General features: G+C 45.1%; 3 protein-coding genes across 6 annotated transcripts in view; all 3 read right to left on the reverse strand.

Annotated features, from left to right (window-relative positions):
* Positions 1–1,924: 1,924 nt before the first annotated feature.
* Positions 1,925–18,646, reverse strand: RABIF (RAB interacting factor). 2 transcript variants are annotated; one of them, XR_012779354.1, is made up of 3 exons: positions 18,455–18,646; positions 4,475–4,784; positions 1,925–2,023 (listed from the first exon to the last, which is right to left on the reverse strand). XR_012779354.1 is itself a non-coding variant. In XM_075529004.1 (2 exons), the coding sequence occupies exons 1-2, from the start codon at positions 18,578–18,580 to the stop codon at positions 4,539–4,541; spliced, it is 372 nt and encodes a 123-aa protein (XP_075385119.1). In that variant the 5' UTR covers positions 18,581–18,645; the 3' UTR covers positions 3,437–4,538. The 2 variants fall into 2 exon arrangements, 1 of the variants encoding a protein (XP_075385119.1); XM_075529004.1 differs by lacking the exon at positions 1,925–2,023 and having other exon boundaries at positions 3,437–4,784; positions 18,455–18,645.
* A 3,710-nt stretch (positions 18,647–22,356) lies between these two features.
* Positions 22,357–60,295, reverse strand: KLHL12 (kelch like family member 12). Of its 2 annotated transcripts, none has more exons than XM_075528995.1 (12): positions 60,137–60,295; positions 58,095–58,334; positions 51,782–51,935; positions 49,863–50,080; positions 41,221–41,370; positions 38,774–38,888; positions 27,654–27,760; positions 27,048–27,243; positions 26,460–26,618; positions 26,040–26,138; positions 24,058–24,244; positions 22,357–23,870 (listed from the first exon to the last, which is right to left on the reverse strand). In XM_075528995.1, exons 1-12 carry the CDS (start codon positions 60,278–60,280, stop codon positions 23,744–23,746), a joined length of 1,896 nt encoding a protein of 631 aa, XP_075385110.1. In that variant the 5' UTR covers positions 60,281–60,295; the 3' UTR covers positions 22,357–23,743. The 2 variants fall into 2 exon arrangements, with proteins under 2 accessions (XP_075385110.1, XP_075385101.1); XM_075528986.1 differs by lacking the exon at positions 60,137–60,295 and adding an exon at positions 59,435–59,908.
* Positions 60,296–68,293: 7,998 nt separating this feature from the next.
* Positions 68,294–71,268, reverse strand: part of ADIPOR1 (adiponectin receptor 1) — a 14,118-nt gene continuing 11,143 nt past the window's right edge. For both annotated transcript variants that reach the window (XM_075529019.1, XM_075529027.1), the window contains exons 6-8: positions 71,153–71,268; positions 69,400–69,593; positions 68,294–69,076 (exon numbers count right to left, since the gene is read on the reverse strand). The exon at positions 71,153–71,268 is cut by the window's right edge and continues 72 nt beyond it. In XM_075529019.1, the coding sequence (XP_075385134.1) occupies positions 68,948–69,076; positions 69,400–69,593; positions 71,153–71,268 (439 nt within the window). In that variant the 3' untranslated portion in view covers positions 68,294–68,947. The remainder of the gene's footprint in view (positions 69,077–69,399; positions 69,594–71,152) is intronic.

The raw sequence follows: 71,268 nt of genomic DNA on the forward strand, positions 1-71,268 counted from the left end.
CCATTTGAAGGTAGAAATAATTTGAGTTACGGGATGGGGATGACGGCTTGCGGTAGGGAGTCTGTGTTGGCGATGTCAAAGTCTGGGGAGCTCCTACCACTCTGGGACACCCGAATCTAATTTCAAGGTCTGAGCCCACTGGGAGCTGAACTGTAGTCCCCCCCTGGGAAGGGCATTCTATGTTCTACTGCTGCTCCATGCTTAGTCTCAGGGAGCAAAGGTATGAGCTGTCAGCGCAAAGTGAGGGACATTCACCAGGTCAAGCACCCTTTGGTAGACTCATTTTTATTCTTTTTAGAAAGCTATCAGAATCACTGCTTAGCTGCTGAGGAACCTCCTCCACTTTTAGCAAATACCCCAGAATACTAAGTGGTTGCTACCACTGAGCTCACCTCCGGGCCTCCACCTTCCCAGTACTCCTGAGTGATCCTGCAGTCACGCTAGCTCTCTGATGCATAAAAACAGGTTTCTGAAATCATGTGTCTCGTCTCTCTAGTGGCCCTCAGTCGGGTGGTCAGACGAGCCACCTCTTCACCCTTCCCAGGAACAGAAGTCCTCCTCGCTAGTTACTGGAGTCCGGTGGTCCCCACAGGCTAGCAACATATAAAATGCTGGCAGAAGCTCTAGAAGCCTTTTGGTCAGGGCTGATTTGAGGTGAAGTTCCGTTTTTGGCGAGTCTAACTGGCCTTTCCACATGTCTGCCTGGGAGGTAAATACGTTTGCTTAGCTGTACTGACCAGTTATCTTAAACTTTTCACTGGTCTTTATCACTACTAGAAGCCATGAAGACCAACAGAGTGCTGCTTTTTTGGTGGTCAAGCCAGGATGCGGAAGAGAAGCACTCTGAGAAGAGTTATAGGGACCTTTTTGTGTGAAATGGGCCTAAGCAATCTTTAAAAGGGTCTTGAAGCCAGTTTTTGCATTTGAAGTTTCCCAGACTATCTAAAGTATCTTGTTTTAACAGGAGTTCCTGGGACAGACAGTGCAGAAAGACAAATGATCGTGAATTCCTAAGCCATCTGGTTAGAGCTGTTTCTGTCAAGCACTGTTTCTATGGCCCACCCCCCGCAAGGAAACAGAACTACGATAGAAAACCCGTGAAATTACTCCCTAAAATCAAGTCACTGGACCCAGGTGTTCAAGAGAAGCCAACCCCCTACCCCTAACCCATCCTCCTTGTGACCTCAGCCAAAGACTAGCACTTCTTTGTTCCGCCGACAGTCTCCATCTGTTGTTTAGCAGCTTTCCATCCCTGTCGTTAGTTCTGGCTCACTGGGGCTGTGTCTTCTTGCGGTCAAGTGTTACTTTTTTCTTGTTCTTTTTCCTGACTAAATCCCCCTAATCTCATTTGATGCCACCTCCTGGTGGCATAGTGATTACACATTGGGTTGTAAGCAGTGAGGTCAGCAGTCTGAAACCACCAGCTGCTTCTTGGAAGAAAGATGAGGCTTTCTCCTCCGATGAAGAGCTACCAGTCTCAGTCTCGCAGGCAGGAGCAGTTCTGTCCTGTGCAATAGGGTCACCATGGGTCAGCAGCAATTCGATGGCAGGAAGAATCTCAGTTTAAGGACTGGGTAGGATTCCCCCATTAGAGTAATCTTAACCCACCACTGTCCATCTTTACCTCTATTAAAAAAAAAAAGCAATAGAAACAAATAGGCCTTGGCCAAAATCAATGGCTTCCCCAACAGAGACAGCTTTCTTTACCTCCCTCCATCTACCCAGGGTGCACAGCAGCTACCTGACACGCATTTACCGAACGTCCACTGAAAGAATGGAAAGTTGGCATTCTCGTGTACACCAGGCACTAAGAGATGGGGTAACTAGTTGACAGACTTCAAGATAAAACCTAAAGCTCGGGGTTCAGCACCCCTCTGTTCCCTCTAATTATATACTCTTCCCCGGACACACACAACTCTAACCGCCACTGTTGAAATGCCTTTATTTCGTCCACATCAAACTGAAAAAGGCAGAATCGCTAACTCGACAGTTGTGACTCCTGAGGCAACAAGGTTTGACGATCCTCAAAAAAAGAACAAAAAAGAAACGATAAATAGACAACCAGTAAGGATATAAAAAATTTTTTTAAAGGAGATAAAAATTTCATTACAAATAAATGCAAATGGAAATGAGATACTATTTTTCTTCTATTAAAGAGATAAAGTATTTTTATCATAATAAATACCCAGTGTTAGTAAGGACTCAGGGAAAGGACTGCCCTGCTACACTGCAGGAGGAGGGCCAATCAGTACAGCTTCGGGGTAGGTTTGTGTCAACACGGTAACAACTACCCATCCTCTGTAGTTCCGTTCCTAATCAGGTAGGTGACATGCTGCATCAATGTTTCTGAGAGTCAGAACCTGGGAAACAACCCAATGGTGGACGGCACGAGCGAATTATGGTACAGCAAGCCAAGGGGGTACGAAAGACAGCAGTAGACACAGATGGGTCTCCACTGACATGGGATGGCGCTCACCCTATTTTGATAAAGGAACAAAAGCGAGTTATCAAAGAGCACAGTATGAGCCCCTATTTGACACCACCACACCGTTGTTGCTGTTAGTTGTCCCTAAGTGGCTGCTTGTCAAGCAACGCTGTGTATCTCAGAAGGAAGCACCGATTCACAGTCCAGTCACAGGCACGCAAGCGCACCCGCGCACACACTGAAACACGGAGGACACACACATGACCACCAGCCAAAAACCCCGTGGATTTTTTGGATTCATGTAGTATTTTGTGATTAAACAAACTAAAAGTTAAAAGCCTAATTATGTATATAAAAAATTACTTGCGTAGACTTGGCTTGTGAGAAGAGCTTCAATGGCCTTCACTTGGACTTACTGCAGGTTGAGTGGATTCTGACCCAGAGGAACCGTCTAGGGCAGCGCGGAACTGCCCCATGGGTTTCTGAGACTGTAAGTCTTTACAGGAGTGAAAAGCCTCATCTTTCTCCCACCGAGTGGCTGGTGGCCTTGAACACGAAACCCACAACGCCATCATGGACCCTTTTACTGTGTGACGCCCCTGGAGGCTGTCTACTTAGGCTTACTCCTTCACTTTACTACTGCAGACTTGAGTGGACCATTCTCAGTTGAAGTCCTTTAAATGCCACACTAAAGGGCATCTGGCTGTTTTTCTGGAAAGAACAGTTTTCTCACCTCTAGATGGAATGGCTAGAGGTCATTCAGGCCCCCCTCCCCGACATGGAAGGAAGCCACTTTTCTAAGGGAGCTGGCTAGTTGTGGAGTCCCTGGGTGCTGCAAAGGATTAAGCACCTAGCCGGAAGGTTGGCAGGTCGGGTCTACCCGGAGGCACCTTGTTAGACAGGTCTGATACTCTGCTTCAGAAAGCCCTGTGGAGCAGCTCCACTCTGCACCCGTGGGGCACCATGCATCACAATCGACGCCATGCCAGCTAACGAGGATGGCCGCAGAACTGTGTCCAAGGCTCTCACTTTATTGACAGCGGGGCCCTTGGCTTACAACTGAAGGAGGCAGCAGCAAGCCAATTCAAAGGAAAGGACGGAAGATGTGGGCCTTACTCAGTCCTCACAGCAAGTCTAGAGCTCTCCAACCCTCAGAGACGGGATCATTGAAACGTGGTTTTGGAGATTCCTTAAGATGCTGAGTCATTTCAGGAGATAATTGACAGAATTGCTGGAAATCATTAAGCAAGTGATCAGGAGAACATCACATTGTTGGAGTCACAGGGGGGAGGCAATCGCATGGATTGCTCATAGCCTGTAATCACCAGGGGAAACCCTCCTAGCCAGTGGGTTATGTAACTGATGATCCTGCCCTTTCAAGACGTCTTCCCGAACAAGAGGGGAAAACAGTTACCTGTGCAGACGAGACAGAACTACAGACGCATGTGTCATTTGGATCAGTTGCCCGATAGGCTTGCAAACCCGATTTTCAACTTCTGGGCTACAGCAGTAAGAAGTTGCTAGAGAAAAACCTCATCCAGATTTGAAAGGAAAGGGGCAGGGTTCATCTGAACAATCAAATGTCACTACCAGCCTTCAGAAGAGGCTCTCCAGCCCAGGGCGAGAGGTATCCCAGAGCAATGTGTTTCTGATTAGTGATGTAAATGCTGAGCACCGGGGGTAGCTAGATTGCAGCCCCTCTGAGACACAGGCACGCAGCGCAATCTTGAGAGAGGAAATCACAGCACGTCAAACATCAGCTCAGGAGCATCATTTGTCACGTGCTGTGGCTCAAAGGCTGCTACTGCTCTTCTAGAGCACCTGGCCAGGTGCTGGGGCAAAATGGAGCCTAAGCAGCAGAGCGAGGGAGCAAGGAGGAGGAGAGACGTTCCGGTGTCCCACATCTGTGGGGAAGGAAGGTGAGGAAATGGGAAGGAAGCAAGCCAAGAGAGAGGCATGCACTCGGGACTTGGTCCTGTGCTTGTACCGGGGGACCTGCTGGGACTCCTAATGGACACAGGAGGCTGAGGGACAATTCTATCAGCTTACATGCCAGTTCTTGTGGGGAGTAGTTTTTATAGTTGGGGGTAGAGCTGAGGTCCCCTCCCTTCAGTCACTTATGGGAAACCCGTTCCAAGGCCACGTAGAAACTGTTCTTGTCATCTAGGCAGTGCCAGCCAATCGGTCCAATTTCACAGTCTGCGCACACCAGAAACTTGATGTTGCCCACGTCCTTGGTGAAGCCCACGTTCTCGAAGATGAACATGTCGTCAACCAGCCAGTGTTCCTGCAGGAGGTCGCCATCGGGGTTGCTGCCATCCGCCAGCGCCGGCTTCTTTCTCATGGAGGGGAGGAAAAGCTGCAGGGTAAGAGAAGGAGGAGGATGTCAGTGCTCGCGTGGCCCCGTCACCCACGTCACCCATGTCACCCACGTCACCGCCCCCACTCTGCTCCCAGGAGGCTGCCAGCTGCTTCCTGGAAGGAGGAGGAGGCAGGGAGCGGTATCACCGTTCTGCACTCCAGCGAGGTCACCTGCTGGCTCCTGGGCTGCATCTGCCCCAGGCCCTGATTCTAAAGAGCAGCTTCCACTGGTTGCTGTGGTGACAGCTTCCTTGCTCATCCCTGACTGACTGTGGCTAACAGAGCCTACACAGTCCAGTCGACAGCTTCCCAGCCCATTCAGCCTGGGGCCCTTCTTCAAAAGGGTTAGTCAGCTCAGGTGTGCTCTCCTCAGGAGGTCTTTCCTCATCAGACCATCAGAATTGGCCTCGGGCACTACCCAGGGAAGATTCATGTTCAGAAACAGCTGCACTGAGGTCCTCGTGACACACAGATGGCACAGATTTTAAAGTGTCTAACTCGGTCTGTTTTGGACTAGGGGTACCAGTGCATCACCTCCAGTGCTTCCCGTGCCCTTCGCACTTGATTGCTGCCCCATCACTCCCTCCCTCAAGTTCTCTCTATGACTTTCCAACCAACAGGCGATCGCTTCCAGTGCATACACAGTCCATGTGGCTAGTCCACACTCTGGTACCTGTCCCCAACGCCGGCAAAACACGCAGCCAGAAAGGCTGGTTGCCCCTCTGCTCCTCGCCCTTAGGGCTACTGTCCATCAGATTCTTAGGGCTCACCCTGCGATCGCGCCTAATGCATGTCTAAACTCCTCACAAACTAGGAAGGCATCTGTGTGCCTGGCAATCAGAATGAAAGCAAAGGGAAATGAAGCCAAGGAGAACTTCCACCAGTCAGCTCAAGGTCAATGCTTTGGGAGAGAGAAGCGCCTCTCAAACTGCAGTTAGGAAGCCTGCGCCCTCACGGCCATCGAGCCAATGCCGACTACTCCTAGCAATTCCATGTGTGTCTCCACGACTGTAGTCTCTCTCCCTTGGAGCTGCTGGTGGCTTTGAACTGCTGACCTGCTGACCATGGGGATGGATCACAGCCACCGTGTAGGCACCATACCACCAGGGCTCCCAAACCAGCCTCACCGCAGTCGAGTCTGATTCAAGCACCCCTGTATGGGAGGGGTGGGGAACATCTGGTCTGAGGGCCCTCCGAGGCCCGAGAAATCAGTATCAGCTAAGATCACGTGCCTCACCAAAGAGAGGCAGTTCCAGCCATCACATTAGGGGTGAGTTAATGGAATGTGTGACCAAATATAGCAGGCTAATTTTAAAATTGATGGTGTATGGCTCGTGAATGATGTTATAACTACCCAAACGACCTATGGCTGGAACAAGGTTCCCCAATGCTGTTAAACAGAGCAGGGTGAATGTGAAACAGACAGCCTCATCTGTCCCCCTTGGAATGACTAGTCGGTGAGAACTGCTGACCTTGCAATTAGCAGCCGAATGCCTAACCCACAGCGCCACCGGTGCTACTTACAGCACCACTTGTGCCCATTCAATACCCTGGAGCGTGCATCTCCAAACACTCGGCTAGAAGTAGTCCCTGGGGGGCAGTGATCCAAAACACTTCTACCCACCATCTTCTAAGTCAGTGATTCCCACAGTGGACGATACTGCACCCCGGGGGTGGGGAGTGGGTGGGCAGGGTGTGTTGTGAGATCCAGGGAGCTGCAAAAGCAGATTATGGGGTACAGTGCAAAGGTTTTTAGTTGCCAAGGGGGCACTGAGTAATTTTCTTCTGAAAAGGGGGCGGCAGTTTGGGAGCCCATGTTCTTAAGCTTCACTTAGATGGCTGCTTGTTTGAATTCAAGCCTTTAAGATTCCAGACACCTAATCTGTTTTCCTTATCATTTGAAAACTGTTAAAAACACAGTCTGACTTACATTTCAATGTAACTAATGGGGTTACATTCCAATGAGTCCATCGTTAAGTAGGTTCTGCCAAAAGTTGAATACTTCATTTTTTAAAGTGTTCATTATTATTGCCTCTTGTCATCAGTGTTTTTATAAATACAACCTCTGCTCTGCCTTCGGGGACTGGTATGAGAATGATGGTAAAAGCAAGTTATACGCTGCAACATAGTCTGTAGCACACGTTCCTGAGAATAAGTTGTCAACACATAAGAACAGAGTAGAGGTTGGAAGTGGGATGCGTCCTAACTCAAAAGGCATCGTTAAGCCGAGGACTGGTTAGAAATGGAATCCTGTAGTCCAACTCCCTGGGAGCTCGCCTAAGTTGCTGTGTTTATCGCTAGCTTTTTTTAATGTCTTGTTGAGAAGTATTCCACAGTTAGAGGAACCTTGGTGGTGTTGTGGGTTACATGCTGAGCTACTAATTTCAGGGTCAGAGGTTCAACACCACTAGCTGGCTCCTTGGAAGAAAGAGGAGGCTTTCTACTCTCATGAAGTTAAAGGCTCAGCAAGCCACAAGGGCAGTTCTGTCCTACAGGGCCAGCTTGAGTTGGCACTGAGTCGATGGCAGGGAGTTTGGTGGCGAGTTCATTCCATGGCACGAGTGCCCCCCATTCTCTAACACGCCCACATTCGGTCTCTGGAGAGGGAAATGAGGTCAATGCCTTTCTTGCTCCCCGGTGCAGCTTCCAGGTGATGCTCCTACGCCCTCACGTGAACAATTCTCTTCTTTAAAGTCCCTGCCACCCTGCGGCCCTAGCAGTCGTCTCTGATCACTCTTCCCATGTACTGCCGACTGGCTCCTGGCTCTGCTTTCTTTCTGATACCATGTCTGATTTCCATTTTGGTCGGCTCTGAGTTCCGTGGGAATGGCTCAGCCCCACAGCAACCTCACCTCCTCCACTCCAGTCAACTAACCTCCAACGCCACTCCGCTTCTTGCCATTTTATCATGCTGTCTTCTCCTTGCACTTGAGCGACAGTCTGGGTTCTGGCCAAGTCAAACGTCTCAGTGTTTCAAACAGCCCTTCTTCTCACGAGGCAGCCATGCCACACGGAGGTTCTCTCTGACCCCACCCCCACCCCCACCCCCGAGGCTTCACTCTTTCCTCTGCCGCAGCTTTACGTAAGTGTTTGAATTATTGGGTTCAAGGGTGCCAGCTAAGCATGCTGAGCCATTCCATCTTTGCCACCACTTTATTTATACAGACTTTTAATTCTTTAAAAGGGCCCTGGTGGCGCAGTGGGTAACATGCTGCACTGCTAACTGCAGGGTCAGCAGTTCAAAAACCACCCGTAGCTCCCAGGAGAAAGCTGAGGTTTTCTGTTTCTTTTTTTTTCCTGATTTTTTTAAAACAATTTATTAGGGGCTCATACAACTCTTATCACAGTTCATACATATACATACATCAATTGTATAAAGCACATCTGTACATTCTTTGCCCTAATCATTTCTTTTCTCTTTTCTTTTTTTACATTTTATTAGGGACTCATACAACTCTTATCACAATCCATACATATACATACATCAATTGTATAAAGCACATCCATACATTCCCTGTCCCAATCATTCTCAAAGCTTTTGCTCTCCACTTAAGCCCTTTGCATCAGGTCCTCTTTTTTTTTCCCCTCCCTCCCCTTCCCCCGCTCCCTCATGTGCCCTTGGTAATTTATACATCGTTATTTTGTCATATCTTGCCCTATCCGGAGTCTCCCTTCCCCCCCTTCTCTGCTGTCCCTCCCCCAGGGAAGAGGTCACATGTGGATCCTTGTAATCAGTTCCCCGAGGTTTTCTGTTTCTATAAAGATTGGCAGCCTTGGAAACCCCGGGGGCAGTTCTGCTCTATCCTGAAGTGGCCCTGTAAATCAGTGGCAGTGCAGGCGGGAGTCGGTGTCTGGGTGCTTAGGAGCCCTGGCAGCGCGGTGGGCAGCTCCAAGGCCGTGGATAAACTCCCAGCTGCTCCCCAGGGGAAAGCTGAGGTGACCGTCTTTCTGGTCACTTTGAATTGGAATTGACTCAACGGCAGTAAGCAGGTTTGGGTTTTAATCCTTGATTTACTAAACTCCTACTTGTGGGCACAGTATGGGCTCAGGCATGGGAACGATTGTGAGAATGGCACAGTACCGGGCAGTGTTTTATTTTGTGGTGCTCAGGGTTGCCATGGGTCGGAACCAACTCAATGGCACCTAACAACAACAGTGACAGGTGGAGGAGACCCCAAAGTGGTAGGACATAGGAGCTCATAGATCTAGTGGTAAAGACAATGGGCAGGCTGAATGGGATTACAGATGTCAGAGTGTTCTGAGGTCGTTAGGTCCAGGTGTCTCAGCCTGAGCACTAGTGCCATTTGGGGCTGGAAGAAGGCTTCGTTATGGGAGGATGTCCTGTGTAGTGAGGACACTCAGCAGCAGCCTTAACTTCTACCTCCTGGATGCCAGTAATTCCCTATGGTGCCAATGGAATATAGCTCCAGCCACTGTCCAGGAGCCTCCAAAACGTCTTCCCCTCCAGGAGAGAAATATTGCTTTAGGTGAAGGAACTGTGGAATAGAATCATTAGGTCTAATGACTACTTACTCCATCTAGGTGCTGAGCAAGTCATCCAAGAGGGTGGCCTACACAGAGAATAATGTGGCACCAGGGGTAGAGAACGTCTCAGGAGCACATTCCAATACGCAGGTGACACAGCCTTGCTCGGTGAAAGCAGAGAGGTATGAAGCACTTCCCGAGAAGAACCAAGGCTACAGTTTTCAGTATAGCTGATTCCACCACATCAAGAACACAAATCCTCACTCCTGGACTAACAAGCACCTAACCACGGGCCCTAGACCAGTGGTTCTCAACCTGTGGGTCACGACCCCTTTGGGGGATCCAACGGCCCTTTCACAGGGGTTGCCCGATTCCTAATAGTAGCAAAATGACAGCGAAGAAGTAGCCACGAAAATAATTTTATGGTTGGAGGGGTCACCACAACAAGAGGAACTGTATTGAAGGGCTGTGCAGCATTAGGAAGGTTGAGAACCACTGCCCTAGACCATGTCAATGGGAGGACTGGAGAAATCTAGTTCTCAAAATTGTTCCATCTAGAGGCTACATTGGGAATTTCCACTGGGCAGAGGAACAAAGAATGTTCTGGGCCAGTGGTGATGTGACCTGTACTCACTTTCTTGTACTCACAACTGCCGTGACGGAGGCTTCTCGGCAGCATTTCAGGGTTATGAGGACAAGAGTTACCGCAAAGCTTGAGGAGGCACCCGTTGAGGTGGTTGGTGCCCCTGAAGTTGCACACTGCGTGTCTCTGCTAAGACTAGGGTCGTGTTCTCTTTAAGCATGTGGTACACGCAGAGGGAAGGAACAAAAACTGGTTAGCATCTCCCGCAGGATTTTATTTTGCAACTTTGTTAACTCCATGGCCTACAAATGACATCTGTGCTGATGTCAGCATTTGTGGACAGGAAGGAGAAACAATAATTAGTGCTGGAAAGAGGGAGGAGTTAGGTTGGATCAGGGTTGACTGGGATGTACTAATGTCCAGGGAATGGACAGGATCTTTTTAAAACTTCGTTCTCACGAAGGAAATCTTCAGAAAAAGTGAAGCTATGTAAACAAACAAAAGCATCTATGTCCTTTGAAAAACAGTTAAAAACACATGAAGATAACTTTTGGATTCTATGGAGACAATTTGGCATGGGGGTTGGAGGAAGACTCTCAACCTTGCTTGCTGAAAGCGAGGAGGACTTGAAGCACTTGCTGATGATCAAGGACTATAGCCTTCAATATAGACTGCAACTCAAAGTAAATAAAACCAACATTATAACACGCAGATCAACAGGTAACATGATAAACGGAAAAAAGATGGAAGGATTTCATCTTGCTGGGATCAAGAGATCAAACAGCTGAAATATGCCAAGACGTCATTGTTCTCTCCTGAGGAGTATTCCCGATCCTGCTGATCCATTCGCCTGTGGGTGGGCATTCTGGTGGTTTCTACTCATGGCTATTATGAACACAGTGTCCACGTACACCTCCACACTTTCCCACAAGGGCTGCACTATTTTGCATCCCCATCAACCATGGGGAAGAGCTCCAAGTGCCCCACATCCTCGTTAATATTGACTTTCATCTCTGACATCCTGGTGAGAATGCCATGAAGCTCCGGATCTCTCTCTCTCTCTCTCTTTCTCCTCTCTCTCTCTCTGGTGGCTAAGGAGGAAGAGCTTTTAGGAAACCTGGAGGTGTAGTGGATACACACTGGGCTGCTAACCCCAGGAGCTCCGAGGGGAAAAGAAAGGGCTTTCGACTTCTGTAAAGAACTGGTCTCAGAAACTCACAGGGGCAGTTCTACCCTGACCTAGGAGGTCCCTACGAGTCAGCATGGACTCTGTAGAGTTTTGGGTTTGGTGGCACAGCCGTTAAAGCACTTGGTTGACAACCTAATGCTGGTGGCTCCACCCCATTATCTGCTTCACAGGAACAAGCCGGGGCAGTCTGCTTCTATAAGGACTGACAGTCCTGGAAACCTGTCTGGCTGTTCTCCTCTGTGGGCAGGAGTTATAGTGAATCACCACATTAAATGTCAGGGCAGTGAGTTACACAGTAGTCATTTGATTGCTCATCTGGTGAAGTATCTGTTTAAGTCCTTTGCCCATTTTATGATGTAGTTGTCTTTTTGTGGTTACGTTCTTGAAGTTTGGTTTGATTACTAGATTCTTATCAGAAGCTGGAAGTCCAGGGTTATGAATATCTGGTTTTAAACCAACCCATGTAAAGCCTATTATATTTAAGAATTCAGCAGTTCATAATAACCAACAAGCACTTGTAATCTACATCAAAAACATAGCTCCTGATCATGTATTGTTAATGTAAGAATGTTTTAGTGTTTTCTGGAAGTGTTTCCTCTAGTGCCTTTTAAGCACAGAAAGATACAACAATAACAACTCACAGCCACTGAGCCTATGCCAGCTCATAGGGACCCGATGGGGCAGGGCAGAACTGGCCCCTGCGAATTCTCCAGACAGGCGCCTCTTTATGGGAGCAGAAAGCCCCTTCCTTCTCTTGCAGAGTGACCGGTTAGTACCCCATCACCTGACCGCTACACCACCGTGGTTCCTTATAGGAAGGTACACTCCCTACTGTGTAGTCAGATGAGCATTTGCCTCAGGAACGTTACGTAGGAAGGCTCCCTAACTGTTCCACTCTACGTACAGATTTAACCTCAAGAGAGATTAAGAAGGAACCCACTTATAAGCCAGGGACTGCCTCTATCCAATTTTCTGCATATGGACATCTAATTCTCCCAACACCGTCCTTCTTTCTGCAGCCAGTGGAGCGGGCAGCCTGGTCCAGAATCAGCGGCTCGTGGGTTTACTTCGGAACTCTCAATTCTACCCCATTGTCTGTGTGTTTTCTAGTCTTTAATTCCTATTTAATATATTTTACTTAAAACTGATCTTGCCAAAAGTTGTAGTGAGCAAATTAAGTTTTACATGTTACAGTCCTATTTTTGAAAATATTTCTCAACTAACAAAGTAGCTTCTAATCTAGAATACAAGAAAAAGAAACAAACCAGAAAAACCCCCAAATCCCCAGTGCCATTGAGTCAATTCCAACTCAGAGTTATCCTGTGTAGGCTTTCAGAACTTGTAAGTCTGTACAGGTGCAGACGGCCTCATCTGTCTTCAGAGGAGTAGCTGATGACTGAACTGCCAACCTTACGGGTGGCATACCAATGCTTACCAAGTACTAGAAATTATCTTTGTTGTTAGATGCTGACAAGTTGGTTCTAACTCACAGTGAGAATGCACAACAAAACAAAGTACTGCCCAGTCTTTCGCCAACCTCAGCAACGCTCTGCTTGAGCTACTGGATCAATCCATCTGACCGAGTCTGCCTTTTCTTTGCTGCCTCTTCACTTTACCAACCAGGATGCCCTGTTCCAGCAGCTAGACTCTCCTGACAACATGTTCAAAGCCTCTCCATACCTTTCAGAGGCATTGCTGGTTCTTTTGGTACTCCATGACACTTTGAATATTCCCCACCAGCACAATTCAAATGCATAGATTCTTCTTTGGTCTTCCTTATTCAATGCCCACCTTTGTCATGCGTATGAGGCAAATGAAAAGCCCATGGCTTGGATCAGGGGCACCTTAGTTCAGGAAGTGACATCTTGACCACTTAAAAGAAGTCTGTGCATCAGATTTGCTTTGATCTCTTGACTGCTGCTTCCATGGGCATTAACTATGGATCCATGTAAGATAAAATCCTTGACAACCTCAATATTCTCTCCATTTATCATGATGGAGCTTGAGATATTATACTGAGCAAAATAAGCCAGTCACAAAAGGACAACTGTTACATGATAGCACATATATAAAGAGACAAGAAAAGGTACATACAGAGACCAGGGTTTAACAGTAGGTTAACAGAGGTTGGAAGGAGTGGGAGAAAAGGGTTAACAGAGATGGACAAATTGCAGAGATCAAGTATAGGGTTGTACAGCTGTTACTGTAATTGGTGTCAGTATTTTGAACACATGAATCAGCAAAAGTTGTACATATTTCCAGTAGCAACAACAAAGTTTTAAAAAGTGACTGAGATGGCTGGCTTATGTACAACCCAACACCTCAAGAGATTTATTTTCTTGTTTTGTGGATTTAGGGTCCTGGTTGCATGGATATACCAGTTAAAATGGCCTAACAACATACTTAGTGCTTTTTCTACTTCCAAGACTGCTGGTGGTGTAGTGGGTTATGATTTGGGCCACTAACCTGAACGTCAGCAGTTTGAAACCAAAAGCCACTCTGAGGAAGAAATCCTAAGGGGCAGTCCTACTCTGTCTTAGAGAGTTGCTCAAGTCTGAAGCAATTTAATGGTAGTGAGTTTGGTTCAACCTTCAAGTTCACTGCATACTACTTGGGGTCGTCAGTTTGCCAGTGGCCATCCAAGTACAACTGGTCTGTCTGTATCTGGAACAGCAGAGGAGAGTCGGGCATAGGCGAGAACCTGAAATGTGTGGCTAATTGCCTCCAGGCACAACGGTCTCCTTTGCCTTGAGACCTAACAAACTGATGGGTGCCCACCTATCATCACTGAGCATTTGATTCAAAGATGCCATAGGGGAATCCCGACCGGAGGGTGGGAACTGTAGACTAGAATGTCAAATCCTCACGGATTCTAGACTTTCTGGAACCATGCAGGGTGGCTGAAGCCCTGAGGTAAGCTTTAAACTGGCAGCAAAAATAACCTGTGAGTCACCGTAAAACCCAGCAGCAGTTAGCTTAGCTAGTAAAAGGGTGCCGTCCCTTGAGCATTATCCTCTTTTCAGAATGACTCTGGATCGAACTGAGAAGTGAAAAACTAAGACTAGGAATGGGTGGGGAGCTTATGCTAATAAGGGAGAGAGGACTCACCAGGGAGGGTGAGAAAGGGTGCATAGCTCACTGGGTGTCAACTGTACATGGAGACATTGTTGAATCAGTGCTAAGAAAAATGAAGGGGATGGGAGGACTGGTAGGGAGTGACCAAGGGCAAGGTAACTGAGAGGAATTACTGAAACCAGAATGAAGGCTGAACATGGTAGTGGGACAGGAGGAAAGTATAAGGAAATAGAGGAAAGGAGTAGGAGGCAAAGGCATACATAGAAGCCTAAATACAGACATGTACATATGTAAATATATTTATGATTATGGGGGAAATAGACCTAGGTGCATATATTTATAGGTTCAGTAGTAGGGTATCAGGTGGACACTGGGCCTTCTCGAGCAGACTCCCTCAATACAATAGCACCTTGTTCAGCTAAACGGTCATTCCATGATACCCACCTTCCTGACATGATCGCTGAAGACAGACGTGTGCATAAGCAAACGTGGTGAAGAAAGCTGATGGTGCCTGGCTATCAAAAAAATGCAGCATCTGGGGTCTTAAAGGCTTGAAGGCAAACAAGCGGCCATCTAGCTTGAAAGCAACAAAGCCCACAGAGAAGAAGCACACAAGCCTAAGTGAATACGAGGTGTTGAAGGGATCAGGTAGCAGACATCAAAGAACAAAAACCATTATTGTGTGATCACCTTCCCCACATAAACACTGAAGACGAATGTGTGCATAAGTAAGTGTGGTGAAGAAGGCTGATGGTGCCCAGCTATTGAGAAATATAGCATCTGGGACCTTAAAGGCTTGAACGTAAACAAGCGGTCATCTAGCCCAGAAGCAACAAAGCACACATGGAAGCAGCACACCAACATGTGTGATCATGAAGGGCTGAGGGGACCAGGTTTCAAGCAACAAAGGCAGGGGAAAAAAATCATATCATCGTGAATGAGGGGAGTGCGTGATGGGGACCCAATGCCCATCTGTAGACAACTGGACATCTCTTGCAGAGGGGTAATGGGGAGGAGATGAGTCACTCAGGGTTCAGTGTAGCAATAATGAAACTCAAAACCTTCCTCTAGTTCTTAAACGCTTCCTCCCCTCCCAATTATCATGATCCTAATTCTACCTTGCAAACCTGGTTAGACCAGAGGCTGCAAAGCGGTACAGTAGGGATCTGGAAACACAGGGAATCTAGGACAGATGAACCCCTAAGGACCAATGGATCAGAGTGGCGATACCTGGAGGGAAGAGGGTGTAGAAAGGGGGAACCATCTCGGGGATCTACATATAACTTCCTCTCTGGGGGATGGGCAACAGGAAAGTGGGTGAAAGGAGACGCCGGGCAGTGTAAGATAAAATAATAATTTATATATTATTAAGAGTTCATGAGGGAGAGGGGAGCGGGGAGGGAGGGGGAGAGAAAAAAGGAAAATGAGCTGATTCCAGGCACCCAAGTGGAAGGCGAATTTTGAGACTAATGATGGAGGGCAACAAATGTATAAGTGTGCTTTACTCAATTAATGTATGTATTGATTGTGATAAGAGTTGTATGAGCCCCAGTAAAATGATTTATTAAAAAAAAGAAAAAAAATGAAAGGCTGTAAACTCCTTTAAAGAGTGTCATATTTCCTGTCAGTTTATCCAAACAAATAAAAAATAAATAAAGCGTATACTTACCAAGTTAAACCTATCTTTGCGAAAAATAAAACAGAAACAATTGGCCAAGTGAAAGGAGTGTGAATGAAATGCCAGGCATGTGCTGTCAGCAAGCCTGCTCTAGAGCCTCTTCATTTTACACAATGAGCAAGCTGCTGCCGGCTCAGTAGTGCTCCCAGTGCCAGTGCCCATAAGGTCAGAAGTCAGCTCCACGTGTTTCAACCCCAAGATCCCGGGGTGAGTTAGCTTTTTTTGTGCCAACATGGCGCCCATAAGAGGATATGGGTGGAGCTTACTTAGCCTGTCAATCAAGTCACAGCTTGATCACCTCATTTGTGGGTGTCACCGAGATAAATGGCTCTTTGGAGGAGGGCCACTCTCTCTGCTTCACCTTCCTGCTGGCAAGCCACTTGGAGACCTGCGCCAGCCCTGTGATGCTTACACCACCATTGGATCCATAATGCTTTTCACCCACTGGCATCTTCCTGCATTTTGCATCATTGCTGTGGCTGCATGAGTCTGAAGAGGGGTTTATGGACTAGTATCAGACTTATGGTCTAGTATTGGACTTATGGACTTGATCTGGACTGGGCTGGGGTGTTTTCTTGGTCTATAACTACTGCTTGATAGAAAGCTCTCTCACACATATATGTGGGTCACCGGATTTGTTTCTCTAGTCAACCCGGGCTAACACACCATGTACATCTAACCACCTCATAAAGCCACTAACTGGACCTCTAGTCTCTCCTTCCTTGGAAGCCTCACCAAAGGCCTGGGGGCATCCCACCTAGTCTGAGACACAAAACAGACATTGGGGAATTCTCTTTTGTGTTATGAAACAGGGTTTGCTTTTGGAGGAGAGGAGCTTCTTGCTGGGAAAGTGAATGAAACTTCAAGTGCTAGAACTTGATGGGGGTTGTTTTGTTTTCCTGGGTCTTCACAGTTTTCTGCCTTTGACAAGGTGCATTCTTACCACTTAGTTTTTTTTAAACACGAGTCACTTTTTTTCCCCTGCCTCACACTGGTTCCAGTTTCCTCAGGTTTTACTGTATGTTGAAGAGTACCCTTCACCATCTATTTAACCCCATGAAATAATAAAATGATCTAATGCTTTCTTGGGGGGTGGTGGCTAAGGGGGGATCCCTGGTGACACAGCATTTCCATGTAGGGCTGCTAAACTCAAAGTCAGCAGTTTGAAACCACCAGCCATTCCTTGGGAGAGAGATGAGGCTTTCTACTCCCATCCAGAGTTACAGTCTTGGGAACCTAGAGGGGCTATGAGTCGTTCAATGGCAGTGAGTTCGGTTTTAGTTCCTGCATAAATTTAGAAATAATTTGAATTTAGTCTATGTATCTGCTTGAAAGCAAATGATACCTTGTCCTCTGCTGTCCTCGGGTAAAAGATGAGGCTGGCTGTCTGCTTCTATGAAGATGCAGTGTGGTCTCCGGAACCTTACCTAAGAGGTTTTTTTAATGATTTAACTTTGTTTTATTAGTCCCTCAAATCATAATTTAATCAACATCATGGTTTCTTACTACATGCCCTATCTATAGCTTTTAGATTTCATTTACGTATGTAAAGTACTTCCTTTTTAAAATCGTTTTATTACGGGCTCATACAACTCTTATCACAATCCATACATACATCAATTGTGTAAAGCACATCTGTACATTTATTGCCCTTGTCATTCTCAAAACATTTGCTTTCCACTTAAGCCCCTGGCATCAGGTCCTCATTTTCCCCCTCCCCCATGAGCCCTTGATAATTTATAAATTATTATTTTGTCTTATCTTGCACCTACGAGTTTTAAGTGACTCCATGGCAGAGGGGGTAGGGGCGGGGAAAGGTGATGGCCTATTTCAATTAAAAGTTTACCCCGGATTTTAAAACATGGCAACTTTCTCACTTGGGGTGATGCCATACGAAGGGAATCGATCCTAACCTGAATAAAGACCATTTAAGCCTTCTTTAAAATATATTTCCGGGACTTCTGATTTCTCCCCCACGGGCCATCAGGGAAACCTTGGGCTACTGCAATACTTAGGTTACAGCAGTTATTTCATCATAGTGGGTTGTTCTGGAGCGCCTTGGTGGAGCGGCTCCGGGCCTGCCCGAAAGGGGCTCAGTGGTAGCGGATTGACGTGGGGCACAAACCGAGCCACATCAAGCGCCAGTTTGGTAACATCGAAACCCGCCAGGTCCCACAAGTTCGGGCGGCGCTGGGAAACCAGAAGTTTGTGGTGCACTCCTTCCACTCCTTCGCGTGAAACTGAGTCCCAGAGTAGCGCCAAGCACAGGAGCCCCTGCCCCGAGGGCCGACCCTGGACGTGGCCTGGGGCTACTCAGGCCCCCGGGGTCTGGAAAGAGCTCGCAGGGATATGTGCGGTGCCAAAAGCCACGCAGAAGGGCCCGCGGAGAGCTTCCCTACAGGGGCTGGTTCCGAAAACCTGCACCCCGATCGCTCCAGCCCTGCCGCGCCCGCCTCCGAGGAGGAGGAGCCTCGGCGCGGGGCGCCGCGGGGGCGTGGCCCCGCTCTGGGGGCGTGGCCCCGCTCTGGGGGCGTGGCCGAGGGCCGGGCGAGGTGGGGCGCGGTCTCCGGAAATTGAGGAACGCGGACGGACGCCAGCCTTCGCGGCCCCTTCGGGGAGAGCGCCCGGGTTGCTAAGGGCCGCTCTCGGCCCCCCTACCTGTCGGCGAGAGAAGAGAGCGGTCCCCGGCTGCAGCACCCGGGAGCCACAACGCTGGCACAGCACCGCCTTCCGGTTTCGGCCCTCGGCCGACACCAACTCGTTCAGCTGTTCCGCTGGCTCCATGGCCGCTACCGCCACAGCCTCCTGGTCGCCACGGCGCACGCGTCGTCTTCCGCTCCGTCTCCACTGCGCGGGCGCGGCTGGGCACCGACGGGGCGGGGAGGGCACGACCGCTCCCCCTCTGCGCAGGCGTGCGCGCCCCTTGCTCGGGACTACTGCGCACGCGCCCTCACGCGTTGCCGGACCAGCGCGACTAGGTGGCTGCTTGGCTTTGTGACAAGCTTACCTCCTGGCACCTGTGACAAATCAGTTCTCGCCATACAAACGTAGTCTCTGGACTTTGCTTAATGCTGAGTAAGGCCTCAAAACCAAGCCGTTAAAGATGTCCTTTCCCTGAGATTCGAATGTGTTCTGAGTGGAGCTTACGGAGGAGGTAGGAGACTCAGGGAGCCGGGTCTGATTCGTTTCGGCTAGGGGAGTACGGATCATCTTGGTGCTGGGAAAGGATGCCTGAAGCTTTCATGGCGACCGTTGTGGTGTGAGAATGCCTGAAGTACCCATTACCTCACTACCTTGCTATGGAGTTGCGACCCTTGCCCCTAGTGTACAAGGTTCCATTCTGTGAGCTCCAGGCCCAGACCTGACTCGACGACAGCCACTGCTCTTAATCGTTCCACTGCAGGCTTGCATCCTGATTAGCGTTAAAATTGCTACCTTTTAAAAAATTTCAACTGGCCATCTGTCTCTTGAAATGAGTGAGAAAAGCAGACTATGAGGCAGGAAACCACCTGAAATTTCTGGTCTGCCCACTACTACATCTATACTTTTCTTTCTCTTCATTCTTAAATCAGTAGAGTAGGGTTTCAAGATATCTGGAAAAATTGAATGTAAAGGCAATGGATTTTCCCCCCTACACGTTTGAAGTCCGTCGTATAACATGGATATAATGATAGGCACTTGTTTACTTTAAGCCTTATTCCTGAGCTCTAAATTTTTGCTGCTCCGGTTTCTTCTGGGGTGTCTTTTTCCATGCAGCCGACCTCTTCTGGTTTAGGAACAATTTGGTCCTTGAAAGGATCATTTCAGTGTGGCAGGGGGAACTCATGTCAGGGTTAACTGGCCTTGAGCTCTTTTGGGTCTGGGAGACTCATCTTGGGGGCTTTGCCCACCTGGATGTGCTCAATGAACAGAGAACCCGATTCTAACCCTTAAGTTCAGCATGACCCTCTGCATTTTTAAGCCTGTGCAACAAAAATTAAGCACTTTTTGGCCACTGACCCTGTGTTCATCCTGTGTTTGGCTTGGGCACACCTACCAACTCCACCACTGTAACGTCGGAACCAGCACACACTGCTGCAGTGAGGTCTTTCAGACATGGGGTGGCTTTCCAGATATGCATACCCTTGACCTCAGCAGTTTCCTGGGGGTTCTTAAAATGGACTTGCAGATTTGACCCTTTTGACCTCTATGGTTGGGGTGTGTGAGTATTGAGCCATTTGGGGAAAATCACTCAGGCAAGGTGTATTTGAGAACATAATGGACCAGACTCAAGTGATAAAGTGTCCCAAGAATTCCTTCAATGGAAGCACGGAGTAAACTTGACCTTGGTTACATTAGAAATAGGTGTTCAGAGGTGACTAGGATTTGTTAAGGAGCCCTGGTGGTATAGAGGGTTACACATAGTTCTACTCTGTCCTGTTGAATTCCTGTGAGTTGACATCATCTGATGGCAGTGAGTTTGGGGAGAGGATTTTGTTAGGAAACCAGGAGTTGTTTGATAGAGAGCAAACAGTGTAATACATGAAAAGGGATACAAATAAACGAGTGCAGCTCAGTCCATTGTACCTGGGCAGGAGAGGGAGTTAAAGGAGGTAGTTACATCAGAGAGGTAGAATGGGCCCAGATCACTGTGGGTCTTGGTGTCCTGTTAGGGAACTGAAAATTAATGCAGATACAAGGAACTAACACTTGTTGGAAATCTGTTACAGTCTACCAATACTGTATGGATTCTCTATGCTTTAGAAAGACAACGGATGATAAAACGGTAGGACTCTATTAGAAAAGCAAAGGCTCTAGTTTTCAGCATGGATTACACCGTCAACATACAGAGAACAAAATTCCTCACAAGTAGATCAATACACAGCATCCTGTTAAGAGGAAATGGTGAAGTTACCCAAGATTTAATTTTACTTGGCTCCATAATCAATACCACTGGAAGCAGCAGTCAAGAAACCAAATGGCCTACCATGGATGTAGGGATTGTTATGATAAGAACTGTAAGAGTCCCCAATAAAATGATTTATTAATTTTTAACGAGAAGAGCAATAAAGTAAGGTGTGCCAGTAAAAAAAAGACCAAATGGCAGCATTGAGCAACTGCTGCAAAAGATGTTTAAACTGATTGTTTTTTTGACATGTTTAAACTGTTAAAAAAGAGAAGATGCCATTCTGAGGCCGAAGGAGCACCTGATGATCATAGTTGAAACTATGATAGTTTCAACTGCCTCATAGATGTGTATCCCCTGGACAATGACTAAGGAAGCCTGAAAATTGGTGTCTTTGAATTATGGTGTCGGTGACGAATACAATATACCGTATATACTGTGGACTGCCAGAACCAAGTCTGTCTTGGAAGAAGTCTCACCAGAATGCTCCCTATAGAGAGGATGGTGAGACTTCATTCTTATACACCGTGGACATGAGGGAGGACCAGTCCGGGGTCACAGACACCGTGCTTGGTAAATGTAAAGGGTCAGCAAAAAAGAGGAACACCCTCAAGATGAATTGACCCAATTGCTGCAGCACTGGGCTCCCAACAGCAACGACGTACGTCAGGGGCCCAGGCAGTGCTGTGACCTAGAACTGACTCAAGGGCACCGATGACCTTATTCTGAACTATCTGATGGCAGAGGAAATGAACATGAGAATGAATGTGAACAATCTTGTGTATAACTAAAAGATTAATTAGGTGTTATGTTTTGTGAAGGTTGTCAGACGCTAAAATTTCCTAGCTGGGTAACTGCGTGCCTGGTTTCTAGTTAGGAAAACTAGGAGCAGCATATACAGGGGTACTTCTGAATGTGTGGGTGAGCATGTGAAGTATGTAAAACTAAGAAAGGTATGGACACAGCAATGCGTTTTACACACTGATTAGTCTTAAAAATATTCAAATGGGGATGCTATCTGAAATACTGGGAGTTTTATTCTAAAGCGCAGAATGAGAGGTCTCAGCACCGACAACAGCCTACTCATCATGTCTAGGAACCATTTTTCACCCAACCACTGCTTGGCTTTCCCTTCAAACGAACCCAAGGCTCTTCCTGAGACAGCATGGGCTGCAAGTTCCAGACACTGGTATATCTAGTCCACTCTTTAAAGAACATTTATAAATAGGCTACCAGGTGCCTTTACTAGTCACAACTTCTACTTAGGGCTCTACCCCTTTGCTCTGGGAATAGGATTTTTTTGAAGTTTTGGTCAGATTTTTGCATCACTGTTTACAGCACGTGCCGTAATCAAAAGGGCTAAGGTGACTAGAATCCTACAATTCAAGTGGGGTCCTAAGTGTGCTCAGCATGGCTTCTTCTTTACTCTGGTTTTTAGGTAAACAAGTGTCAGAAGGGCAATAAAAGTGGCACTCCCTGAAACATTTTACTGCTGAGTGTCCATGACGGTGAAGATGAGAGAGAGACAGGGTTAGTGGGCAAACATGCAGGATGACAGGATTGAAGAGCTGGGCTGGCAGCTGATCATATCTGCCTTGCCTCCCCGCTGTACCCCAAAGTCATCTGATGGCAGTGCTGGATTGTTACAAACTCCTCCAGAAAATTGAGTCAGGTGATTTTTAATATTTTCTTAAAAAAATACAAAGGAAATTAACTCTGTGGGTCAACACAACTTGCAGAAGGGGGTGGGGGGTGGAGTTTCAGAGCAAAGAAGGGAAAGTGCATCCTTGTTTAGGTTATTATCCCTCACATCCAATACCCATAAAGCAAAAATCTCACTCCCCCACACAGCAGCTTTAAAGGGTCGCTCAGAAATGGTGACAACAGAGGTCCTGGGACTAGCACAAGAGCTTTGGTTCTCCTCGATTGTTCTGGGATAATAACTAATTGTACCAGGATGAATAAACCCTCTCTCAGGCCAGGGAAGGGAACCTTACAGGAGCAAAGAAGGAATTGTACCAAACACAGCCGTGAAGACCACTCCTTAGTGGGCGTGTGCCCTTAAAAGAATGGGGCCTCAATCAGGTGGCTGCACTACGAGCTGCTGCCACAGCATCCCATCTGAAAACAAAATAGTACAGAAATGTAACAGTGTCATAGTGTTTGATTCAACAAAGTAAGACAGTCTCTCACCCATTCCAGGTAAGCCTTGCCCTGGCTAGATGAAGCCTGGCTGGGAGTAAGATGACTGTAAAATCACAGCTACTTCTAATTTATCCCTAGGTATATAACGCTCCCATGTACGCTATCTCCTCTCATCCCCCATTTGTTCAACTCGGTTATTCTCAGATGGGCTCTTAGTGTCAAGATAGTAGTACCTTACTTTGGAAAAACCTTGGGGAAATAGGTGCTCCTTCTAATAAAACACCCTTCTCAGTCTCCCAGGTGGTGTATCAGTGGTGTTCTGGGTTCACTCAGTTAACACTTCACTTCCTCTCTAACTTCAGATATCAACCCTTTCCCCCTGAGTGAGTGCCAGATGAACCTCCTCACAACACCCAAAGTTTTAATAGGAGATGCCCCCTTTGTTCTCCTCCAGAAGGGACATGTGGTGCCCTTAGCTGCCTGGGGACTACAAAAGGTGTTTGTTCCCAGAGGGGATAAAAAAAGGTCTTAAAGAGCATGTACTAAGCTTAGTTCAAATTGGTATCCTTGCAGTTGAACAGGTCGGTCACCTGAGCTCCGTGCGCCACCCGAGGCACACCGTGTAGACAGTCTCCCAAGCACACGAGAGAGGAAAGTGCCCCCGACCACGAAGGAGAGCTGTCGGGTCTCCACATCCATTCAGTGTGCACGCTTTCCTCGAGCGGCTGTACCACCCTTCCCCGGGGAAAGTGCCCTGGCGCAGGGGAGTGGGGTCAAAGAAGTACAGCCATCGTTGCATGGGTGCTTGTAATCGCCCTTTCCCTCACCGGGAGAGAGAGCCATTCTGGAAAGGATCCGCCATTGTCCCCCACACTGCCCCTGGGACTGGTCACTAGCTGTGGATGATGCTCCAACGGTCACTTCTCTCGGAGAACACACACCCCAGCATCACAGCGCTGGGTTCCCATGGATGTCACGACTTCCCAACTGTCGATGACAGGGTCGTAGCATTCAATGCTGCTCAGCAGGGAGTTCCCATCGTATCTAAGTGGGGGGGAGACAAAACGAAGAAACAGCTTTTGATTCTTTCCCACACAAGTCCTTCAAGGCCACTAGTGGAGACGTTTCCCCCACCCGACCAAACCCTGTCTCCAGCCAAGAAAGAGCAGTGGGTCACATGCACTCTTGCACTAGACACACGGTGGCTCTCGCCTGGCTTCTAAATCCTTACCCCGCAATTGCATGGAGTCTCCCCCGCAGCACTGTGGCCCCTACGTAGCATCGTGGGGTGGTCATACTGGTGACAGTTGTCCAGGAATCCGTGCGAATGTGGTACGCTTCAACAGAAGAGAGGTGGGCTGTACCGTCAAATCCCCCCATCACATAAATGTGGTCATTTAGCAGGGCTACTCCTGCACCTGGGGAAAGAGGGTATGGAGAATAAATGCTACAGAGTCTGAATTCCAGAAACAAAACATGGCCACTGAGGCCTTTCAATTAGGATGTTGACGATGAACACAAGATACCGTGGAGTGCCAGAGGAACAGACAAGTCTGTCTTGGAAGAAGTAGAGCAGAATGCTCCTGAGAAGTGAAAATGGCAAGACTTTGGACAGCTACCAAGTGGAACCCGCCGCTGGAGAAGACATGATGCTGGTGGAGTCGCGAGTCAGTAACAAACAGGAGGACCCTTGAGGAGATGATTAACACAGTGGCTGCAACAATGGATTCAAATACAACGATTGAGAGGCCGACAGAGGACCGAGCAGAGTATGCTTCTGTTGTACACAGTTTCTATGAGTCAAAACAGACTTGACGGCACTTGACAGCAACAACACATACTAAATTGTACTAGATACTGTAGGATGTAGGAAAACAAAAAAGGTCATAAAGGTGAATTTAAAAAGACTTTTTTCCGTATGGATGTGCTAAGAGTTGTACGAGCCCCCAGTAAAATGACTTAAAAAAATGGATTGGCATAGTAGCTGCAGCAACGGGCTCAAGCATGACAACTGTGAGGATGGCACAGGACCAGATGATGTTTCGTCTACTGGACAGAGCAATGCGACGGGCACGGACCAGATTGATGGTGCCTAAGAAGAGGAGGAGGAGCCACCAGTGGATCGTGGGAGATCCAGCCTGAAGTGACCGAGGAAGCAGAGGTTGCAGCAAGGGCCATGAGGAAGAACAGGAGCAGCACTGAGACCCCGAGGCAGAGCAGTTGGGCTTCCCAGCTCACAGAACAAGGCAGAGGTCAAGGGGCTGCGTGGCTGAGGGCGGTTTCCAACAGCCTGGCTGGGAAAAGGCATTGCTGTGGACACGAAGGCTATATATATCCCTTATGTTGTCAGATTCTAACCTGCGGTAGCCTGTTAACACCTCTGAAAACAAGCAAACAAACAAGACTTTTTCCTTTATATTTACAATTAAACCGAAAGTTTAAGCTGTCTTTATGCTCACTAATATTCCAGAGATTAAGGACTGCAGCCTTCCAGTATGGATTACAACTCAATGAAAAGAAAATAAAAATCCCCTAACGGGACCAATAGGCAACATGATGATAAATAGAGAAAAGTTGCCAAGGACTTTGTCTTGCTTAGATCCACAATCAGTGCTCATGGAAGCAGCAGTCAAGAGATCAGTGTTGAAAATCAGGGCGGTTAGCTCGAGAACTAAGGAGGGCCTGATCTAAACCCTGGTATTGTCAATCACCTCATATGCTGTGAAAGTCGGGCCCTAGAGAAGGAGGACCGCAGAGTCAGACGTGTTTGAGTTGTGCTGGTGCTGCGTGCTGAAGGTACCACGGCCCGCTGCAGGGCAAACGCGTCTGTCCTAGGGAAGTGGGGCTAGAGTGCTCCTTAGAGGCAGAGGCAGTGAGACTCTCTTCTAAGCTCGCTGGGGTAGAGGGTAAACCAACAAAGACGACGGGCACAGTGGCTGCAACCAGCACAGGCACACAGGTGAGGATGGCACGGGGCTGGGCAGGGGTTCCTTCTGGTGTGCATAGCGTGTCCATGGGTCGGAACTAACTCAATGCCACCTAACAATATTCGGAAAGAACAGAGGTAATGAGGGTACTAGAATCTGATTGCTTCACACTGCGACAGTGAATGACTTCCTGATAGCCTGTCCTGGGACTGCGCCATCACTACACAGGTCAAGATGTGACAGCACTGTTCCTTGACCCTTCTGTAACTCTGACTGGAAATCTTACCAGAGCGCTTGGTGGCCATCGGTGTGACGTTAGTCCAGTGTCCTGTATGAGGGTCATATTTCTCAACAGAATTTAAGATATTCAAGCCATCATATCCTCCTGAGAACACAAAGTAGAAATCGTTGCACAGAGGAAGGTAAATCCTATGTCCAATCTCAGTAAGCTTTTCTCTGAGCGCTCCTACTAATTATTGTCTTGGTTCTCCCACAGGCATTCCATTAACCTGAAGAGAGACTGACAGCACCCTATGTTCTGTTTACAAACTATACATAATCCTCATGAAAGGAAAACACACTGAACGAGGCCACTGTAGTTTACTTGAAGGGAGTCTATGAACCTAACTCTGGTAAAAAGGATTCCCACCCTTAGCCTGCTTCCCACTGAGTTCTCTCCCACTCTTATCTCTCCCAGGCTGAATACCAAGACAGTAGATCACCCCACTGGCCACCACCAGTCCAGCGCCTTCCCGGGCTGTCTGCATATCTCCCAGCATGCTCCACTGATCGATGTTGGGGTCATATCGCTCCATACTGGTATGACGCCTGCTTCCATCAAAGCCTCCAGAGACATAGATCATATCTGCTCAGAGCAAAGAAATAAGACTATTAGAGATTGAAAAACTTCTAATGATTTTCTTCTACAAATTCTCCGCAAATGTCTAGGAGCAAAAATCAAAGTGTTTCTTATGGGATAAATCCATGAGTCTAAAAAGAAGAGGACAAGATGGAATCATCCCCAGGAGCATCTGAAGACTAGATGAAGTTTATAAAAATACAAGAATTAGTGCCAGACTGCCACCAGCACACAAGATCTTACAACTCCGTCGCCAGTACTGAAACAGCCATGGACAATGAATAGCTTTGTAGCATTAACATCTCCGAAACCAAAAAGGAGTATGTGGCCTTAGCCACATACAGGCTCTTTTCTTGTCCCTGCCAGCTAGCAGGGGAAGCATGAACTGACGCAGGCACGGAGACATGCAAGCTTTAACCTGAGCACCCAGCCTACCTCCCAGGGCAGTGGCTCCTGCAAGGCCCCGTCGCACATTCATAGGAGCCACTGAATACCAGACCCCGTCTTCCTCTGCTGTGTAGTCCAGACATTCCACCGAACTGAGGCGGGAACGGCCATCATAGCCACCGATGACGTAGATCCGGTCATGCAGGGAGACCGAGGCCACATAACGTCTCTTACGAGTGATGCTCTATGGATTTTGAAGACAGAGGAACAGAGCATTGATGGGAGGCCCATCTCTGACCATTACCTGTTGCTAGGCATCCTGTTTTGTCTGTCATCGTACGGATATAGCACCGTGCCAGGGAAAACACCCATTGCTTCACTCTAACATTAAGTTCAATTTAGCACAGTGTGGGGCATGAGAGGGTTATGCAGGTGCCCAAACAGCGTGGCCAGATGAACGTAACTTGACATGGGGCTGATCACAAGTCCAATCCTCACACGGCTACCGTGTTAGCACACCCACTGTGGGCCAGCACGGCTTTACGAAGGCCGTGCTGTGACGAGGCTTTTCTACTCTGTCTGCATGAGCTAGGCGCTAGAGTCAAGGAATGACATGTGTGTTCTCGGCCTACAATGAGCCCCACTACGGCTTACCGGCAGAAAGCTCCACTCCTGAGTCTTGGGGTCGTATTTCTCCACCACATCGATGGGAGATTGCTGGCTTCCGAAGCCCCCAACCACCAGAAGCACTTCATTGGCTCCTAAAGAGAAACCAACAGGTTACTTCACTATCCTGCCTGGGCAACTAAGTCCAGGACAGTGTAAGTAGCAGTAGCTCTAGGATATTTTAGTTTACATGGCCCCGAAAAGTCATCTGAAATAGAAGACGTGTTGTCAGACTGCTTAAGAGGAAACTGATTCTGCGTGAGGCCCTTGTTCCTGAGGACCTGACTCTGAAGTGCACTTCCCGAATGGGACAAACAGCACACCGTGGCAGCACTTTGACCACCTGGCTCTCTTTCTTAGAACACCTTGTCTCTAACAAGATGAGAGTTGACATAAAACCTCTTCCCGATGGACATGGACTCTTCCACTGAAGCCAACTATACACATGCCCAAGTTCCTTGCCCGGTCTTCACGGCTACCAGGCGGCCGCAGGGACGCTTGAAAGCAAGAAAGGCTCTTTCTCCACCATGTTCCCCAAGAGGCTGTTTGTCAGCTGTGAGCTACTCTCTCAGACCTTATGGAATAGAACATCGCTACCCTCTCTTCCCTTGGAGGAAATCCTGTGTGTCTGCTCTACAGGAAGCAATGCAGAGAAAGGTTTGCTGGAGCCTTTTAGACTACGGAGTTTTAGGAGGGCATTTGGATGACTACAGCTATCTTAGGACTAACTTGTACTGGAAGGAGTAACTAGCAACTTCAGGCTGACAAGAAACGGATACAGCGTTAAAGAAGTAATTGATGACACCAATGATAACCCATGGCTGCTAAAATTGATAGGTGGAAATCTGGTATGCTACCCTATAATGGATAGGTAATCAGACATTGTGTGATGTGATCCAATAGGAAATACACCATCACCACTTATGATGTATTCTTTCCAAAATATTGAACCTGAGTTTTTTTTAAATCATTTCATTGGGGCCTCATAAAACTCTTATCACAATCCACACGTACATCAATTGTATAAAGCACATTTGAACATTAATTATCCTCATCATTCTCCAAATATTTGCTCTCCACGTAAGCCCCTGGCATCAGCTCATTTTCCTCCCCACTCCCCCCTCTCTCATGAACCCTTTATAATTTATAAGTTATTATTATTTTGTCATATCTTACACTGTCTGACATCTCCCTTTACCCACTTTTCGGTTGTCCATCCCCCTGGGAGGAGGTAACATGTAGATCCCTGTAATCGGTTCCCTCTTTCTACCCCACCTACCCTCTATCCTCCCGGTATCGCCACTCTCACCACTGGTCCTGAAGGGATCATCTCTCCTGGATTCCCTGTGTTTCCAGCTCCATTCTGTACCAGTGTACATCCTCTGGTCTAGCCGGGTTTGTAAGGTGGAATTGGGATCATGATAGTTGGGGGGGGGGGGGGGAAACCTGAGTCTTAGCAAGCCTCTAGTCTGACTACCAGTTCAGAGGGTTTACTTAGCTGTCACTATGTGGATGGAAGCAGGAAATTCAGCATGTGCAAACTCTGCAGGTCGCACCACCTGAATTTTTTGGTCATATAAACTGCAAGGAAAAACCAAAGAAAGAGATGAAAAGTATGGATTAAAAGAAACTAAGGAGAGGATCCAATGCAGTGTAAAAATACTGTCTTCGTTCTGATTGTAACAACCTAACAGTTTAGAAATAAGTGACACGAATTATGAGGACTGTGGGCGTTTGCTTGATACCCCATGACGACAAGAAATTAGAAGTTTTTTTCCTTCCTCTTAAAAACATGGTAATGGTCTTTTGAATATTTTAAATTAGAATGTTTTTAAAAAAATCATTTTATGGGGGGCTTTTACAGCTCTTATCACAATCCATAAATGTATTCTTTTTTGTTTGGGATTCATTTCAGAACAGATGAAATGCATTCAGCTTTGTGTTGATAACTGTTGGAAGTAGGAGATGGGTAATAGAGGAAGTACTTGAGGGAGGAAGGTGAGAGCGAGGAGGGAGAGGAAAAATGAGCTGATACCAAGGGCTCAAGTAGAGAGCAAATGTTTTAAGAATGATGAGGGCAACAAATGTACAAATGTGCTTGACATACAATGGATATATGTAAAGATTGTATGAGTCCTCAATAAAATTTTTTTAAAAATAGAAAAAGTTATCCTACAAAAATAAAAGAAGTAGAGGACATGTTATGCTGCTTGTATTACGTTTGGAGTGGTTTTGCTCTACACACAATTTATCAAGGGTGGAGTTGCAGCTCCTCTGCCACCAGCGCAGCCGCCTCCCTAACCTTGCAGTAAAGCTAATGGGCTCTTCTTCAGAGTGAGCCAGGAGCCATTTGGCCTCTTAGGGAATCAAAGCAGTTGAACAAGGGCTCTTTCATGTTAAGACAATTTTATACGTGCAGAAAATCCTTTCAGGCTGGGAGAGGCCAGGGCACAAGCTGTTTGTTTCCTCCTGCCCAAAACTATTCCCTCCCCATTGACCTCTCTGACCTGAGCAGAGAAGGGAAGAGCAATCCTTTTATCCTAATGTACTTCCTCAAATACATAAACATGATGCTAGCGGGTGACCTCGCCATGGATAAATGAATGACAACCGGGGGAGGGGTGGACAGGAGCTGACAACAAAAGCTCAGTAAATGTCTAGAAAATAACGATGGCAACATACGTACAAATGCGCTTGATACAACTGATGTATGGATTATGGCAAGAGCTGTAAGATCCCCCAATAAAATGTTTAGAAAAAAAGAGAATGACAATCTTCTTCTACACATTGATTTTCAGTTGTAATTTCTGTTGATCGATAAATAGACTAGGGGGAACAACCCTTTTCTTTTATAACACAATTGCAGCTGACCATGTTTTGCAGGATGAGGGCATAGAACTTGATAAGGAATTATCTAGATCATGCTAAAAAACAAAAACGCCCCTTAGTTTATTGACAGTACTGCAACAGTCCTTGGGTAACACTTTGGCAGTTAAATGCCTGTGCCCATGGCCGGGCTGGGAGCGAGGTGGAGAGCTGCTGGGGCCATGCTCTAGTGGCTGAGACCCTAGATCACTGGCTCCCAAACTTCTTTTGACACAAAGGGCTCTTTTCATTCCGTTCTCCTGACAGATCCCCGCCAAACGGAATTTGAGGAATTACCTCCCCATGCCTGCTGGCAGCCACCAACAGAGCTGTTGTTCCCACAAGTGTTCTCACGCTGAATGGAAGTAATTTTAGTAAAATCGAATGTCTTTGTTTAGGCCATGGAATACAAAAATGATTTTCATAAAATCTACTGATAATTCCATAAGCCAGACACACTAAAATGAAGTAGTTTCTTCCAGACCTGTTTCTAAATATATCTAGAAACATAAATAGGACCATAATGTGCTGTATCCTGCTGTTTTTATTTCATTTCTTCAAGGCATTAACTAAATCTTCTATGTGCTTAATATTTTTAGGCATTTCAATGGTTCACAATTTGGGGTTGTAAACAATCACATACAGTCCTGTGACAAATATTCTTGAGCATGAAGCTTTTCCAGGTTATTTTCTTAATGTGGAAATGAGGGGGTTGCTGGAGTAAAGAACATGACATACTCTGACATAGATTACATGTATGCCCACCAACACTTACATACAGGTGTCCAGGGCATTTGACTCTGTGGCACTACATACTGTCTTTTAAATCTTAGATAAAGAGGTTGTGTTCATGCTTTTATTCCCCATAGGATCTTATTACTAACATCTGGTCTCCTCTTACACTGAGTGGCCGCTGTGCTCCTTCTGTGAAATGTGTGCTTGGATCTTCCGTGTTTCTGTCAGGCACTTTACACATACATGATTTTAACCCTTTGCTTTGACTGTAGCAGATCTATTTTCTTCCCTTGTCTTCTAATTGCATACATATTTTGAGGTATAAAATGTTTTTGTATGACATTGCATTGATTTATCTTTCTTTGTGACTTCTCCACAGCTTTTGTACCTATGAGGTCTCTCTCTGGGACCGGAGGTTGGAACCATAACCCTTACTGGTCTAACGCTCAAAATTGAAAGCCAAACAAAAGCCTCTCTTCTTTGCCAATAAGTGAGGTATTTGTTAATTTAGGGTTTTATCTTTATTTTTATTTTTTGATTTTAACAATTTATTGGGGCTCATACAATTCTTTTCACAGTTCATACATATACATACATCAATTGTATAAAGCACATCTGTACAGTCTTTGGGGTTTTATCTTTATGACGTGAAAAATGCATTACAAAAAATCTGACAAGAACAGTTTGGAAAAGTATATTATGAAAACAGACAAGTTGGCAGTGCCAGGGTCATTTGGTTTGGCGGGTGGCGTTGTGAATGTGTGCGGCAGGGAGACAGCGGCTGGGTTAAAGTCGCAGAGTTCAGAGACCTGGGTTCCCGCCTGCCGTGATCTGTGGCTCAGGAGGACGAGGACTGTTCCCTGGCATCACACACTCCGTGAGAGCACAGCAGGCCACGGTGGGAACTAACACGCCACCTCCAAGCGGCAGACACAGTCGACCTAAGAAGGCCATGCTACCCAGTTGGTGCTAACTTCAGAACTGCTCTTTCAGAACCCCTGAAAAATGCACTTCACACCTGCAAAGGTGTTTAGAACCATAATCTAATCCTTCAAGGCAATAGCAAGTTATTTGAGAAAGCAAGAGCTCTTTCTGTTGCCAGTTCAAATAAATAAAAAATAAATCTAAAGAATCTTCTGGGATTGTTAATTCATAAAACCTTTCATGGAGGTACCATAGGTAAGTGTTGAGATGTTAACTGCAAGGTTGGTGGTTCAAAACCACCAGCCACTTCTTTGGCGAAAGATGAGACTGCTTGCTCTCCTGCTTGATCTACAGTCTCAGAAGCCCAAAGGAGCAGTCCTACTTAGTTCTATGGGGTTGCTATGAGTCAGAATCAAGTCAATGGCAGTGGGTTTGGTGTTTTTGTTAATTCAATTTAACAAGCATTTATTGAGTGCTATCATGCTCTCTAGGCAACCTGTGGCTCTATTGAAAAAAAAACAAAAACAACCCTTTATCTTCTTTATCAGAAAGAACCTTAGTGATTGAACTGAATTTGATGTCGAGATGAAGAAATGGTAACCTAGAGAAGGAGAGAACTTGTCCAAATTAAGTTAGCAAGTGAGCAGACTGAGTGACAAAACCGGCAGGAGAGACCAAGGTAAGCAAAATGCGTTTTCTCTTTTGGTCAAGCTCTTTCTACACTCTCAAGGCATCATGTGAGATTTAAAACCATGCCTTTGTAATTAAAAAATATAGCTTTATTGAGATATAGTTTACACACCATATTAAAAAGGTGATATTGGCTTTTGATGACCCCATGTGTATTGTTCACCTGTTTAAAAGTCTATAACTCAATAATTTTTAGAATATATTCTAAAATTAATAGAGTTATACTGGGTGAATTCTTTTTAAAAAATCATTTTATTGAGGGCTCGGACAATTCTTATCACAATCCATACATCCATCCATTCTGTCAAGCGCATTTGTACATTTGTTGCCATCATCAATATCAAAACATTTGCTTTTTATTTGAGCCCTTGGTATCAGCTCCTCATTTTTCCTCTCCCTCCCCATCCCCCACCCCTTCATGAACCCTTGATAATTTATAAATTATTATTCTGTCATGTCTTACACTGTCTGACATCTCCCTTCACCCACTCTTCTGTTGTCTGTCTCCCAGGGAAGGGGTTATATGTAGATCCTTGTAATTGGTTTCCCCTTCTATCCCACCTTTCCTCCACCTTCCCAGTATTGCCACTCTCACCACTGGTCCCAAAGGGTTCATCTGTCCTGGATTTCCTGTTTCCAGTTCCTATCTGTACCAGTGTACATTCTCTGGTCTAGCTGTATTTGTAAAGTAGAATTAGGATCATGATAGTAGGGAGAGGAAGCATTTAAGAATTAGAGGAAAGTTATGTTTCATTGTTGCTACCCTGCACCCTGATTGGCTCATATCCTCCCCACGACTCTTCTGTAAGGGGATGTCCAGTTGTCTACAGATGAGCTTTCGGTCCCCACTCTGCACTGCCCCTCATTCTCAGTGATATGATTTTTTTTCTTTGATGCCTGATACCTGATCCCTTCAACACTTCATGATCACAGGCTGGTGTGCTTTCATGTGGATTTTGTTGCTTCTCAGCTTGTTTACCTTCAAGCCTTTAAGACCCCAGACACTACATCTTTTGATAGCCAGGCACCAACAGCTTCCTTCACCACATTTGCTAATGCATCTACTTTGTCTTCAACCATATGGTCCTTATGTGCATTGGCTGCTCTAAGCAGGGATATTGCCCTTGGTGTGCTCCACTCTCTCTTCTTCCCCCTTCATTTGCTCCTACATGCGCCTTTGGCCTTTGTAATTTTTAAAATAACACGAGTAACCACATATTTAGGGTAATGCTATATTAAAATATTTGAATATTCCCCTGCAACCCCATTTCCATGGGGTAACCTTGTTAAAGTGTTAGTGTAGAATCTTGCATACTTTTGTTTATGCTCATGTAAACATACATATAAAATACCTAATTAATTTAAAAAGGGGAGTTGCATCCCTCACTTGGGCTAGTATAGTGATATCTCAGCTGTAGAACTCTATTCCAAATTTGTGTTTGAACACAAAAAAGCTTAAGAACTGAACATATTTTTCCCGTAAGAAGCAATGGAAAACCAAATAATTGACTCTGAGGTCCCAAAGTTACACTGATAAATTCAGTATGGAGGCTTTTAGCCTTCTCACATTCTCATGTCATTGTCTCGGGTATGCTGTAACCACCTAGTTGTTTCTGGTTTATCCAAATTAATAGTAACTTTCAACCTCTTCCATGATCTGAGTTGTTTCTGGTTAATGATTGCACACCTTTCACTCCATTGGCTGATTTAATAACACCCCCCCCCCCCCCACACACACACACAACGTTGATAATGTTGACTTAGCCCTGGGGTATTCACCCACCAAATCAGACAAGTGGCAACCTTATTCAAATGTCACAATGGTTTTTTTCCTTAACTCTATGTGGCTCTCACAGTTCTCTTCTTAGCTTTACTGTGGGTACCTCTAACTTTCTTAAGAGCCATGGTTGTGATATTTTATGCAAATAAAGAACACGAAAAGCATAATTACAAATATTTTTGTGCACTCACACAAGCACAGTAAGTTGTCTGAGCAAGAGCAGAGCTTAGACTGAAGTGTCACCTCTTTGTGTCCCTGGCAAGACTTGACTCAACTCCTGACTCACTCTGAGCTCACACAGGTTTTCTCAAGTTAGATTTTTGGTTCTACTACCAAGTAAGGTTACAAAATCTGAGATTTTTTTTTTTTAACTTTGCTATTGGAATAGTGGAAAGTTCCGAGATTGGAACCATTCCACAACCGAGGTATCACTGTAGTTCTCCATCTACACAGCTACACAGAAGGGGGTACTCCCCAGAAAACCCATGTCATTTGTTTTTTTGATGTGCGGGGGATAGTGCATTTGTTGTTTGTTCCACCAGGTCAGACTGTTAATTAAGCTTTCTATTTAGAGGTTCTGAAAAGATTGCATAACTGTGTGACAAAAAAGGCCTGATTTGTGGCAGACCGGGGACTGGTTTTGCCATCATGAGAATGCACTGGCTCACACAGCCACCTCAGTGTGTCAGTTTTGGGCAAAAAACAGCAAGCCTCTCTTGCCCATGCACCTTACTCATCTGACCTTGCTCCATGCGACTTCTTTTTGTTTTGACGACATAGAAGAAGTAAAGAAAAAAACAAGGGAGGTGCTGTCAGCCATCCAAACATGAGTTTGAAAAATGTTTCCAAGAATGGAATGGAAGATTTGACAAATGTATTATATGTAATGGAGAGTATTTTGAAGGTGATAAAGTTGTTTTGTAAAAAATTTAAGTACATCATTTTGGGGAAAAAAATCTGTTTTTTTGGGGGGTACCCCCTCATATATATGTGACTTGATGCTATTAATAGATGTAATTACGAGTAGGGAACCAGTGGAGAGGTCTGGGAGGCTGGCCCCAGCACCATAAATTAAGTGGATTCCTGCCCCTCCCCCGAAAAGAATTTGTTCCAAAGGATGACATTGACTCTGCAGCTCCGGGAGATGAACATATCTGATCAGAGCACACGGGAGAAGATGAAGGGGCAGGAGGAGAGAGTGGAGCACAGCCTGGCCCACCAGGCCGTGATGATGATGTTCCTGAGTAGAGCAGCCAGTCCACAGAGAGAACAACATGGCTGGCCCCACTATGAGAAATGATGCCAATCAGTGACTAAGGGAGATACAGGGGACTGCACCGGAGACACAGTGTGGGAATTGCACCTGACCTGATCCCACCACACCGAGGCAAATCACTGGGGGAGTGCAGCGGAACAGCAAGGGAATGGAGTGGCAAGGTCCTCCCCAGGGAATGCTGAAAGTAGACTTTGGGGCCAGGGCGTGGTGCCCCAACAGACTGGACTGGAAAACGCTCCTAAGGGCCAGCAAATGATCCCTGAACTAACTACAAGCTTTTCTCTTGTGAACTGTTTTGTTCTGTTCTTTGTCAGTGGTTTGTTTTTGTTGTTTTGTTGTCTGGTTGTATACTGTTGCTTTGTTTTCCTCTGTCTTGTTTTCGTGCATGTTAGTGTCGCCACAGGTCTGTCTGAATAGGACAGGCTGGATGAACTATCTGGAGGAAAAACAACGGGACCGACAGTTCCGGGGGGACTTGGGGTGGGGGGGTAGGGAGGGTAAGGAAGTGGTGTTAACAAACCCAGGGACAAGGGAAAAACATGGGACCCCAAATAGTAGAGAAGGGGGAGTGGCAGGCCTGGTAGGAAATGATCAAGGGTAAGGTTGCTTAGAGAAGAGGTATACTCTAGCCCAGGTGGCAACGAAGCATGGTAGTAGGGCAGGAGGAAAGTCAAGGGAGATGGAGGAAAGAGCTAGGAGTCAAAGGGCATTCATGGAGGTCTAGACAAGACATGTACATGCAAATATATATGGGAGGATGGGGAAATAGATCTATGTGTCTATATTTATAGGTCAAGTATTAAGGTGGCGGAAGGACCTTGGGCCTCTACTCAAACACTCCCTCAATGCATGAATACCTTCTTTTATTAAATTGGAACTCTATGATGCTCAATCTCCCGACACAACAGCTGGAGCCAAAGTGGGTGAACAAGTAAATGTGGTGAAGAAAGCTGATGGTGCCCGGCTATCAAAAGAGATAGTGACTGGGGTCTTAAAGGCTTGAAGATAAACAAGCGGCCATCTAGCTCAGAAGCAACAAAGTCCACATGGAAGAACACACCAGCCTGTGTGATCGAGTGGTCCCAAAGGGATCAGTTACCAGGCATCAAAGAACAAAAAATCATATCATTGACTGCACACCTCCATGATAGGATCGCTGAAGACAAATGGGTGCATAAGCAAATGTGAAGAAAGCTGATGGTGCCCGGCTATCAAAAGAGATAGTGTCTGGGGTCTTAAAGGCTTGAAGGTGGACAAGCGGCCATCTAGCTCAGAAGCAAAAAAGCCCACATGGAAGAAGCACAGCGGCCAGTGCGATCACGAGGTGCCAAGGAACCAGGTATTAAGGCATCATGCAAAAAAAAAAAGAGATGTAAGTGTGTGTATGTATGTGTATATGTGTGTATATGTATATATGTATATGTATATATGTATATATACCATATTAAATGAAGGGGGAAGTGCAGAGTGGAGACCCAAGGCCCAAGTGTCGGCCAATGGAGATCCCCTCATAGAGGGGTTTAGGAGAGGAGATGGGTTAATTAGGGTGCGAGGTAGTACCGATGAAGAACACAGCTTTCCCCCGGGTCCTGGATGCTTCCTCCCCCCAACTACCATGATCCGAATTCTACCTTGCAGGGCTGGATAGGACAGAGGCTGTATACTGGTACATATGAGGGCTGGAGGTACAGGGAATCCAGGGTGGATGATACCTGCAAGACCAAGGGTGTGAGGGACGATGCTGGGAGAGTGGAGGGTGAGTGGGTTGGAAAGGGGGAACTGATTACAAGGATCCACATGTGACCTCTTCCCTGGGAGAGGGACAGCAGAGAAGGGGGGGAAGGGAGACTCCGGATAGGGCAAGATATGACAAAATAACGATGTATAAATTACCAAGGGCACATGAGGGAAGGGGGAAAGGGGAGGGAGGGGGAAAAAAAAAAAGAGGACCTGATGCAAGGGGCTTAAGTGGAGAGCAAATGCCTTGCGAATGATTGGGGCAGGAAATGTATGGATGTGCTTTATACAATTGATGTATGTAAATGTATGGATTGTGATAAGAGTTGTATGAGTCCCTAATAAAATGTAAAAAAAGAAAAGAGGAGAAAAAAATGATTAGGGCAAAGACTGTACAGATGTGCTCTATACAATTGATGTATGTATATGTATGAACTGTGATAAGAATTGTATGAGCCCCAATAAATTGCTAAAAAAATAATAATAAATTAAAAAAAATAGATGTAATTACTATCATAGTACATTGCTACTGTGATTTCAGAGATTAAGCATAGGTGGAGACAGATCAATATCTTGCACAGCTCATGCAATCAGTCGCTGCTGGAGTTGGAATTTGAACTTATTGTCATATGCCTTTAATATAAAGACTACTTCATTTACTCTTCATAATGACCTTAGAACAAGTAGTATTTATGAATCCCAGTTTTAAAACAAGGAACTAAAGCATAGAGAGGTTCAGTTTCCTGCCCCAAACCCCTCGTAAGTGGTCAACTGGGATCAGCATCTTCACTACTGCACACCGCTGTCCCAAACCCCTATACCTTTGACTACACTGACCTGCCTTTCCTATCCCTTTGCGTCCTAGAATGGAAAACAAGCACAGAGGGAGAAGGCGGGCAGCGGGTGGGACATGGCACTCCAAATCATCACTAATTATATTGTATATAAATAATATATCCCATAATACTCAACAACGTATCACTGTTTTCACAGATGACCCCATATGGAGATGATTAAAAACAGGTTTGAAGCAAGGTTGTGTAGTGTTCATTGGTAGCATGCCACCTCCAAGGGCAGCATCCTGCCAAAATGCCAGCTTACCTAGACGAGCCCTTGTCCTGGGTCCCTGCATCTGACTCCGCAATTCAGGCCGCAGATGAAACTTCTTTGCTTCATCAACTAGGTCCCTGCATTGTAAACTACAGCGGATGAAAGGCTGAAACACAGCAGATAACAGAGTGAACCAAGGAGCCTCCTCTAATGCTAACTAGAGGGCAATGACACTATAATTCACTTCTTAATATAATATATAAAACTAGTTCCTAAAACCCTGTGGTCTCAGGAGGGCTGCTGGTAATAATGGCTGCCCTTCCAGAAATAGTTTTATTTTATTTTTTAGATTTTAAAAAATTATTAATAATTTTACTGGAGGGCTCTTACAAATCTTATCACGACCCACTGCTCAACTGAATTAAGCAGACTTGTACCTATGTCACCATCAACATTTCAAAAACATTTTCTTATTACTTGAGCCCTTGGTATCAGCTCCTTTTTTCCCATCCCACCCCCCTTCCACCCTTGTGAATTCTTGATCAGTTAAATATTATTGTTGTTATTTCATGTCCTACACTGTCTGTTGTCTCCCCTCACCCACATTTCTGTTATTCATCCCCCTTGGAAAGGGGGGTGCTGTATATCCAACCCTGTGATGGGTTCCTTTCTCCCCCTTCCCCATGTCCCCCCAAAATAGTTTCAAAATTGATTTTTAATTAAAAAATATTTTACATAGTTCAAATATAAAATGGTATAGAAGATAAATGTAAGATGTTTCACTCCTGCTTACAGGTAATCACAGTTTATCAGTTTGTTTAAACATCCTTCTGCCAAGTGTGCAAACAGAAGGATATAATAACAATTAAGAACTTTAAGAGGGTAATCAATAGGTTTCTGTTATTTTCTGAGATGATGATGATGGAATATTTTCTCCAAGGATTATGGCAGTACCATAAGCCCTTTGTGTATTCCTGATAGAAGTCTGTTTGTGTATCCTGCACTTACCCCTAATTTCACTCTGCACCCTTTCCTGTATCACTCTCTTGATCAAAAGACAACCTTGTATGAACTCAATAAAGGATACCAATGACAATAACTATGTCCCACACCTCTAGCTCCTTGTTGGGCTCAGCCCTTGGGAAGAGACTGATGTCAGGTCTTTATTCCTGTCTCTCTCACTGCAGAACTGGCTGTATCCTTCAACCCAAGGCCACAGCTCCTCAAAAGGTTGTGACTCAACTGAACTTACTTTCCTCCCATGTTCTGGGAACCAGACCTTGACCTTGGTCCCTTCAGATTTTGGTGTGGCTAACAGTTTGGTGGTACTAGCTCCAGGTTACTTTACAGTCTTTTACTGTTCCCCTCACTTTCAGTTTTGTAAACAGCTCCTGTCTATATAATCACTCCTTGAACTGTTTTGGGGTACACCATCTTGGACAGGACTGATAAAAGCTCTAATGACCAAGTACATCTATTGTCCTAACCCCAGAAGTTTCCACTACGCATCAAAAGGAAAATAAACAATGGTAGTAGCAAATACCTATGTACAACTTGTACATTAACCTTAAAAGACATTAACTTATTTAAAACAACTTATAAGATGGGCAACTCGTATTACATTCAGTTTATAGATAAGGTGGCTGAGGCACAAGTAAATTAAGTAACCTACCTAGCGTTCTTACAGTTTTAAGTGCTGAATCCGGGGTTTTAGTTCCTGAGTTCGACTCCAGAGTCTGTACTCTTAACAACTACATACAGAGTTAGACATAACATAGAAGTGGAGGGGTTACCAGAATGAAGCTACAGATAAGAAGCAAGGGAGCTTAAGATGTTACACTAACCAAAAACCTGTGTTTATCGTAACTCCCAAAGAGATCTGGAGTTCAGCTCCCAGGAAAAAATTATTTATAAGTTTGAACCTTATCTACATGCTATTAGTGTTGCCTCAAAGTACAGTGCAGGTAATCAAACATGGTCCAGGTAATTTAGGTCAAATAAAAATAAAATGTGAAAATACACCAGTAACAACTTCAGTTAGAAAAGTGCTTTAAAAAAACCCCTCAAAATTGTATAATCAAAATTGGCATTAAAATGCATTAAGTGGTTTCCATGCTGATTTCACCAAAGGTTCAACCACAAGGAAGGTTTGTTGCTAAGCAACGCACTGTTGTCTTGTGTGTGTTTTGTGGCATTCATCACACTTTACATTTACTGGAGAAGGAACAAATTTCACTGTCTGATGTTGGCTATGGAAAATACTTAGGAGCATGTTTTTTTTAAAAAAAGGTAAATTAAATCATAAATTTACATCTGTGTCAGTTTATCGAGGAATTAACTTTTCCTGGACATATGTCTGAGGATTATCAAGTACACCCCTCTGGGAGATTCCTGGAGACACTGTGCAGTCCCTACTACATGAACACACTTTCCGGAACACAGTACTAAGCTCCAAACCCTCAAACAGCATCAGGCCCCGGGTGTGCTGCGTGACTTACCTCAGCATCTATAACATCCGTGATGTACCTAGGGGTCAGGAGGGGCATCCGCACATACTGGAGCAGGTCAGGCAGAGACTCTTCTCGCTCCTTCTTGGCATGCTTCACCCAGCTGATGACCGCCTCAAACACAGGCTCTTCAGAGTCCACCTGTGAACGGAGAGGGGCACATGGGGCTCTGCTTTCCAGCAAGCTCGTTCTCAAAGGCAGTCCGTGCTTCCGGCCCTTCTCGCACCTCACTCCCACGGCCATCATTTCCAGTCTTCTAGAAACAGATGTAGGCTCTTGGGGAAATGGTCTTTTCAGACATTTTGTTTAGAGTAGTTCAAGAAAAGAATTAGCGGGTAAAAATGATTCCTAAAACAGATAATACCTGTCATATATTATGCTTTACTTTAAAATCTTTTCTCATGCATGAATCCCCCCCCCTTGGGAACTTGTTGCTCTGTTCAAACCTGGATGTTGAAATAAGTCTTACTCTTAAGTACTGTCTAATCACCGTCAGCCATCCTCTTCACCCAAGTCTGCGAAGCAGAAGCATCTCTTATAGTCCATGGAATGCTGCTATTTTATTTTTTTTAATTTTATTTTTTTTGGAATGCTGCTATTTTCAAACTCTAATCAGTTAGCATTTAAGCAACTGCCATATCTGAAGCACTATACAGGAGGGCTTCAAAAAGTCTGTGGAAAAATGTCATTGTCTTTTAATTCCCTTTTTTCCCGTGAACTTTTGGAAGCCTTCTTGAAGGGGGGATCTTAGGTCTCAGCGTACATGCAAGACACTGGGAAAGGTCAGACCCTCCCTAAGACGCTGACTTGACACATGGGGAAGGCGCCCCGGCAGTGTAGTGGTTATTCGCTAAGCTGCAGACCCCAAGGTCAGCGTCTGAAACCGTGAGTGGCTCCTTGGGAGAAAGAGGCGGCTTTCTACTCCCACAAAGTCAGTCTTGGAAACCCACAGGGGCAGTTCTACCCTGCTCAATAGGTCACAATAAGTCGGACCAGACTCAGTGGCATTGAGTTTGGTTTGGTTTCTTTATATCACCGAGAGGAGACAATATGTAGTAATACTTAGGCCCTGCCCAAGACACATACCTCAGTCAGGGTCCTGTGTTCCGTCAACCAGTTCATAGAGCCTGTTTTGTTTTTTTTTAATTTTTAGCATATTTATTTATTTTAAATAATTTTATTGGGCACTCATACAATTCTTATCACAAATCCATACATCTATCCATTGGGTCAAGCACATTTGTACATTTGTTGCCATCATCATTCTTAAAACATTTGCTTTCTACCTTCAACCCTTGGTATCAGCTTATTTCCCCTTCCTCCTCTTTTTTGAGAGGTCATTTTAGTGTCCGGTTTTAACTAGAGAAAGAAACTATCTTCCTATTCCACAGATTTACTGATTTACCTACCAAGTGCTAGGCTTATACAACGGTGAAGAACTCAAACAGAATACTTGCTTTTAAGAGGTACGTAATTATAAAATCAGAAAAAACAATCCCACTGTCTCAATCTACACACACATATTATAGAGACAAGAGCAGAAACTCATGAGATTTGCATTTAGGCTGGTGGGTCGGTGAAGGGTCTTCCTGAAGAAGCAGTAAACTGGCAGGTGCTAGGTGGGCAGCAGGAGGCCAGGGAGAGCACGCTGAGGCCCGAGGGCTGCACAGTGCAGAGTGGCAGCCATCGGTCCCATGCAGCGAGTTACCATCAAAGTACCTGCCAGTGCCACTGATCACTAGCTCTAGCTGCATTTCTAGTGCTCAAGAGCTACCAAATTGGGCAAGGTCGGAGTAGACCATTTCCATCTTCACGGAAGTGTCCTGCTGGCTAGCACTGCCATACAGCAAGAAGAAGGGCAGCTTGAAAACAGTGAGAGAAGGCAAGCATAGCGCAATGGACGAGAGGGGAGGGAGCAAGCAACGGTCAGCTTACAGAGGGCAGCCCGAGGCCAGGGTTTACTCCAGTGGGCACTGACTACCATGACAAGATTTCCAGCAGGCTAGTGGCAGGGACAGGATCTTGTTTTGCCCAGACCCCCGTCATAGCTGGAACAGTCTGGAAGGGCACAGCGGGGCAGTTAGGAGGACACTTGGGCACACCAGGCAGGCGGTGATGGAGCTTGGCTCAGCTCTGGCGGTGGGGAGACAGAGGAGTAGATGCACTGGAGAAGTAAAACTAACCTTCCTTAATGACGGCTCGGGTGCAGGGGAGGGGCAGAAAGGAACCCACGGTATTTTCAATAGTTTCTTTCAAAGGATGACAGGCTGTAAGTTCTAAGCACCTGCACACTAGACTCTATTGTCTTCTAGCTGTAAACTTAATATATCAACTTAAAAATCAGGGTTAAAATTGTGATCAGGGGCCCTTGAGCTAACTGAAGACAGAATAAGTTATAATTGCAGAGAAACAAGCTAGACTCAGATGGAAAAATCTATAATACGTGTAATTATGGGAAAAATGATTTTTTTCCATACCAAAATCCCAGGGTGAATTTACTCATGGATTTAATACTCAGAACATTTCTATGTACTAAGTACTAATACCAGGGCACTTCAAAAAGCTTGTGGAACAATTCCACTATCTTTTCATTCTGACGGCTTGTGAATTTTTAAGGGAAAAGTTTAAAAGCTACATTTAAAAAACTGAATTTAAAATTTAAATTACTTTTCTAAACAAAGCATCCTTCCTACTTTTTTATTACATTTATGGCTTTTATTATGTTGAGAAATTTCCTTTCTATACCTATTTTTCTTTTCTTTTTTATTAAATACTTTTATTGGTGGGGCCTTATATCTCTTATCACAATCCATACATTTATCCAATATGTTAAGCACATTTGCACAAATGCTGCCATCATTTTCAAACCATTCTGTTCCCACTTGAGCTCCTGATATCAGCTTCCCATTTCTTCCCCCACCATCCTCCCTTATGAACCCTTGATAAGTTAGAGATTATTATTTTCACATTTTTCATTGTCCTCCATCACCTCTCACCCACTTTTCTGTTCATTCTCCTGAAAGGGGGTTCTAGGTTGATCCTTGTGATCAATTTCCCCTTTGTCCCCCTAACCTCCCCTAATCCTCCTGGTATCTCTACTCTCCTTGTTGGCCCTGAGGGTTTTATCTATCCTGGATTCCCTGTGTTGTGGGCTCTTGTCTGTAGCAGTGTGCATGTTCTGGTCTAATCGGCTTTGTAAGTCCTGATTTGAGTTCCTGATAGTGGGGGGAAGGAAGCACCAAAGAACTAGAGGAAAGTTGTGTTTCATTGGTGTTATGCTACACCCTGATTGGCTCATTTCTTCCCTGTGACCCCTCTGTAAGGGGATGTCCAATTGTCTAAAGATGGGAATTGGGTGTCTACTCCATGCCCCACTCCATCACCCCCCTCCCCGCCATTCACCTTGGGTATGATTTTGTTCTGGACCTTAGATGCCTGGGCTGGTGAATTTTTGAAGCCCCCTAGTACTGTATGCATTTACAGGCGTAGCAGCTGAGCATTAGTGGTTAGGTATCTTATCCAATGTTACACAGCCAAGACACAGAGCACACATTAATAATGTAACATACTGCGTCCCATTGTTTTACATAAGCAGCAGCTTTAGTTAGCACGTGGGACAGGTCTCTGCTCCTTTTTTATAGCAGGATTGTAGAGCAGGAAAAAGTGTCATTTACTGTTTTCCCCAGGGAAAAAGAGGCCCGTTTTGACAGATACTGGCAGGAGACCATACAAGAGTTCTTAGGGCTTCTCAATAAGGCAGTTCATTAAGGGTTCTCCCTGTTCCCTTTGACTTTGTTATACATTAGTCTGCAATGACTTCTGTTGGCCATCTCCTTATTGGCCAGTCAGAAACTAAGTGAGTACAGTGATCAGCTCAGCGTTTCGGGATAAGGAGAATATTGTGAAGCCGGGATGGCTGCCTCTTTAACTGGGAGCCTGGCTCTATCATAACTAGCTGCGGCTCCGCGGTTAACTTGTAAGCCTCACTTTCTTTCTCTGACAGAGTCAGACAGTTGTGAGAATTCGAAAAACAAACAAACGAAACTACAAAATACCCAAAATGGTGCCACTGGAGTGTAAGTTCCAGGTACAAGGATTTAAAAGTATGTTTTGATCATAATTTTAACTCCACCCTGGACATGTTTGGGCACATAGTAAGTACTCAATATATAATTGATAAATGAATTACCAGTAAGTGCCGAGTTAAGTGCTAGCTATTTTAAAATTATGGACAATGAACTTCAAGTCATAGTATACATTTTATTCACAGTATTTTTCAGTATGTGGGCTAATCAAGAAAAATCAAGGTATTCTTATGAATCACCAGTTTTCAAATGTAAAGACTGTGTACTCTGGCTGGGCCTGCGGTTCATGACAGACACAGTGGCCCAGATGGTGAGCTTAGACCAAGACCAGAAATAGAATACTTGACTCAGCACCATTTGAAAAAGCAGCTTCTCTGAGTTGATGTGAAACTGCTTCCCAAGCTAGAGGATACATTCCTTTCTAATTGGAAACAATGTCATCGACAGGCTCCAATAAATCTTCCCTCAGAAAAGCCACTAAGGAAGGGTGTAAAGAGAAATTTGGCTCAAATATGGCGAGATGAATGAGAATTTAGATATATATAAAATGTATTTCAGACCTGTTATCTACTAGTAATGGTGGTATTGTGTGCTAGGTGTTGGACTGCTAAGCACAGGTTAGCAGTTCAAACCTATCAGTCACATCATAGGAGAAAAATGAGTCTGTTTACTCTCATAAAGATTTTTAGTTTCCTAAGTCCAATATAAAGTTTCTATGAAATGGAATTGACTTGACAGCAGAGGGCTGGGTTTGGTTAAATCTACTAATAATATCTAGTTTCTGCAAAATAAATAATTTGATTTACAAGAGTATATTTATATGATAGGATTTCTTTAAATTCCTCCTCAAAGACAGCATATTAATCAAAGTTTTGCTGCTTTCCATTATATCCCTTGTCTAAATTGAGGAACACATATGCCTCTAGAAATTCACTAATTTATAATATTTTCTTTATTATTGAGGAGAGAGAAAAACAGCAAATTCCTAGTCTTAGAAAATCATATGTTCCCTAACGGGGAATTAAAACCCAACACTTGGCTCTACTAGGTAGCTCCTACAAACTACTAATTAACTAATTGGGGCGCTAGAGATCAAAAGCAAATGACAGGCCTATATTGGACTTCTCACTACATTTCTTAGTCTAATTTACAGTGTCCAAGGCAATAAAAATCCTGCCACACTAATGGTAGTATGATTCAGAAGGATTCGTACTTAAAAAAGAATTACCAAACAATTCAAGTTTTAACAAATTAAATCGCAAACACCAAATATGAAAATACGTAAACATAATAAAACTACCTGAAATGATGAAATAATGCATGGAAGCCTAGAATTACATGGGGTTTCAAAGTCAAACTTTTCAACATTTAAAAAAATAATAATCTGAAAATAAAGTTGTGAACATTTGAGAGCTATTGTGGTTGTTAGGTAAGTGCTGTTAAGTCCATTCCAACTTTTAGTGTCCTGGAATTCCCATTCTTTACAATTTTATCCATAGTCTGTTAAATACAAGTAGACATCTTTCTGTTTACTTGCTTTCTGCCAAGATTCATCTAATGTCAGCAACGATCTCTTCTTCCACCATCCACCCCTGAATCCAGCCTGACTTCCTGGCAGCTCCCTGTCACTGTACTGCTACAATTTTTGTTGGATGATCTTTAGCAAAATCTTACTTGCATGGGAAACTAATGCTAGTGCTCTATAATTTTCACATTCTGTTGGCCCCCTTCTTTGGAATGGGAACAAACGGCTCTTCTAGTCAGTTGACCAGTATGCCAAATATCTTGGCATAGACGAGTGTTTCTGTCGCTTATCAGCTTGCTGATGAAACATTTCAATTGGCATTCTGCCGATTCCTGGAGCCTTCTTCGTTTGCTAATGCACCCAGTGCAGCTTGGACTTCGTCCTTCTTGATCATATGCTACCACTTGAAATGGCTGACTGATGAACGGTTCTTTTTGGTTCAGTGACCCTGTGTGTTTCTTTCAATTTCTTTTGACGTTCTGGCACCACTCAATACTGTATATTCAAAATTTGAGAGAAACTAACCCCTTTTCAGTCATAGCTATCTGCACTCAGCTGTGTTTAGGCGATAGTTACTAAGCTGATGCCTGCCCATTAGCTAGAGGCACATCTAGATATCCATTAAGAGAACTTCAAAATAAAGCATTAATCATACACATGAAAGCAGTCGTCAAACCAGACCCAGTGCTTTTGCAGGGTGAAGCTCTGGCTGGCTGAGTCACTGTACGCTTGCTTGGGCACGGGTGGTTCCCCTCTGCTGGGGGAAGGGCTCCGCCTCTACTATCCAGTCGCATGCAGTCTTCCCACCCTCCTTCCACCCAGCCAGCACTTCCCAGCTGGCTCAGCTGACACAGATCCTCTCCCTTTTGATCCCCTTCCAGGGGTTTACTTTGCTTTCTTCTCATACCTCCTTACCTAGCGCAGCCGTCGCCATGACCCTCAGCAGAATCTATTATAATGTTTTACTTACATGAGGAGGCTTCCTAAAGTTTGTGGGAAAATTCCATGATCCTTTCATCAATTTTTCCACGAGCTTTGGAAGCACCCTCATCTGTCTGTCTCTACTGCTACAGCGTGAACTCTTGAAACAAGCCATCTTACTCATTTTAAAATCCATCTCCTTCCATTCTCATTTCCCCCTGCTTATTCCACATTTGTAAAAAGTGCTCCTTAACCACTGGGATCAAATGTTTCATGATGAAAGTGGCTATGCCTTCCCTGTAAATAAACAATTTGGCATTCAACTTCAGCAGAGTTAGTGAAACTTTTGGAACCAATATGGACCCTTGATTAAGAAGCCCCGCTAGAAGTTATAGTTAAAATTTAACATCTTATTTGTTCTCCCTTTTACCCATTTTAAATTTGTTCTAGTTTTTATAACTTTCTACTTTTTGACTGTTTTCTCTTTTATTTTGTTATTTTTTAATGTTTTGGCTTTTTAATACTATTTTACTTATCCTCAAGTATGAAATATGGCTGTATGATTATGTTTACAGACACACCAATATACAAAACAGTTGATAATGAAGCATATGTACATTTCATAAAGAACACATCAACATCACACTGATTGGTTATGTGCAGACAGCAGAGTGGGGGGATCAGTAGCAATCATTTGAATTTTGGGGATGGAGCAGCACCCTCTAAGAGGAACCACATCAATTAGCAAGTTATCCATAATGTAAAACAGCATGAACACATAGAAAAAGTTGGTCATACTGACTTTACTATTGCTAAGCCATTGTATTTTCCTCAAACTCAATGCAAAGAAAACATAATACGAAAAAACCTAAAAAGGGTCTGCTTCCTTTTGCATATTCAACAAAAGGGAGCACTTAGGGCTTCACGTGGCTCACCATTTCACTTCGATTCTGATTCAGTGAAGAGACTCGCCTGTGCACTTGGTGATAGAACTGAACTCCATGGGAACGGTGGCAGACAGAACCATTTTTTATGGTGTTCCCAGATCTCACAAAATAATACCTACCGTAAACAAGGAAATATACAATCAATCTGTCCAGAAATTATATGTATAGGCGCTTTCTTTTGGTAGCAGGTAAGAAAGAGGGCCCTTTCTTGGATATGCAGATACAAGTATCCTTGGGGTCTAGAGATGTGTCTGTATAATGAGACAGGGGAGACGTCCAGACCGCGATCTGCTTAAGAAACCCCCACACTTGCCTCGATGCTTCAAATCATGGAAGATGGTCCTGTTCTGGGCTGACAATTAGTCCTTTATTGGCACTGCTGCTTGCTGTGAAACTCACCGCCCAAGGAAAGCGATTAACTCGAACCACCTGGTAGGGGTTATAGTAACAGATGATACTTGTTGTGCCTTGGTCTGTTGCGAGAGCAAAAGCAGGGAGAAGACAGGCCTCAGAGCGTGCTCTGACCACGTTAATAACGGCTACCCCATCTTGATCAGACACGACAGCATGGCGTCCTTCAACTTGGTAAATTGTTTTACAGCAATCTTTTTAGGTCGTCCGCCATAGTGAACCCCACTCCACTCCTGGGTTTTCACCCCCGGGGACACTCTGCTGCCACTTCAGGGGCAGCCTCAGACACGCTTCCCCTGCAAAGCAGCCACCACATGACTTAGAACCTCATTGGCTCTTCAGGAAGCACTTCCACATGCCCCGAGTGCCCCGAGTGATGGTTTGGGGGTATGTTTTTCTTTACATGAACTTCTGGAGAGGTAAATCTATAGAGACAGTGAGTGGATGAATAGTTTCTTAGAGTCACGGCAAGAGTGGTTTCGGGAAATGGGGAGTTAATAATAATGAGTACAAGAATAAAGAAAAACGTTTAAATTGATTACAGTGAGGATTGAACAATCTCTTAAATATGTTTAAACCATGAACTGCTTTAAATCACTTGCATGGTATGTGAATTATATGCCAATAAAAATGGTAAGGTTAGAAAGATAAAGGAAAGAAGAAGCCCTGCTAGAGATGTAGCAACTGCACCCGGGGCTTTTCAAAGTTGTTAATGGCCCTTCAGTTGAAAAGCCCAATCTGTACCTGAATTTCATCACACTTGATTAGCTTTTCCACTTCTCCTTGACTCAGAAGAATGAATTCTTCGTGCTGCACCACTTCCGGGAAGTGCTTCTGGCTGAAGAGCTCAGCAGCTTGCATCAGGTCAACACAGTTGTGCGTTTCGGCAAAATCCCTGATGCCCAGGCAGTTCGAAGGGTCCAACTGACTTTCTAAGAACTCACAACAGGCTTGCTTCACACCTAGGACAAACACACATAGCGACTACTTCAGGATGCATGTCAGGTATTGAACTGGTCCATAGTCTCAGATCCCAGCATTTTCCCGACACTTGTATCATATCAAAGGAAGCCTGCCTGAACACCTGTGAACCAGGGTAGAAATCTTATGCTTAAGGAATTCAAATCCTTTTCCTGTTTTATTTGCTGCATGATCTTTAGCAAGGCCTGTACGTTTGGCCTTTGCTTTCTGTATAAAATGACTACAGCAAGACCTATTGCTCTTTCAAGGACACCAGCACAGTTAATAGAGAGCCTTCGTGCCACTGGCAATCACAGGGCCCGTGCTGGAAACCAGTGGGTGCTCTGGAGAAAGATGGCGGTATGCCTCCATCAAGATGACAGTCTGGGAACCCTATGGGCAAGTCCACTCTGTCCTTCAAGGCCACTAAGAGTTGGAATCAACTTGACAATTATGGATTTGGCTGTGTGCACAACTAAGCAAAACAGCCTATTCCCTCCTGGGAATCAAGCTTAAAAACCCAATTACTAATTCAGCATAAAGTACCTAATCTTACTCTATGTGGAAAATTGACCTAAGACTTTAGTAAAGGAAAAAAGAAGGTACTAATCATCTCATGTTTCTCTAATAGAAAATTTTAGGGTATAAACAATTTCCTAAATGTACATGAATACAAATGTATACAACTTTCCTCTAGTTCTTTAATGCTTCCTCCCCCCACTATCATGAACCCAAATCTGGCTAGACCAGAGACTATACACTGGTACAGATCAGAGCTGGAAACACAGGGAATCCAGGACAGATAAACCCCTCAGGACCAATATTGAGAGTAGCGATACCAGGAGAATAAGGGGAAGGTGTGGGAGTACGGGGGGAATCAATCACAATGATCTATATATAGCCCCTCCCTGAAGGATGGACAAAAAAGAGTGGCTGAAGAGAGACATCGGACAGTGTAAGACATAAAAAAATAATAATACAGCACTTTATAAATTATCAAGGGTTCCTGAGGAAGGGAGGGAGAGAGGGAGGGGGAAAATGAGGACCTGATACCAAGGGCTCAAGTAGAAATAAAAATGTTTTGAGAGTGATGATGGCAACAAATGTACATGTACTTGACACAATGAATATATGTATGGATTGTGATGAGTTGTACGAGCCCTCAATACAATGATTGAAAGAGAGGGAGAGGGGGGACTGGAGACTGGAGGTGGGGACCATCTCTAAACCTATGAAAACTGTTATGTCAATGTGAATATTTTTGTAGAGATGACTTACATGTTTCAAGTTTTAAGCAATCTAAGTGAGTTTACCATGAACAGTATACCTATAGCTTGCTTATCTCCCCCATCTACCTAGTTTCCATCCATGTCGCTAGTTACCGGCTTCTTTTGTTTCCTTCCAGGGCTATAGTTTGTGTGTGTTGTCTAATGAAACATATATATGTATATGAGAAAATGCACACATTAGCTTCAACTCCATTAGAAGAAACAAGCATACACAGGAAGTATAAATGCCTTCTTGTAAAGATCCAAATATTCAAATTTAGAGAGGTTTCCTTACTTTGCTGCACATCTGATCTTCAGGGGAAGTGTGCGTACCCAGGTCTGTCTCCATAATTTTCATGGTTAAGTTTACATTATTAATGTTAAAGACTTGCAGGGCAATTTGGCAGGAACAATAACGACTTGTGATGTCTGTACCTTTCAGTTGAAGCAGACAGGCTGCAGGGAGCAGCTCTTGCACATTCTCCACTGTTACGTGCACTGTTTCCGTGTACACAAAGTCCAGCAGAATTTCCATGGTAGAAGCCGTTAAACCTTGGATATCAACATAAGGTTTCCCCTTCTCAGAAAGCTGAAAATTCAAATGATATAAAATAACTGGAATGTGATTTCAAATGATAAAGGTCAAATCTCATATCTAAGAGTTTGAAGACATATTATTAGTTAAATGTCTTTTAAAAATTATGGTCTTAAAGCCTTAACCCAAGAACAAGCAGTTCTGATGCTGTGGCCCTGCTTGATACTCTCATGAAGGGATCGCAGAAGAGATGGCTGCCACAACAAAGTAGGGCGAAGAAATCAGATGGTGTCTAGGTAGCAGAAAGAATAGCACCTGGGGAGGGGGAGGGGGATGAGGAGCTGATGCCAGGGGCTTAAGTGGAGAGCAAATGTTTTGAGAATGATGAGGGCAATGAATATACAAATGTGCTTTACACAATGGATGGATGTATGGATTGTGATAAGAGTTGTATGAGCCCCTAATAAAATGATTAAAAAAAGAAAGACTAGCATCGGAGGGTGGGGGTGGGGGTGGCAGGCTACAGGCTTGTCTTAAAACAAGCAGGCATCTAACTGGGTGCCAGCTAATCCTATAGAGAAGCAGCAGCACAGCAACCCGAGTGATCCGCGGATTATAAGTATGTAATTCAAGATCAGAGGAAAGAATTGAATTTGAGCTTAGATTCTGCTCACCAGGTTTGCAGAAAGCTATGGAAAATAACCAAGCCCCAAAGCCAGATGGGCAGTCTCCGTAGGGATGACGTCTCCATCAAATTCTCATGGACCACAACCAGGGATATGAAGAGCTTGCCCGCAGATCGAGCGCATCAGAAAGTGAACTGATATGTAAACAGGTTAAAATTTGCCATCTTGGTGTTTGTTTTCCCTCACCTTATTTTAATTTGTTCTAGCTTTTAGTATTTTCTGCTTGTTTTTGGATTGAGGTTTTACTGTTCTGTTATTGGTGGGGGGGGGAGGTTTAGTCTGATTTTCTTTATATAAAATCTAGAGTAGTAACTGGATTAACAATTTTTTAGGGTTATGGCAGGGTAGGTTAGGGAGAAATGGGGAACCGATAATCATAAGTATAAAAATGTTTTAAGGGGAACCGATTATAAGGATTTACATATAACTTCCTCCCTGGGGGACGGACAACAGGAAAGTGGGTGAAGGGAGACACCGGACAGTGTAAGAAATGACAAAATAATAATAATTTATAAATTATCAAGGGTTCATAAGGGAGGGGGTTGGGAGGGAGAGAAAGAATGAGGAGCTGATACCAAGTGCTTAAGTAGAAAGCAAATGTTTTGAGAATGATGATGGCAACAAATGTACAAAAGTGCTTCACACAATGGATGTTTGTATGGATTGTGATACAAGTTGTATGAGCCCCCAATAAAATTATTTAAAAAAAAGAAAAATTCAGAAGAGAAAAAGGTAGCAGGTTAGCAAATGAGCCTTAAGGTACTCCTGAACCACCACGATTCCTTTCACCATAGATGAACATATATTTTATAGCAATTTCTATTGCAGTTTTAAATTGATATATTAAAAATTAATGAGAAAAAAAGAAATGTTTTAAAATGGATTGTGGTGATGAATGCACAACTTTTTCATATATTCAAACCATCAAATTGTATGGCACATGAATTACATGCCAATAAAACTGCCAAAATAAATAAATAAAAGTTTTAAAAAACAAAATTATGATCAATTTCATTTGATTTGCATAAAGCATACATGGCATATATTTGCATTATTTTGTGATTATCTAGCTTTTTAAATTATGGGGAGGTAGTCTTAAATTGGGGTGTGCAGAGGAATGGTGTTAGAACCTTCTTGAAATACCAATTTTTCTCATAAGTTAAAAAATGGCTATGTATATGTATGGACTGTGATAAGAATTGTATGAGCCCCTAATAAATTGTTTACAAATAAAATAAAATAACTAAAAAAATGGCTTTCATATCAAAATAAACATAGATGTACTATAGAAATCCCATGAATTCACAACTAAAAACTAAGGTTCATCAATATTTAAGAAAAACAAAAGAAATTTCATGCTTGTACACTGCTCCTTGACAGTGAGGATGGTGAGGCTTCATCTCCTGTACTTTGCACACATTACTAGCAGGTCGAGACCACTCCCTGGAGAAGGCCAGCATGCTTGGTAAAGGAGAGGGGGTCCCAATCGCAAGGATGGACATAGAGCACCCTCCCAGGGGGATGGATAACAGGAAAGTGGGTGAAGGGAGACAGTGGTCGGTGTAAGACATAAAACAATAATTTATAAATTATCAAGGATTCATGAGGGAGGGAGGATGGGGAAGCGGGGAAACTGAGCTGATGCCAAGGGCTCGAGTAGAAAGAAAGTGTTTTGAAAATGATGACAGCATCTGTACAAATGTGCTTGACACACTGGATGGATGTAAGGACTGTGGTAAGAGCTGTACGAGCCCCCAGTACAATGATTTTAAGAGTGAGGGGCAGCGATAGGAAGACCTTCAACAAGACGGATGGACACAGCAGCTGCAACAATGGGCTCCAGCATCATACACGGCGATGGTGGTGCAGGACTGAACAGTGTTTTGTTATGTTGTCCATATGGTTGCTCTGAGTGGGGCCCACTTGACCGTACCTAACAACAGGTGCACCCTGTGACCCCCCAGGAGGGCCCCGGCCCCCCCACCTGTCCTTAGACTATGCTTGGTAATAAAGAAGGCATATCCAGGGCAGTTTAAGGAGCCTTCTGATCCACTATCCAAACATAAGTGATTAGGAACTACAGGTGATATAGTTAGCCTAGAGTATCTCCTTACAGTTAAAAGTATTGACAAGGTCAGATAAACATCGTTTAGCTCAGGGAGAAAATCTTCAATTTTATAAGATAGTAAACTATTTGCAAACTGATTATCTTAAGAAAATGTTACTAGATCTTAACCTAGTCTAGAAATTCTTTTTTTTTTGACAATTGGACATCCTCTTTTATTTAAAAAATATCTTTTTACTGGCACTCATACAACTCTTATCACAATCCATACATACATCAATTGAGTAAAGTTCCCAGAAATTCTTATGCTCACAAAATTCCATTGCATTTCCATTATAAAATGCCTTTATTACCTTTGATTCTTCCAATTAGCACAGAGTAATAGTTAAAAAAAATTCTCTACCAAAGCCAAGAATAAAACCAATCCCTAATATTGGAAAAAGCCACTAGTATATTAATTTTGGAGAAATAAAATCAGATTATTATGAAATATAGTCGTTACTAATGATCTTAGACTCAAGTATACGGGTGCACTTAAGTTGTATTTCCACCAACAAAACTGTTCGCATATGGAAATGTTTTTATTATGCAATAATTTTAAGTAATTATATCATTTCATGTTTATATTTTCCAGAATGTTTATTATTTATTATTTCATTTGATTATCATAATAACTTCAAAGTTTATAACTCGACCAAGGTCACGTACCTAAAATTAACTAATCAGCGATAAGAGATAAAACCCAAGTTTTTTCCCTTCCAGCATGTGATCTGTTAAATGGGCCTCACGTGAAGAGCATATCAGAGCTGAGCTAGAACTCTCAAAAAGCTGAGTACATCGCAGTATTTCAGTGATCAGATGGGTGTGGTTGGGGGTTCATACAGAACTGCTACGATCACAGAACCTACAGTCCAGGTCTCTGGATCCACTCCTTTAAATCAACAATGAAAACAGAATCATTTGGCATCTTTTTGCCTGATGTCACTTTTAAAGGAAGACTAGACAATCATTACTGACGAGAAACGAGAAGTCTCTGACATAACTCTCATTGTTAAGTGTGTAGAACAGAGGGGGAAGCAGACTAATTTTCTTCAAGCTGACAGGAGGCGCCATATATTAGCAGTCAGTCGTCCTAGCACACTGGGACCTCATGCTAAGCAGGTGCTGACACACTTTCCTTCCCAGTTAAACGCCAACTGCTTTGATACGCTCGGGCAGATCATCATGAAGGCTGTATAGGACATAGATCTGTAACACCACATTACACACCACCATTTAGAAATTTGCCTGGATTAACTAGAAGGACTTGTTAGGTTCCTATGGTTTTCCTAACAGCCACGTGACAAGAGCATTGGCTCATAGCACCATCAATTATTCTGGTTTTTAATTCAGTAGTTAAAAATTATTTGAGCATTAGCATAAAAATTAGGATTATATCTTACCTCTACCATTCATAAGCCATACAGCATTATTCCTTCATTTAATCACCTGCCAGAGTGTGGCCCGCAGTAGGAACTTATTATCACTATGATACCACCTCTCCTATTCAGATCCAGCAGCAACATCTTCATTAAGGTAAGGAGATTAACTAAATACTGATATGCAATAAGATTTCTTAAAAAGTGTTATTATGATGAAACATTTTGGGCATTCATAATGATATAATAAACATTGGTACACTATGCACTCAGCTTAAAAAAATCAAGATAACTTATTTAGCCCTATTGTCCTTTTATTTATTTTTTTTAAAAATCATTTTATTGGGAGCTCATACAACTCTTATCACAATCCATCCATCCATCCATTGTGTCAAGCACATTTGTACATTCATTGCCCTCATCATTCTCAAAACATTTGCTTTCCACTTAAGCCCTTGGCATCAGCTCATTTTCCCCCCTCCCTTCCTGCTCCTCCCTCCCTCATGAACCCTTGATAATTTATAAATTATTATTTTATCCTATCTTACACTGTCTGACGTCTCTCTTCACCCACTCTTCTGTTGTCCAGGCAATTGTTAAAGTCTTTCTTAGTCCTTTGTGAACATTATCGTTTTCCTTGTCAAGCCAACCTTTTCCCAGTTCTTTCATGTGAACTGCTTATACTCCACCCACAGTTTCTTTTCCAAGCTCGACTCCATAGACTGGACCACTTGTTCCCCTCACTGGGCATCACTCTGCATCTGTGTTGACAGAATGAATACAGATTTCCTTCACAGCGGTAGGAGGAATGCGATGTGAACTGAATCCCATTCCTCCTCTTTCCATCCCTTCTCTCTACCTGAGTCATGTTCAAGTTTAGAAGGAGAAAAATAAGCACAGAACTTTCAAAGAAATAAAGTAAAACCCAATAGTCGATCTGAGCTTTTTTCCTATATGCTAGACACTGTCTTAATGACTGATCATGGAATTTGTAGATTCTATGTTATTGTGCATAATTACGATTACCTCGTTTAGAGAAATCAGCTCACAGTCAGGTGAAGTGGCGGATCTTTTCCACACTCTCTTATTTACTGCCACACTATAGAAATTCATGGTCATATCAACAAAACCCCATGGCCATCAAGTCAATTCTGGCGTATAGTGATACCACAGGGCAAGTGAGAGCAGCCCCTGAGTCTGTGAAGCTGTCTTTTTTCCGCAAACCACTTTAATAGCAACTAATGCAGACATCCTACCATTCCATCGTTAAATCACATCAAGCAGTGTGTATAAATGCTACCAAAATCAGTTTCAGGACATTTTCTTTCTTCTTGAACTTCTTGATATCAGTTCTTCCTTAACCTACCCCCCCCCAAAAAAAACCCTTTATTCTAGCTGTTGTCTCTATAGATTGCCCCATCCTGGGTTTCACAAACTGCAAAACACAGAAAAACAAAACACACAACAAAGAGTCAAGAAGGCAACCAACAACGACAAGATACACAGAGATAAACCCCAATTATGAAAAACAAAACAAAAAGCCACAGAAAATACTGAAAACCAGGTGAAGCCCAAAGTGTATCAGAAGGGAGATGAAGCGACAGGTTTCAATCATTCAAGTCAGATCTATCGTTTTAATCTACGATAGTCTTCTCTCCAATACTCCGTCTGATAACCAGGTTATTCCCATCCCTCAATTATGGTTAGAGAAACATCATTGGCGGCTTATTCCCTGTGTCGTTCCTGCACATGTATGTTGGGCTTCCGCTGTCTTCCATAGCCTTCTGCACACCAAAATCTCACAGTCGTAAGCTCTGATTCTATTCCCTGCTTCGGCTTTGGATTATGATGGCAGTAACTTTTTACAGGCGCAGAGAGCTTCATCTTCCACCCACCGAGAGGCTGGTGGGTTTGAACCATCAGCTTGCCCCCAGCAGTTCACCGTGTAACCCACTGTGCCACCTGAGTCCTATTCTAGTCAACTTCCTTTCATTGAGCAGAGAAGCAGCTGCACGGGAGCTGTCCGAGTCTCGTCCCCACTTACCTCACTAGTGAACATGGCACAAAAGTAATCGCTACAGGCAGCCAGCACAATGCGGTGGGCAGGGAAGTCCTTTTGCTCCACTCTCAATGTCACATCGCAGAGGGTATTGCTCTTGCGGAGGGAGTTCATTGAGTTGAGGATGGATTTAGCATGAGTGTTTGTCATTATGTCTTTGGGGGCCATAATGTCTCCCAGTAAGCAATATGGAGAAAGGAAAAAGGGAGTCGTTGGATCCTGAAACTGAAAGGGGGAAAATAAAGCGATGTGAAAAACAAGAGGAAATAGTACACAAGTAACTTTACAATTTAAGGAACCTAACCTTAAGGAACTAAGAGTTTCCTCAAACCCAAGTGTCCGGAAGCAGAGAACATAGTTCCTCCTGGTATCGGCATCCCTGCCACACAGAATGACAACTCTCCTAAGTAAGTGACCTCGTCTTTCTCCGAATGCCAGTGTCACTGAGTGTCCCTCCCACCCGACTTTTATTGCGATCAATACAAAATTACACTGTTTGAGGAGAAAGACGTTATACATGTCCTGCAGTTCTTTACAAGTTTGCTCTCTCAAACGGTAAGATTCCTTCAAGGTGAGAAACATGACTATCTAATATCCATAGGTTGCTAAGGATTCAGAGGTGAGGGGGCGAGGGATCTTGTTTTATTAAATATGTCTTTTAAAAAATGTCTTTCTATCCTCACAAGGGCACAATAAATGTTAATCGAATATAAGAAAAATTGTGTGCTCAACTTACATCAAGAAAAGCCAGAGGAAATGAACTTTTTTCTACAGCGTACATAAAAAATTACTTATATGATCTTCAAATCTACCTGGATTTCTTCTTATAATGAAACTCCAAATGAGAATCCAGCGTCTACACTGAGTGAAACACATCAAGCTCCCTATAGACTTTCACTTGATTAAGCACCTGAAGCTCCTGGACAGAAGGGGCTTCCCACTCCAAGTTATGAGCCAATGTCTATCACCATTAAAAGATGGATATTTGTAGGTATTTTCCTACACTCAGAGTCTCACTAGAATTATCAACCTATGAGAGAACTCCACTTACTTTACAGTCAAAGCTAGTCACCTGCAGAGTCTACCTGCATACATCAGTAAAATAAATTCACTAACATATTACTCACTGGAAAAAAAACAACTTTCGTAGCACTTTCATTGTTAACAGGTTTTAACTCACACTTTTCTTCTAACGCAATGTCTGGGGAATGAAATGAGGTGAGTGTTTATCCGATTTGGAAGCCAAAACTTTCTGATAAAAATATATTGATATATGCATCATATCAAGCTGTTGTCTTGTGGACTCCACTACTCACGACCATTACCTTTGAACAGCAAAATGAGCTCCTCGCTCCTCCCTAAGTCCTCATCGTTTTTAGCCAGCATGCTTGCTCCTCAGTGAGTACGCTAGCCGCAAGACCCGTTTTACAGCAAAGGAGGAGGGGAGTCCAAACCTAGGTGACGCTTTTCCAGAGGCGGTTCACGAAGTCACCTCTAACTTCAACCCGGGGGGGGAAGGAGGGGGGCCTCGGGAAGGGCAGAACAAATGCGCGTTTACACCGCAGACTTTCTTGGGGAGGCCTATTGTTTCCGTGTCAAAATGACACGAATCCTAACGCAGCGTGGCCTTCCCCCGCGGGCCCTCCCGGCAGGTGCCATCGGCCACCCCGCTCCGGCGGCCTATTCTAGAACTTCCATTCTCAGCGGCTCAACAGAGGGGGGTTCCACCGTGGGAAATCGGGCGGGCAGGGCCGAAGGTTCTGCGCACGCGGTGGAAAGGAGGTGCCCTTCCCCCGACAGGCGCGGCGGTCACCGGGCCGGCCCGGCCGGGGGTGGGGTGGGGGGGGAGGGGAAGGACAGGGGCGGGGTCGTTCGGGGCGGCGCAGGGCCGAGGGCGCCCGCTGCCCCAGGCCCCTGGTCCAGCTCCTCTGCGGCCACCTCCGCCCTTGGGCCGCGGCGCGGCGGGGGCGGGCGCCCAGGGCGAGGAAGGGCAGGCCAGGTGACGGCCGGCACCTGCGGCAACTCACCTGGCTCCCGGGCCCGTCCCCCGGGGGCGGCCGGGTGGGGCGCGGGAGCCGAGCCGCCGCCGCCGCCCCGACCCACAGGCTCCGGGGCCGGCCCCTCGGTGGTCGCGGCTCTCGTTGCCGCGGCCGCGCGACGTGATGACGCATCGCGAAGGGCTCGCTCACCTCCACGCCCCGGCTCTGCGTCACGTGAGCAGCCGTGTCACGTGGCCCGCGTCGACTCTCCGGCCCGGCCCGGGTCCCCGTAGGGGCGCCTCGTCTCCCCTGGGCTCCCCAAGTGGGGCCGACGGGAAGGACCCCAAGGATTTGCTTGCAAGGATCCTATTTACCTGCCAGGTATTCTGCAGCGTCACACGGAGAAAACCCGCCAGCGTCCACTGTCTTCAAGGCCATTGCCCACGACGGCTGTGAGTGCAGCGAGGAGAATCTCCGAGCCCTGTTATTCAGCCCTCAACGTTCCCTGCATCATAATGGGACCTGTCATCTCCCTAGGAGCGAGTCTTCTGCTTCCTCCGCCCCAGGACCCTCGAGTGGAAGGAGCTTGTGGTCACTGGAAGGAAGCTGGACACTAACTCTCTGCTGCACTGACGTACGAGATACCAGGAAAGAAACCGGTGTCCCAGTAGGCTTTCTTGCTTACTGCTCTTCTGCTGGGCTCTCACCAGGTCACGGGGAGCGAGGCTGCACGTTAAGAATTGTGCTTTCAGTTACATTCGGAGCCCTTATGGGAGCCTAGGGGTGCTGTGGACGGCTAACCACAGTAGTCGGAGGTTCAAACTATAAAGGTGAAACTGAGGTACAGGGAGCCAGACAGACATACTGGCAGGAAAAGGGAGAGCAGAAACAGACATAGCTTTATTAGGGGAGCTCCCGCAGATCAGGGAAGTTGTGCTCAGCATCTGGGGGCGTGGGTTTTTAAAGGGGTGCTGAGGAATGTATGGCAATTAGCATATGGGGTCTGGAAACTCAGAGAATTGTTGATTTCTTGCAGCGGCTTTCTTCAACCCCCACCCCCCCACATCTGGTTTCACTGTTATCTTATCTGGCGCCGTCTGCTGCCGACCTTTGGGATGTGCAGGGAAGCACGTGCAGGGCCCGGACCTGCTTCAGCTCAGTCCAAACAGGGTTCCTGTCGCCGCGTAACCTATGTTGTTTTACTTAATGCAGCTAGAGAAATCCCACTGATTCAATGCAGTTAGTCCAAGGTTCTGAATGCAGTCTCTTAGGGAATTTTTAGAAATTTCTGAGAAAAACAGGTTGGATGCAGATGTCACCTAGAGGGGCCAAATAACTCTAAGAGTCTTTTCTTATTTACCTGCCTGTTGGTGATTAAAAGCTGGCACTGATAACTAGTTATTCAACAAAGACATCCTGAGACTGACGTGTAAGAGTAGAAAACCGCATTGCTCTGTTTGCTTACTTCTGGTCAATAGTTTCCTGTGAAGTCGAGAGCAAATGCTTTGAGAATGATTGGGGCAGGGAATGTACGGATGTGCTTTATACAATTGATGTATGTATATGTATGGATTGTGATGAGTTGTATGAGTCCCTAATAAAATGTAAAAAAAGAAAAGAGAAAAAAAATGATTAGGGCAAAGACTGTACAGATGTGCTTTATACAATTGATGTATGTATATGTATGAACTGTGATAAGAGTTGTATGAGCCCCTAATAAATTAAAAAAAAGTTTCCTGTGGTTACCCTGAAACCCCAGTTAATGTAAAGCTTCAATACATGACACTGCAATATGTAAATATATCTCCATCTATTCCGATTTCAAAGAGGGCACCACAAAGACAGCTTGCTTCACTGTTGGCTTCCTCATTGGCACACACCTTCTGTAAAAAGTTCAAGTTCCTGCTCTGACTTGGAGTGAGTAAATTGGCGGCACCATCCCAGGGTAAAATATTTGCATCTCAGTATGTCCAACTATGAGTTGGAACTCACTACAGTGGATGAGAAGAGAATAACTTGAGTTAACTAAATACAAAGTCCGTAAGACTCACTGCCATCCAGTCGATTCTGATTCATAGTAATTCTGAGTCACTTCTACCGGATAACGTAGACCTGCTCCTGTGGGTTCTGAGATGGCATATATTTATGGGAGGCGAAAGCCTTGTTTTTCTTACTGAGCTGCTGATGGTTTTGAAGTGCTGACCTTGTAATTAGCAGCCCAATGTGTAGCCCACTATACCACCAAGGTGTATTAAATACAAACTAATTATAGTTAATTATACTGTTTTCCTTTTTAGGACTTTTGATCCCTTAGGTGATAAAGCCATAGAAAATCAGTATTCTTGTTTTACAGTAGTATTTCCATCTTTTAAATCACATCTCTGTTGTACACATTTTGGAGAATACAAAATTGGTACAAGTTCTAAGGGGGGGTATTATGGCAATATGAGGGGACTGTAAAAAGTTTGTGGGAAAATGCCATTATTTTTTCATTCTGTATTTCCTTGAACTTTCCACCCAATACTTCCTAATATTTATCAAGATTATATATACTTAAATCTTTTAACTGAACGATTTCAGCTATGTAAATCTATCCCTCATATATGCTCATACACCTGTAAAATGTACATACATCATGTATGTTGCAGGATTATTTGTAGATTGACTAGAAACAACCATAACCGTCCATTAGTTGGGGACAAGGTCAATAAAGTGTGGTATATCCACATAATCCAAAATCATATACCTGTGAGCAGTGTATATAGTCTACTCATTCTGTCCAAAGGTGGGAAAATACAGAATCTTCGTATTTGCTAGTGGCCAGAGAATTGATTCTGACTCTACAAACCCCATGTGCCCGAGAACTGCACGCCATCAGGTTTGGGTTTTGGTGTGAATGTTTCCTTGGTTGCTGGGAATATCCAGCACACCCCTTCAGCAGCTTCGGCAGGTACGATTCAGTGACATTCATTCCAGCCTCGGAACCGTTCTTACCCTCCTTTGCTGAGTTCCTCACCCACCATTAGCATAACACACCCCTCCTTAAACTCCCTATCTAATCTTTTTTCCCCCCCAGGGGATGTCCAGTGGCCTACAAATGGGCTTTGGGTTTCCACTCCCCTCCTCATTCACTATGATAGATTTTTTTGTTCTGATGATGCCTGCTGATACCTGATCCCTTCGACACCTCATGGTTGCACAGGCTGGTGTGCTTCATCCATGTGGGCTTTGTTGCTTCTGAGCTAAATGACCGCTTGTTCACCTTCAAGACTTTAAGACCCCAGACACTATCTCTTTTGATAGCTGGGCACCATCAGCTTTCTTCATCACATTTGCTTATTCACCCGCTTTGTCTTCAGCGGTTATGTCGGGAAGGTGAGCATCATAGAATGCCAATTTAATAGAAGAAAGTATTCTTGCATTGAGGGAGTGCTTGAGTGGAGGCCCACTGTCCATCTGTTACTTTAATACTAAACCTATAAATATATGCACATAGATCTATCACTCCATCCTCATATATAAATACATTTGCTTACGTACATGTCTTTATCTAGACCTCTATTAATACCCTTTGCCTTCCAGTTCTTTCCTCTATTTCCTTTGACTTTCCTCCTGTCCCACTATCATACTCATTCCCCACCTGGGTTTCAGCAATTCCTCTTGGTTACATTACCCTTGATCATGCCCTACCAGACCTCCCACACCCTCCTCACCACCAATTTGGATCACTTGTTCCCTTGTCCCTTGGTTTAATACAACTACCTCTCCCCCCACTCCCCTTCTCCCATGTCCCCCCGGAACTGTCGGTCCCGTTGTTTTCTCCTCCAGATTGTTCATCCAGCCTATCTTATTTACACAGACCTGCAGAGGAAATAACATGCACAAAAATAAGACAGAGCAAAACCAAGCAACAATATACAACAAAACAAATCAATGACAACAAAACACAATAAGAAAAGCTTGTAGTTAGTTCAAGGACTGTTTGTTGGCCTTTAGGAGTGTTTTCCAGTCCAGTCTGTTGGGGCACCACACCCTGGACCCAAAGTCCACCTTCAGCATTCCCTGGGTACCTCGCTGCTCCATTCCCTTGCTGTTCTATTGTAGCCCTTGGTGTTTTGCCTCTGTGTGGCGGAATCAGATCGGGTGCAATTCCAACACTGTGTCTCTGGTGTCCCCCGTAGGGCTATGTATGGGTCAGTGAGGGACGTCATGTCTCATAGTGGGGCCGGCCATGTGATCCTCTCTGTGGACTGGCTGCTCTAATCAGGAACATTGTCCTCAAGGCCTGGTGGGCCAGGATATGCTCTACTCTCTCCTCCCCCTTTATTTCCTTTTACTTTCTTCTTGTCCCACTATCATGCTCAGCATTCATTTGGGTTTCAGTAATTCCTCCCGGCTACATTGCCCTTGATCATGCCCTACCAAGCCTCTTACACCCTCCTCACCACCAATTTTGGATCACTTGTTGTTCCCTTGTCCGAGTCTGTTAACACCACTTCCTTTCCACCACCACCCACTCTCCTATGTTCCCCTGGAACCATTGGTCCTGTTGTTTTCTCCTCCAGATTGTTTATACAACCCATCTTAGCTAGACAGACCTGCAGAGAAAATATTCACAAAAACAAGACAGAGCAAAACAAAGCAACAAAAGAAAAAAGAACGACAGAAGTCTGTAAATAGTTCAGATCTGTCTGTTGACCTTTAGGAGTGTTTTCCAGTCAAATCTGATGGGGTGCCATGCCTTCGCCCCAAAATCTATTTTTGGTATTCCCTCAGGACTTTCTTGCTCTGCTCCCCTTGCTGTTCTGTTGCCTATTCATTAGTGTTTTGCCTCAGTGTGGTGGGGTCAGATCGGGTGCAATTCCCAGTGTTGTTCCCCATAGGGTTATGGGTCAGTGAGGGATGTCATGTCTCATAGTGGGGCCGGCCTTAGGGTTTTCTCTGGGGATTGGCTGCTGAGTGGGAATCTCTTTGTAAAGGCCTGGTGGAGCAGGATGCGCTCCACTCTACCCCACCCCCTTCATTTGCTCCCATGTGCTCTGATCAGACATGTCCCTCTCCCTGAGCTGTAGCTTCAGTGCTGTCCTCTGAAGTAAATTATTCTGGGGGAAGGGGAGGCTGTCCACGTAGTTGGGATCGGGGCCGGCCCTTACGAAAGGTTTTGTGTTAAAACTCAGGATTGAGTAGATGAGAGTTTAGGTCCGATATATAAACGTTAGGCAGAATATTTGCATTTTTACATTGTGATTTGTGTGGAGAACTTTCTTTTATGCAGTGGGTAATGATCTGAGGGCCCAAACTACTGCTCTGAAATTCATGGATGAATTCCTGCGATGGCTGAGGCGATACCTCCTCAGAGCTGGTTCCCGGCCCGTACTAGGAACCCTTGTGATAGCAAGGGGCCCTTTTGTCTTCAGTCTGATCTAGGGCATCCACGAAGCAAAGGGCTGTACTGAACTTTCTGTGGATTGCAGGGCAGTCTAGGGTGCTTGTCCAACCTCCATTGAATCCCTTCTTGGGGGTCAACTTGGTATCGCTCTGATGTCCGGTCACTCTTGAGCTGCTCCCGATCTTTCTTCACATTAAGTTATTGACTCTGACTCAATCCTTATACATTTATGCGTCTCCGGGCACCCAGACTAACACAGAATGCACTCCAGAATTCCTCTAGCTCTTATAGACACATCTAAGTATTAAGACGCCAAAAGTTCTACATCTATTTAAAATGGGTAGCATATAGATTCTATGCCACCCACCTGCCTAGTTTTTCCCTTACTGTGAGGAGTTAAAATCACAGCTCCTAAGCATTTTATCAGTGATTTTTCGTCTAGTGCCTGCAACATAGCAGCTCCCCCGAAGTCTTTAAGAGGTGAATGGATGAACCGGAAGTAGAACTTAGAGAAGGAAGGCAACTTGCTTCTAGTTCACAGTGCTGCTAGAGACGGGTAGATAGAAAGCAGGCGCAAGAATTCTTGCACCATCTGACGCGTTGGCCTAGGGACTGAAGTTCAACAGCTGATCTGCAGTCAGATAAAGTACTGGCTCCAGTCTTATTTGCCATCTTGGAAAGCATTATTTACACATATGGGGCCATACTTTTTCCTACCTTTTGATTGAGAATACTATTAATTCACAGATTTAGGGATATAAAATGACTAATAAAAACTGAATCAATTGCCCAGTATTATCTTTAAGATGCTTTTCCTTGGTCCCACTACTGAAAAAATAAACATGTACACACACGAGGATTCAGCTACTGAGTTGGATCCATTTCCTTCCCATCATTGCAAATTCAGCTGTATCCAGGGGCGCGAAGATGACATGGACTGGGCAGGGAACTGGAGAGCCCACTCAGCTTCAGTGGGTGACATCTAACAGTTTCTGGTTTTTAAAATTTTTATTTGAAAGTGGTTACCAAAAAAATTGGTTTTTAAACTATCTTTAGTTTTGTAAATCTCTGAAATTTAAATAGATATTGCAGTCTCCTTCCCCTATTTCTGAGGTCCCATCAGGTTTTGTCTCTGAAATTCATCTGTTGTAGCTGGTTAGTGGCTCGTTATGACATCAAGGTTTATTTTTCCACTCAAGTCTGGACATGCGATGCAGTGGGTTATGTAACTTTGTTATTCCTGCCTTGCAAACACCATCATTTCCCTGATGGGTCTGGATAAGAAAGTGGGGGGTGGAAATACGGATTGGATTATGAGGTGGCTGTGTGATTAGTAACAGGGTATAAAGTGAGCCACCTCAGAAAGGCAATCTCATTACCAGCAGAAGCACCAGGGGTGGAGCGCGTCCCTGGGACCCAGAGATCCCTGCGAATTTAACCTCCGTGATTGAGACAAAGACACCAGAGAATCAGCAACTACAGAACCAGGAGGCGGAGCATGAGCCTTCCCAGCCTACAGAACAAGTAAAGCTGGGGCAGGTTAGCTTGGGGAGCTGGGTGCCTGTGGGCACTTAATTGGGGGAAGTTGGTTGATTGACTCACAGGGCTGGAGCTGAGTGTATGCAAGTTGAAGCTCACAGTGGAGTGGCATGCCCCTGAGCCTTCTGGACGGCCCTAGAACTTTGAGAGACACTGTCTGAGCTGGGGGAAGGGCCAGAGACGCTGGCCTGCTCCTCCAACAGGGAAGATAATTATATCCTGAGCACTTCTCACATGAATTACCACCTGCTGACATCCCTAATAAACCTTATTACAGTGGTGAGCCATTCGTGAGATGTGCGTGGCCACCACAACGAGTGACTGGACTCAATCACAGGAGGGCCCTGGGAAGGGTATTAGAATAAGATAAAAAGGGGTGAAAGGTGGAGACATGTCTGACCCTGCCATGTGAGCCAGAGGCCAAATGTGGCCTCCATGCTTTTTTCTGAAGGACACTTCAATGGCGTCAGTAGACATTTGGGTGCAAGTTTGTCAGCTAAGTGTTTTTCAAAGTTGTGATCCATTCATGACTTAAAAAAAATGATTTAGTGGGTCACAACCAGCATTTTTTTTAAATGAAGGAACTTTAGTTATCAGATATAACTCAAATTACATTGTTTGCTGAAATATCTCCATGTTATATGCTTATCAGTCCAAACAGCTTCTACCAATGCATACTTCTGTATTTTTACCAACATTCAATATTAGGCTTTAATTGTGCCAACTTAGTTGGCCAGTTACTATGGTTTTAATTTACATTCCTTAGTTATCACTTGAGGTTGAGAAACTTTTCCTGGTGGCCTACTTGGATTAATTTTTTAAGGCTCACTTACCCTCTCAGTTGTACAAAACTTGGGTATTGAAGTGATTCCAAGTGCATTAGCCCAGACAACGCTCCAGCTGCCTGGAAGACTGAGCAGTGACCAGGGTTGGGGCTTACTCTGCAGTGAACAGAACTCATGCCAGTTCATGGAGGATGGAGTAGCCCCAATGAGACAGCGTTAAGCAAGATGGTTTTATGTTCCTAATAAAATGGCTGTGCAGTGAGTAAAATAAAGCTGTATCGAGACGTTAGAAATTCTGCCAGGTTCGTCGACTAGCCAACATATAGAACCTCTCGGTGCCTGTCATTCAAATCTCTGCCTCAGTAGAACCTGAAGTGAGCATTGCTTTTAGGCCTCTGCAGTTGTGTGCAAACAGTTGAGACCACACGTGTCGAATTTTTTCAGTGTCAAGTGTCTTCTGTACTTTCTTTTATTATCACCACAGTCTTTGCATCAAGGTACATAGCAATGATAGCAGGTTTATTTTTAAAGCTTAGTATTAAATATTAAATATCTTTCCCCATTTTAATTTTACATTACTCTGCCAAGGAAAAAAAAAGTCAAACTCAAGTTACGTGAACCTGGACACACGTCCATGATTAGGTGGGCTCTGCCCAAGGAGGCGGCTCTGCTCTCCCTGCGGGTAGGCAGATGCAGGCCCTCGCAAGAAGGGGCCAGGTTAGCATTGTTTCTGAAAAGTGTGCTGCGAGACGGCGGCCCGTTAGACGCCGGGGTACAAAGTACGGATGGGGGTGAGGGAAGGACATTGTCTTCCAGAAACAGGATTTCTGAAGAGTCCAGTTCATCACTTTTTTCCAAAATGGTTGGAAGAGGGGGTAAAAATCTCAACATGAGCTTCCAAGTCCTGCCTCGGTGAGGGGACGAGGTGCCTTGGCTAAGATAGACCATCCCCTGTCTTCCCAGTTAGGGAAAGGGGACATTTACCGTGCAGGGGGTGACAGTGGACCGAAGTTTGCTGGGCACGGCATTTTCTCGGAGTGGTCTCTTCTAGAAAAAGACAACTCGGACTCTTCCTCTCACTTCAGTTAAGAAGTTATTTTTCAAAGCACTTGGGAAGTTTCTCCTCCTCCCCTCTGGCGAGGAGGATTAGAGAAGGGAGTCGTCAGTACAGCCACCTTCTAGGCCATAACGGAATTCCTGGAGGTTGGAGACCCCGTAGAAGTGCACAAAGGCCGCTGCCACCACCAGGACGTGGAAAATCTGATGGGACTGGAACTGCAGAACAGAAGAGGAGGCATTCAGACAACGGAACCGGGGGCTAGCAGCCAAGAGGAGCGCACAGCTGCGTGTCTAGGTCCTCTGGAAACGTTTGGTTACCCAAAAGTGGCATGTTGCCAAAGAACTGAGAGAAATAGTTCTTCCCAAAGATTCACACCACCCCCCGGCCCGGGATGACTCCTCTGCCTCTTACCCCCCCCCCCCCGCCACCCCCCCCCTCCCCCCCGGGGATGACTCCTCTGCCTCTTCCCACCCTTTCCTTCACAGCCCTTCATCGCTGTGCAGGTCACCCGCCGTCAGCGGGGAGAGCAAGGCCTTACCCATATGTCAAACTTTCCGGGAAAGAAGCGCTCGGGAATTCGAGCGGCATAAAGGCCAGCTCCGGTGATGTACATCACGGCCATGAGGAAGAACCAGCCCATCTGGCCCACGGTGGTGGCCTTGACAAAGCCCTCGGCGATAGTGAAGTGCATGGTGGGCACCACGCCGCTCAAGCCAAGTCCCAGGAACACTCCTGCACAAAACAGACGCGCGGCTGTGAGTCCAGGAACGGCGCCGCCGCCCTTCTCGGATCTAGCCCTGTGCGGTAATTCCCTGGGGTTTGGTATAACCACGCGGTACGTAGGCAACGCCCGGCAGATGGATAACCATCCGCAGATGGCTACTGTCTTTGAAGGAGCCCAAACCAAGCCACCCTCCCTTCCAGAAGATTGTGCTCCTATCCCTCCCCATACCCACCCCCACCCCCGCTGTAGGGCCCATTCTGCCTCCCAGCAACCCCACAGCCCCGGGTGGTCGCCAAGGGTGTCCGTCTGTACGGAAGCACAATGCCACGTCTGTCGCCCCTGGAGTGGCTGGTGGGTACAAGCTGGTGGCTAGCAGCCGAGCACGGAACCACTGCACCGCCATGTCTCACTCTCTGAGGCAAAATGCTATGTCAATCCTGATGGCCGAGGGACAGAATCTAGCTGGTTCTCAGCCAGGAAAAAGGAGGACAAGCTTCTTCTTTAAGATCATCAAAGTTTTAAGGAGCCAGGACCCTGCCCACTTGAGTAGATCGATCAGGCAGACGGTGCGTTGTCTGTGGTTGTTGGGATACGAACTAGGCAGCAAACAGCAAGGGAAGGAGGGATGGCACCGGCAGACGACACGACACCACACCACACACGGCTCCAGGCCACAGAACCAGAAGGTAGGGGTGACTGGATCTTTTCCCCCTATTTAAGCAGAGTGCTAGAACACGGTTGGCGTTTACTAAGGATTTCATTCTCTGAAGTGAAGGTTCAAAGCACAGCAGCTATAAGAGACCTAATGGACTGAAGATGAACAGTAACTGGTGGTGCTGCAGCAGCAAGCAATGAAGGTTGGAAGGAAGAACCCGGAGGAGACAACACAAATAAAGATGTTTACACTTGGAGGGATGGCATCGTTGTGACCAGTGCTTATCATTAAAGTAGCTCTTCACCAAACCAAGCCTTCTAATCCCTTAGTCAACAGGCCTGGGTGTCTTCACTTTAGCCGTTGGTTGGAGTCTGTGGGCAGCAGCAGCAGGTGCTTGTGGATTACACGCCGACACTGTCAGCGGAGGTGATGTCAAAATGACCCGCACCCCTGACCCATTCAGAGCGTGAGTGGGTAGGCCAGAGTGATCGCCACTGGATGGCAAGGAACGTCTCTGGCTCCGTGCCAGGGCAGGTGAGGTGTAGGAGTGCTTGTGGGTGTTGCTTAACACCCTGGGTGGACACCAACCTACTGACCCAACTGGCTGAGGGCTTAGCTTACTACCATGACGGGTTGCTACATGTTTTAATGGTCTTAAACAAATTATATTAAGAGCAGTCATAGTTAAGCTTGAGGCCCAGTGACCAATCAGGTAATGATTAGTCCTATTGACATGCTATTGAAATGGTATGAAACTTAGGGGAAAATTGGCATCCAACAATCTGTATTAGTTTGAAAGTTCTAAAACACAAATCAGGGCTTGGGTGGTAAACCTTAGGGGCCCAGGGTTGAGTCTCTTGTGTCCACGGGCCCATGACACTTCTGAGGTTGACAGGATGTTTTCCTACCCACCTGCTCTTGTCTGCCGGTGCTTAGGAGTGGCAAACCGGTCCCACTGTGCCACAATGATGGCAGAAATGCCCAGGACACACACAATGGAGAGGTAGATGAGCCGTGGCTGTGGGGAG

The sequence above is a fragment of the Tenrec ecaudatus genome, chromosome 1 (assembly GCF_050624435.1).
Source record: "Tenrec ecaudatus isolate mTenEca1 chromosome 1, mTenEca1.hap1, whole genome shotgun sequence".
Taxonomy (NCBI): domain Eukaryota; kingdom Metazoa; phylum Chordata; class Mammalia; order Afrosoricida; family Tenrecidae; genus Tenrec; species Tenrec ecaudatus.

Bases quoted from the DNA above. Each gene is read 5' to 3' on its own strand.
- RABIF (XM_075529004.1), bottom strand. From the start codon at position 18,580: ATGGAGCCAGCGGAACAGCTGAACGAGTTGGTGTCGGCCGAGGGCCGA. The intron at 4,785-18,454 runs GTAGGGGGGCCG...CTTACCCTGCAG, and splicing joins CTCTCTTCTCTCGCCGACAG to CTTTTCCTCCCCTCCATGAG.
- KLHL12 (XM_075528995.1), bottom strand. From the start codon at position 60,280: ATGCGTCATCACGTCGCGCGGCCGCGGCAACGAGAGCCGCGACCACCG. The intron at 50,081-51,781 runs GTACAGACATCA...TGTTTGTCCTAG, and splicing joins CTGTCTGCTTCAACTGAAAG to GTGTGAAGCAAGCCTGTTGT. The intron at 27,244-27,653 runs GTAAGCCGTAGT...CAAAATCCATAG, and splicing joins AGGAGTGGAGCTTTCTGCCG to AGCATCACTCGTAAGAGACG.